Source organism: Pollicipes pollicipes, unplaced genomic scaffold, assembly GCF_011947565.3.
Source record: "Pollicipes pollicipes isolate AB1234 unplaced genomic scaffold, Ppol_2.1 Scaffold_4881;HRSCAF=5763_pilon_pilon_pilon, whole genome shotgun sequence".
Taxonomy (NCBI): domain Eukaryota; kingdom Metazoa; phylum Arthropoda; class Thecostraca; order Pollicipedomorpha; family Pollicipedidae; genus Pollicipes; species Pollicipes pollicipes.
Window position 1 is genome coordinate 10,006,492 of NW_023596576.1, and position 70,595 is coordinate 10,077,086.

Sequence of the window (70,595 nt, forward strand, 5' to 3'; positions counted from 1 at the left end):
GAGCAGAAGGCTGCTAGAGCTGGCCGAAAGGGAACGTCCAGTAGAGTCGCGGCTGCACGCAATTTAATTCTAGGGGCATTACGTGTCAAATTTAATTCTTTAGTGCCTTCAAATCTGTAAATTTGTTCAAAATAACTCAGTTCTTCATTTGATATTTGCTTTTTGTCCTAATTATTGTCAAAAATGCTCCCACGCCAGCCTGTAGCTTCCCTTAGTGATGTGAATACCTGACGGATAATTGTTTCTGCTACATTCTTGCAGCGTGTTGTTTTGAACGGTGTTCTGAAAAGTCGGTTCTGGTATACGTACGGGGAACAGCCGGGCGCAGCGGGGAGTTACGGCGTGAATGTTGTGGTGGAAAAGGATGTGAGGAAGATCTGACTACGCTTTAGGTACCGTTTAAACTGCATCTTTGATGTTTTTTGCTCATTCATCACTGAGGTGAACGTGAGCGAATTACGAGAGGCATGCGTGCGCTTGCATATGCGTATTGTAACCGCTGGGGGTTCGGGAGAGGGGGCTGGAGGAACGTGCGCCCAAATTTTCTCAAAGATATATTTTATCGCTCCTGTTGTGCCTGTATAAAGCGCTTTTTGCGATTTCCCACTTAAAATGGCATTTTTACCTTAGGTTGCCCCCCCCCCCCCCCCCCCACACACACACCCACCTCTGAAGTTTGGGTTTTCTTCAAGTACTTCACCTTTTTTAGAAGAAGAAATATCTCCACCGCGAGCGTTTTACGCGCAGTGCGGCACGGGCTCAACCAGCTCGCGTTAGCAGGATTGCCCGACTTTGAAATCATACAATCCAAACGACATCTTTAGCACCAAAAGTAATGGGCAGGCAATTAACATTATTCACTACGGCGTTTCGACCACTGCTACTCACAATGCTCGCATGATTGCCTATCATCTTCAAGAAATAACCATCTGATAATATAATAATTTCGGCTACAAACAGGTCATATGATTTTTAACACGCGGACAACCGACGATTTATAGCATGTACTAAAAGGGCAACATAAGCACCAAATTACGTACATTCGAGCAATCAAGAAAAGTATCCCAGTTCTTCACATTCGTGTCTCGAATTGATGTTTCCAAACAGACAGCACAGAGAAAAACCCAACAATGTCGGCGGAACTGAAGCATTTCCAGCAGTCTTAAAAAACGGACCAAGCCACGGGAACCAAACACCGAAGCCAAGCCAACGTTTTCGGTGCGGTACATTGACGTCTATTAGCGCAGTGCATCTCATACACGAGTCCGGATAATGTGATTCACACTGATTAGGACCAAACACATCGTGACGACATTGTCGCTTAAACTACAACACTTGGGTTCAATTAATATGACTACTCTGTTGCCGTGGCATGCTGCAATCATGTGCAGAGGGACTGTCGTAGTACCCTCTTAAAGTAGTGCACCTCCTGTACAATTCCAACGAGCAAGGCTTGAAATCGCTCTGACATCTAGAGACATACTCTGCCGAGAAAATATGCCAACAGCCACCCTAAGGAAACGGATCAAGCCTCGGGAAACGAAGACTGAAGCAAGGCCAGCGTTTTCGGTACGGTACATATACGTCTGTTAGCGTAGTGCACCTCACACACTAGTCCGGATAATGCAATTCACACCTTTAGAACTGAACACGTCGTGCTGACAATGTCGATGGAACTGCAAGACTTCGGTCCGATGAATAAGACTCATGCATTGCCGTGAGATGCTGCAATCATGTCGTGCAGAGGGACTGTCGTAGCACCCTCTTAAAGTAGTGCACCTCTTGTACAATTCCAACGAGCAAGGCTTGAAATCGCTCTGACATCAAGAGGCATACTCTGCCGAGATATTATGCCAACAGCCACCCTAAGGAAACGGATCACGCCCCGGGAAACGAAGACTGAAGCAAGGCCAGCGTTTCGGTACGGTACATATACGTCTATTAGCGTAGTGCACCTTACACACGAGTCCGGACCATGCGGTTCACACTTATTAGGACTAAACACATCTTGCTGACGATGTCGGTGGATATGCCAGACCACGGTCCGATGAATAAGACTCATGCATTGCCGTCAGATGTTGCCATCATTGGCGGGCGGACTGCAGTAGCACCCTCTTCAAGTAGTACACCTCTTGTATAATTCCAATTGGCGAGGCCTAGGAACCACTCTGACATCCAAAGACGTTCTCCGCCGAGATAATATGCCAACAGCCACGCTAAGCAAACGGACCAAACCCCGGAAAACGAAGACTGAAGCAAGGCCAGCGTTTTCGGTACGGTACATATACGTCTATTAGCGTAGTGCACCTCACACACGAGTCCGGATCATGCGATTCACACTTATTAGGACTAAACACATCTTGCTGACGATGGTATAATTTACGCTGCGCTTATAAATACATATGTACCGTACCGAAAACGTTGGCCTCGCTTCGGTCTTCGGTTTCCGGGGCTTGGTCCGTTCCCTTAGAATTGCTGTTGAGACGTTTTTTCGATACAGTGTGTCTTTGGATGACAAAGCGGTTTTTAGGTCTCGCCAACGAATTATGCAAGAGGCGCACTACTTTAAGAAGATGCTACTACAGTCTGTCCGCACATGATGGTGACATCCCACGACAGTGCATGAGTCTTATTCATTGAGTCAAACCATTGCAGCTCAACCGACATTGTCGGCACAATGTGTTTATTTCTACTTAGTGTGAATCGCGTTGTAAGGGCTCTTGTTTCAGGTGCACCGCACGACTAAACGTATATGTACCGTACCTAAACCGTTGCCTTTGTTTCGGTCCTCGGTTCCCGGGGCTTGGCTTCGTTCCTCAGGGTTCGTGTCGGGATGTTATCTCAGCGGGGTGTGTCTTTGCCTTTCAGAGTGGTTTTTAGGTCTCGCCAGTTGGAATTATACAAGAGGTGTACTACTTTAAGAGGGTGCTACTACAGCCTGTCCGCACATGATGGCAGCATCTCACGGCAATGCATCAGCCTTATTCATCGGACCGAAGTCTCGCAGTTCCACCGTTATTGTCAGCACGATGTGTTTAATTTTCATAAGTGTGAATCGCCTGATCCGGACTCGTGCATGAGGTGCACTGCGCTAATAGACGCATATGTGCCGTACCGAAAACGCTGGCCTAGCTTCAGTCTTCGGTTCCAAGGCTTGGTCCGTATCCTTAGGATTTTTATTGGCATATTATCTCGGTAGAGTATGTCTTTGGATGTCAGAGCGGTTTTTAGGTCCCGCCAATTGGAATTATACCAGAGGTGTACTACTTGAAGAGGGTGCTACTGCAGTCCGCCCGCCAATGATGGCAACATCTGACGGCAATGCATGGGTCTTATTCATCGGACCGTGGTCTGGCATATCCACCGACATCGTCAGCAAGATGTGTTTGGTCCTAATAAGTGTGAACCGCATGATCCGGACTCGTGTGTAAGGTGCACTACGCTAATAGACGTATATGTACCGTACCGAAACGCTGGCCTTGCTTCAGTCTTCTTTCCCGGGGCGTGATCCGTTTCCTTAGGGTGGCTGTTGGCATAATATCTCGGCAGAGTATGTCTCTGGATGTCAGAGCGATTTCAAGCCTTGCTCGTTGGAATTGTACAAGAGGTGCACTACTTTAAGAGGGTGCTACGACAGTCTCTCTGCACGACATGATTGTAGCATCTCACGGCAATGCATGAGTCTTATTCATCGGACCGAAGTCTTGCAGTTCCATCGACATTGTCAGCACGACGTGTCCAGTTCTAAAGGCGTGAATTGCATTATCCGGACTCGTGTGTGAGGTGCACTACGCTAACAGACGTATATGTACCGTACCGAAAACGCTGGCCTTGCTTCAGTCTTCGTTTTCCGAGGCTTGATCCGTTTCCTTAGGGTGGCTGTTGGCATATTATCTCGGCAGAGTATGTCTCTAGATGTCAGAGCGATTTCAAGCCTTGCTCGTTGGAATTGTACAAGAGGTGCACTACTTTAAGAGGGTACTACGGCAGTCCCTCTGCACGACATGATAGCAGCATGTCACGGCAAACGGAGTAGTCATATTAATTGAATCCAAGTGTTGTAGTTTAAGCGACAATGTCGTCACGATGTGTTTGGTCCTAATCAGTGTGAATCACATTATCCGGACTCGTGTATGAGATGCACTGCGCTAATAGACGTCAATGTACCGCACCGAAAACGTTGGCTTGGCTTCGGTGTTTGGTTCCCGTGGCTTGGTCCGTTTTTTAAGACTGCTGGAAATGCTTCAGTTCCGCCGACATTGTTGGGTTTTTCTCTGTGCTGTCTGTTTGGAAATATCAATTCGAGACACGAATGTGAAGAACTGGGATACTTTTCTTAATTGCTCGAATGTACGTAATTTGGTGCTTATGTTGCCCTTTTAGTACATGCTATAAATCGTCGGCTGCGTGTTAAAAATCATATGACCTGTTTGACGCCGAAATTATTATATTATCAGATGGTTATTTCTTGAAGATGATAGGCAATCATGCCAGCATTGTGAGTAGCAGTGGTCGAAACGCCGTAGTGAATAATGTTAATTGCCTGCTCTTTATTTTTGGTGCTAAAGATGTCGTTTGGATTGTATGATTTCAAAGTCGGGCAATCCTGCTAACGCGAGCTGGTTGAGCCCGTGCCGCACTGCGCGTAAAACGCTCGCGGTGGAGATACTTCTTCTTCTAAAAAAAGGTGAAGTACTTGAAGAATACCGAAGTTTGTTTCCAGTTTGACTCCTCCAGTCCTTATTTGTCCATACCAATTACAGGTATGTGGTTGCACCCATTTGTGCTTGGAGGTCACTGTTGCAAAGACATGGTGGCAACAACTTCAACTTAGCTACCATGTGAATCTAAGTCCCACACACAGCTATGACATATGTCCAGTGTATTGAGAGCTTATGTCATGTATTTGAAGTAAGAGTTGATAACTTCATGGTTCTTCAATAGGCTCAGTTCAGTAATTAACCATGTACCACAATGGTCTGACAATATCCTTGCCACAGCTTAACATATATGTTTATCTCTTTTGTAATATTGTAGGAGACTGGCCTGTCTATGCCTTGTGTGTTGCCACAGACCTAATCAATCCAGATATGATGTGAACCCAACCTATCTAAGAATGTGATTTGTGTATTGTCCTGTGCTCTCCATAAACTGTGAGAAAGTCCTGGAAGGCAGAATGTTTAAACATTTCATTTTTCAAAGCCATTTCAAAATGAGTGCTGAAGAGATCAGGGGACAACCATTATTTATCCTGTCTTTCACACCATGCCATGTAGTAGTTATGATGGCCAATTTTCAGAGCTGGTAGCAGGCATCAGCCTCTGCATCCCTCCCCCTCCCCCTGTCACTTTGAATTTGCTAGTACTGCTCTAAGATCCTATGAACTTTCTGTCAAGTTGCATGCCAACTGGCACTGGTAGTGTTGATCAATACATACTGGTGCTAGTTGCTCTTAAATGATGTAATGAGATATGCCAGATAAAAATCATCAGTGAATATGGGTGCAGTCACTAGCCACATCCCTTCCAGTAATTTTGGCACCTATGCGGAATCACATCATTGGAGATGAAAAATGCATTGTTTTACTGCACAGAATTTACTGCTGTTAGATTCTGGCTCCAACCCAGACTCAAAGTCCCCTCAAGTATGATTGAAAGTGATTGCATTTTGTGTGTTGAGAATGCTGCTGAGGCCTTAAACATGGAGCTGTCAAAACAGTTATAACTGTGGAGGTGTTTTCTCCATTTAAAGCAGTTGTTTTTCTTTAGATATTTGACAGGTATGCATATCAGCAATGCAAAACTTGGTAGTGAGAATTATGCAGACACATTCATTTTTGTTAGAGTGGGCAGACATTCATGTTCCTAAAAGCAGTTTTCAATGCTAACAGATCCCAAACAACTAAAAATGATCACTTGTCATTTGCATCTGACTATAATGCTATGGACCAAGAGCTGCCATGATCAAGGAGGTATTGCTACTATGTAGTTCCATCCCATAGCCCGCATGAGAATGTCACAATTCTGCAGCAAGGGAGTACCTTTGTAAAACAAGGTTTGGGAGCTAAGGAGGGAAAATGACTAAAGCTGAAACCTGAAGCATTGTATCATGTTACCACTCTGTCCACTCTTATCGGTACTTTTTGGTCCATAAAAATGGCATGTATAATGTGCCAGGAAAATACTTGTTGAGAAAATCATATAATTTTAATCCATTTAATCCATTGGTCATTTTTATCAATAGATAGGTATTTAGCTATACATTCATGTCACCTAAAACATATGGAGTTACGGCAAATCTGCAGTGTTGTTACGTGCAATGCAGCTGCTGCAGCCTGACCAGTTCTCATACCTGATACATAGTGTAAATTTATGGTTTATTCTATGTGTTGAGTGGTTCCGGTACATGTCGAAGTGCACTTTTGAGCGTTTCACATGGCGGGAACAGTTCCTTCGCGTAAGCTTCCAAAGATGTCGCTGTCCTTTCAATAGACCACCCTGCATTTCAGTATTGATATCCAGTATAATCCTGATAAATCTTCTTGTAGTGGGTTATGTGTATTTTGTTGTGGTTTAATCACAATGACATTTTATTATCCATGTAATGATATGCACATGCAGTCAAATGAAGCTATTAATTTTTACACTTGCAGTCTGGAAATTGTTTCTCAAATATTTTATGCTTTAAAATAATTTTCTCAAGTGGTGCATAACTCTTACCGACCACCGTACACGAAATGCTCAACATATAGCAACCTAAGTGCAGTTACAGGTGTTTGCATTTTGTTACGAACAATCGCTGGTAATAAACCTTAAACAGCGTCACCGGGTATGCCAGTTACCAAACCAAGCAGAGGGAGTGGCACGACTCCGTGTACATACCCGGGGCGTTACAGCCAACAGTGCTCCGGTACTGTTTGCTATAGCGCACCGGGTATGGGATGTGTACGTTTTACTGGTACCATTGTATGTTGTCTTTTGAGGTTGACCTGTCAGGTCGGGTCAAACGAAGTCAGATCACATTCTTGCCATGCCAACATAGCTTTGCATGGATCACCAGAGTAAACCTGGCAACAGCCAAGGTGTGGCATCCTTGGATTGTGCCTGACTCCGGCGGACCCGGGGTCGACTCCAGATTGAACCAAGGCTTCTAGCCATCGGTGCGTTGACTCAAACAGAAAGCTGGCAACCTGAGATATGTATCCTGGCAGCTTGTATGTGTACAACACAAATTACAGTCCTATGTGTATAGTCCTAGCATTATCAGATGTCTTCTCGCGCCTTTATAAGGCCCCTAGCACGAGCTTTATCCCATTGGGTCGGACTCCGAGTCGACCCAATGTTGTGCTATGTTGCTGTGGGTCAGGGTCGGAGGCAATCCTATGTGCTAGGAGCCGAGTCGGGAGTCTTTTCCGCTGGTGTGATATCAAGCGTAGCTATGTTGTTGATTGATGTTGACGTCCAAGTGCTCTAAATTTCAGCTCACTGACGTTGTCTGGCGCGCAGTGACATTGATCTTGAATTACGTCGCCCTTACCATCTCCCGATTATAATATTTGTGCGTAGTGAAAGGTCCACTGACGTTGGATCCGTCATACAACCGATTTGATAGCTTAATTCGAGAGAATATCACGAACATTGATGGGATGCAGTGCTATAGGTGTTGCCATTTAGAGCCGTCGGACAAAAGTATTTGATAAGCATAGGGCCAATGGCGGCGGTGGAGCGTCGCCTAGTTTCCACATTTCACGCCAAGCGGACTCCATGATCGAAGCTCGGTCTCATCACAACATCAGGGCGTTGACGATAAGACAGTATTGCGGTCCTGCTCGGGGATTCCTCGAGCAGCCACAGCCTCCCGTGCCCCGTGTTGGCCCTGCACGGACTGTTGGGGATGGCTCGCTGCGGATAGACCTTTGCCCAAAGTGCGTGCAATGCCAGCAGTCTCAACCCTAAATCGTCCGTGTTGAGTCAATGCTCGGTCGCTTGGGCACTTTGGGGACGGGGCAGACGGTGCACTGTGCGAGCACCGGTGTTCTACATTCCAGCTCTCCTTTGTAGGCTAGAAGAGGTGCGACTAATTGAAATGCACGCACACAACACCTGACGGGCTTGCCTGCCGAAGTGATATCCCGCAGAGCCATGACCGGGATGACCAGTGCCGGTGATTTTGCTCCGAAGGGTAGGTAGTTTGCTATGCTCGCGTGGCCGCATGAGAATACATGGGTGGAGAGTATAGTCGTCTTTTCCAGCAGAGTGGGAGCGATGATTGCCGTCGGAATGCGCCCAGAGATTGCGAGGCGTCGGTTGAGCTCAACACAGTGTCAAAATGACGCGGAATTCAGAAATAATGACCCTGAAAACAGTCTGATGACGGTCGTAAGGTACTTTTTATCGTCCCTTTTGAAAAGTCTGATTGATATCAGTGGGGAAAAGCTGACTGTTAACATCATACCTCATATCGATGACGTAGGCATTCCGGCTTCGCAAAATGGTAAAAAATCGTCTGCTTCATTTGCGCTGTTCACTCCTCAAATTTCTGAAGAAGTCTTGAGCTTACACAAGGGCCCAGGGTCACAGAATGGAACCGAACCTCACTGAAAAAGTTACTCTGCGCTGTAATCACATGGGATGAAAGTAAACTGACCAAAAAGTCAATGCGGACGCCAAATGGTCCAAATGGTTCCGCAATGGTACACGAAAACTTAGAAACGGCGGCCGTCTGAACAATCAAGCATGGAACAAAAATGCACGACTTGGGTGTTGTAGGTTGCATTGTACTGTCAGAACTCAAATGCCTCTTAAAACGTCACCTTAAATGGTTGATATGTGACTGGAGATGCATAGAAAAATACACTTCATTGTCAGCTGTGGAACAGATGTCAAGGGACTGGGAAGGGGAAGAAAGGGTAAGGGCCGAATAGAAGACGGTTCGCCAATGCGGAGGGATGATGAGCGCCAGCCGAGGTATTCTCATGCAGGTTTCGTCGCCCCCCATTCTGCAGAAACGTCCTAAGAATAGCGATAAAGAATTTAAGTGGACGGATTTGCAAAAAATCGGGGGGATCGTGGTTTGGCCTGGCGGTAGACTAGAGCTTAATCCGTTGAATTTGTCGGGCTTTATTGTTTAGAGGATATTGATAATATAACAACCGTCCTCAGTGACAACCAGCTCGTAGGACAAGTTAAAATAGCATGCCCGTTTGTGTGGGCGATTTTGCAGGATTGCCTGGTAGTAGGGGTATCAAAATGCAAGTGCTGAAAGCTCGCTATGTCTGAAGGCTCGCTCGCTATGCGTGAATAACTTCGAACCCTTACATGGTTATCAGTGTGAACGCTACCAATTCAAACACTATCGTCAGGTCCCCGGATACGCCAGTGGCTGTAGTCTTCAAATACCAGTGTATTGGGATTTGGCTGTTCCAAAACTCACTACATTTCATTCGAAGTCTAAAGCCGCCGTTTCGCAACTAGTGAATGTCGAAGCCGTACTGGGGAATCGGTTGCGGGCTTGTCATTTGTGGGATGCCTGATTGGGCAAGATTGGGCCTGATTGGAGAAAGGTCCCGTAGATGCGATCACCGATAGCAATAACTTCACCCTCTCCCGGATTCGCCATTTTCTGGCAACGTGAACCGATAGAGGGAGGGGGTTGATGCGGCCCCCCCCCCCCCTGTCGTTTCCAACCAGGGACAGAGCCTCGCGTAAAAAGCGATTGGTTAGGTTCAATGAGATCTCGCCATTTGTAATAGCTTTTTGCTGCGAGCTAAGTGATTGGCCCCACTATTCCAGGTCATTGGTAATTTTTCCCAGAAAAGCGCACGATTACAACTGCGTAACAACATGCGACTTGATCCAGCATATGGTGCAATTCTGAGTACATTGATGTATAATTTTGTGTGTTTATAATTTTGCGTGTTTTTAGCATATATTTATTATGTAGGACCGTTGATGCAACGGTGTCTGCCTCACGCGTGTGATCGGCGGATGCGCGCTAGCCGCCCGTCACCCGCGCTAGCCGCCCGTCATCAGCGCTAGCCGCCCGTCACGCGCGCCTGCCGCTCGTCATCCGCACTGGCCGCCCGTCACCCGTGTTAGCCGCCCGTCACCCGCGCTAGCCGCCCGTCACCCGCGCCGGCTGTGAATAGCCATGCAGTGTTCCTGAAAATCCTTCGCTGCTCGTAAACGGGAAACGCTAGAGACATGTTTTTCGTGTCAACATACGCACAATGAGCGGTACAGAGGGTACCAAAATTTGGGCTCAGTTGTACGAAATGGCGGAGAGATATCCTCAGAAAACCGTGGAGCATTGCCCCCCCCCCCCCCCCCCTTCTCATCATGGCGAGGGTTAACCACAGGCACACTTAGAGCGTTTTCCATCCGTTCACTAGATTCTTTGGCTGGAGAAGTGTTTTGTGGATTGAACGACCAAAGGACCCTTGATGTTCATTTCCTTCAAGAAAGGAAGATCCGAAAAGTATGCCAAGAAAACTCGTCGAGTAGATAAATTGTATTCTCGATTAGATTGCAAAACTAGAAAAACCTGCTCCCGTCCTTATTTCAAAAATGCGAACCCATACCCAGGTGGCAGGTATGGCCGCAATGGGGATTCCGTAATCCTGCAATATAATCATCGCTCTCCCTTCCCCTTGGTAATCAAGAATCAAGAGACATGCCATCACGCTGGTTATGCTCAGCCGTGTCAAAACCATGATCAGTGATTACGCCGAGTTGATGTTCCCCTGAATCGGTGTTTCGTCCTTTACAGGCACGGCGCCACGGTGTATGCAGTAAACCAATAACAGCAGCCGATCGCCAGGATGCGGACAGTGACGACGTGGGTGGATAAAGTCCACGATAAGGACAAAAATGAACAACCGTGAGTGTTGCTTTGTCCTTGTGGCCAGCCAGGTGTGATATGTCAAGCTCTGTTGTTCTTGCACGTTGTTGTGGGCATGGTCTACCAATGATGGCTGTCATTGAGGATTCAGTGTTTCCTGTGGGTTGTCCATGCGCAAGTTACGACTGCTTGGTAGACGTAGCCCTCATTTGGTTTGTTATACGTGCTCAATGTGGACTGATGAACTCTCGGAACATCTCATTGGCATTGTGTTCCAGGGATGTGGTTTCCTATTCACTTGGGGTAGCTTCTCTTCCCACCTCACCCCCAGCTGAGAAGAAAGTGGGTCGAATTTGGGGAGAAACACGTTTGTTGGCGTGGTTTGGGGCGGATCTCGTTACTTTCACTGCTCAGCCCGCCCCGCCCCGGGCTTATTTTGTGGCACTACAGCCCTGATGCGCTTTGTACTTGTTTCTCCACAGCTCAGTGGGGTTATGTTGTGGTTTTTCCAGCATACACGACATGTGTTTCCACCCCGATGGCACGATGCTGGTGGTGGCTGCTGGGAACCGGGTGCTGGTCTACGACGCCGTGGACGGATCCCTCATACAGCCGCTGAAAGGTGACTGGTGTGGGACACCTTGACCCCCCCCCCCCCCCCCCACACGGTCGCCGAGTGATGTGACGGGCGTTTATCGGTGTGTAACGCCGTCAGTGGGTCACTTCTAGATGGGCGGTGGTGTTGTGATGGTTGGGGCGTTCGGCTATGTTCTCGCTGAAGTGTATGCCGTGGAAATTTCCCTATAAAATCATTGGAAGCTAGAACTTTTATTGGATATTAACATGTATAACTCGAGAGTGACCTCTGGTAACGCAGCGGAAATGTAGTATCGTATTGGTTCTTCGTGTTTTCTTTTAAATAACGTCGCCAACAGAGTGCCAATAGAATCTAGAAGCGGCGTAAGAGATGGTGACACAGGGGAGACTAAACATGTCTGGAAAAGCTATGAGTTAGAACCCAGGTGTCAAATTTGTTTTGCATTCGGATTCGGTCGACCAGGAATGTTTGGGAATCATGCAATTGCATATAGCAGTTGGCTGTGCAATATGCGCCCACCGCTATCATATGTATGATGATATTGGGCGGATATACGACATCATATATGATAGTAGTGGACATATATCATATATGTGATGGTAGTGGGCATATATCGTACTGCAGTGGGCTGTGTAGTCTGTGTCCACTGGTATCTGTAATGCTCTGCTCAATCTGTGCGCGTCTTTTGAACACGCTGAGACACCTGCAGGAGACCCTGCGCTGTCAAAATCACTAGGCCTTTAGTGTGGACCCCAGGGGTGTATATTCTCTGGGACAGCCAGCTGACTGTTGTAAGGGAATTTTGTGGTGAGCTTGTGAATAGCGTTTCGGTGATGTTTGCCGGTATATCATGAAGAACTCCCTGCGAAGCCTTTCAAGGTAATCGTTATGGCCTAGCTGTCACAGAAAGCATACAAATGTGATATTACCATATGCGTTCATAACTTGTTAACGCGGCTTAAAATGGTTTTCAAGTCGGGTTTAAACCTACGATCAAAACCATTGGCATTCATAAGTTCTGAAATGTCTTCCTAAACGTCATCCAGGTTAAGCATGACGAAATAGGTGCAGTGTGTCGAAAATAATTCACTGTGCCTTTGACGCCAAGGCTGCGGAATATTTGCCATTCATTCTCCGTATGCGCGCTTCACATAATTTCGCATCTGAAAGAATGTAACTCACACGACCACTCCAAAAGCGCGTGTCTTGCCGTGTTGTTTTCCGTGGTATCATCAAAAGTCTCGTCTTTCGGAATATCTTGCATTTGTCATTGCCCCGACGACGTACCCTTGCATGTCCCTGTGCGGAGGCGGTGCATCACCTCACGTGTCCGCGGCCCGGCAGGACACACGGGCAACGTGTACTGCGTGGCGTACAGCCGCGACGGCAAGCGGTTCGCGTCGGGCAGCCAGGACAAGAGCGTCATCATTTGGGCCACCAAGGGCACCAAGGTCGAGCACGGCGTCTGCCAGATCGAGGGCATCCTGCGCTACACGTGAGAAGGAGACGCCGCGGCCGGCTGCGGTGCCGTCACTCGGGTCTGGTGCTCCGCGGAGCTGGCGTGGAGCCGCACCTGACGGCATGTGGCGTCATCTGGTGACGTGTGACGTTATCTGACGGTGTGTGACGTCCTCTGACGGCACGTGACGTCCTCTGACAGCATATGACGTTATCTGACGGTGTGTGACGTCATATGACGGTGTGCGCCGGCATGTGACGTCATATGATGGTACGTGATGTCATCTGACGGCGTGCGTGCTGTGTGCCGTGACAGAAACGCCGTGTGGCCTATGCCGTGGCGTGGCTGCTCTGAGCGTCCCGCCCCGTCGGCCCGGCAGGCACAAGGACGCCGTGCAGTGCATCGCTTATAACCCGCTGAGCCTGATGCTGGTGTCGTGCTCGCTGTCCGACTTCGGCCTGTGGTCGCCCGAGCAGAAGAACGTCACCAAGTACAGCGTGCCCAGCCGCGTCAACAGCTGCACCTGGACCACCGACGGCCTGCTCTTCGCGCTCGGCCTCATGAACGGCAGCGTCTCCATCAGGAACAAGGTGGGCTCTCGGCCTCAAGAGATGGCCGGCGTCTCCGGGGACAAGGTTAGGCTGCCGTGCCTCATGAGCATCATGGACCGGTTCAGCTAGTGACCGGCGTGTCAGCGCGCTGGTGGTGCCGGAGCATGCGAGCTGTGACCGGCGCTGCTCCCGTTTTACCACGGCGCGTTGTCTGCGCGCGTTCCGTTCGCTGCCGCTGTGTCGTTGACGGTTTGGTGCTCACGTGCGCTGCAGCAAGGGGAGGAGAAGGCGCGAATCGAGCGTCCGGGCGGCAGCAGCTCGCCCGTCTGGCGCGTGCACTTCTCGCCGGTAAAGGAGGACGTGTATGACGTGCTGGCGGTGGCTGACTGGGGCCAGACGCTCTCCTTCTACTCCGTCTACAGCAAGGACTTCAAGGTGGCTGAGGTACGCCGGCCGGTAGTGCGGGGGCGACAAATGCTGCGTGTTAGCTCAACTCTCCCGAATAGTGCGCATCGGCTGGCCTTGGATCGAGCCCGTGTGTTGGCATTGGCAGTGCATGACGACGAACTCTTGTACTGGCGTTGATTTTGGTTGTTTTTGTCGTGTGTTACCATCAGACAGACCGAGTGACGAGATCGTGTTGTACTGTTTGAAGCCGGTTTAGTGGTTTCCAACGGGATTTAGTCCTTAGTCATGCCACGACTGTATTACACACAGCCGACTTAACTCTGCAAGACGACATGAAATGTACATGATCAGTAGGTGCTATCTCACATCACGCTCCTACCTATTGTCCATTTCCCTGTTCCTTGTTCTCATGGTGACTGTGACTGTGAAGTTCAAGCCGCGATAATCCAAGCCTGCGTCACGGACTTCATGATGTGTAGTGCACCATGCAAGTAACCCATTCTTCATCACGTATGGTGTTCCACAATGCCTCAAAATATGTTGTGGTATGTGCTGTCCCGGTCAGGGTGCCCCGGCCCCTGTGTCAGTCTCCTGTCCATAAGCATGAGCACGTCTGATGTTGGGGGGTCGCATCGGGATTGGAGGTCAAACTGAACCGTGGGGGACAGCCCCAACCTGAAAACTGTGTTTTGAATGGAATAAGTTGAAAAACTTGCACTCTACGGGCAGAGTGAGAAGAGGAATCTCATTTGGTAAAATAGGATACGTCCCCCTTGGGCTGTCGCGCCGCCGTCCCTGCTCGTGACTGGTGCGCCCCTTTCCCGCCCGCTGTCATCCTCTGGAGCTTCCCCGTAATCTGTAGCCGCCGCTGGTGCTGCCGCGCCTCTGTCGGTGAGCGCGTCCCGTCCCGCCGTCAGATCGGCAAGGAGCGCCAGCTGCGCTTCGACGCGTGCACCATGCAGTTCTTCCCGCTGGGCCAGTACATCCTGATGGGCGGCTCCAACCGCGAGTGCACGCTCTTCACCAAGGAGGGCATCCGTCTGGAGACGATCAGCGCCCAGGAGTCGTGGGTCTGGTGCGCCGCGCCGCGGCCCGACAGCAACTACGTGGTGAGGAGGCCGGCGCCGCATGGCCCGGGCGCTGTCCTGCTGGCGAGGCTGGCGCGAACGCCAGAGGACGGCGGCGTATGGCTCTTACCGGGGGAGCATATCGCTGCTGCTGTAGCCGCTGCCACCGCCGCTGCTGCTGCCACTGCCGATGTGGCTGGTGTCGCTGGGAAGTGGGTGTTGACGGCGCTGGTGCTGTCGTTGGAGAGGATAAATGGTTCAGTTAATCTCGCGTGCCTGCGTTTTGGGCGGCATTTAAGCTCCCTTGTACGATTGTTGCTGGTGATGTGTCGCCCGTTGCTGGCGCCGTGCCGCGCTGACCGGCCCCCGCCGTCTGCGGCAGGCGTGCGGCTGTAACGACGGCACCATCGCGTACTACCAGCTCGTGTTCAGCACTGTTCACGGCCTGCACCGGGAGCGGTACGCCTTCAGGTGAGCCGAGCCCGGCCGGGCCGCCGCCGCTGGCATACGCCATGTCCGGCGACTCTCCACCGCTTGACGTGCGCGTCGGTCGCTTCGGCTGATTGTTTGAAGAGGGAGGCACCGCAGTCAACCTGTTTGAAGAGAGCGACGCCGTAGTCAGCCTCTGTATGGAGTGGGGTGTTACTAACGCCTACTCAGACGCAGTTGTTTCATCCAAGGATAGAAGAATGCTGGTGCGGGCGGGGAAATGGATGGTGCGACGGGTTATTCATTTCGTGACGCTCCGACCGACGGGTGCCCTTCATTATCTGGGACACAGAGGCACGCGTCGTGAAAGGTGAGCCCGCACGGGCCTCCGCCCCCAACACCGGACGTTTACCACTGGGCCGTGTCTGTGAAGCGTGACGAGCACCCGAGCTACGGGCCGCCCCGACGGCCGGAGCGGGCAGTACGCTTGCGTTGTAGGCGTGACCAGACCCTGAAGTCTCCGGTCCGCTCCCGCAGGGAGAACATGACTGACGTCATCATCGAGCACCTCATCACCGAGCAGAAGGTGCGCATCAAGTGCCGCGACATGGTGAAGAAGATCGCGCTCTACAAGACCCGGCTGGCGGTAAGTGTGCCCCCTCCCAGTGTGGGAGCCCAGCCCCGTTCCGCAGACCGCAGCGGTGGAGGAGGGGGGGGGGGGGGGGGGGGGGGGCGGAGCGGCTTTTAGGAAGGGATGGTCGCCGTGTGAGGTTTTGCTTGCAGCTGTTTCACCGGGCCGTCAGTCTGGCTAGAATTTTGAGGAGCATGAACTGGATGTAGAAGAATCTCGGGATCGCGAGTACAGTCCAGTGTTAAGGGTGAGTCAGTACGTGGCGAGAGTTCGGAGACGGTGAGCCTTGCCGCTCGCGTTTACTTAGCGTGTGCTGTCACTTAAGCTGAGGTCCGCCAGCTGCGTTCATAGGTGCACAATTTTTTAGTACTGGCTGCTGCTAGTTTGAAGATAGCCTGGCGGCCGATAGACGAGGGACATTCATTGAATCATGATTGGAAATGGATCGGAAAAGATTACCCTGTATACCAGCCACAGATGTATGCGGTGTTATGTACTCGTTGCTGCCGCCCCGCTGTCTACGCTCGGCAGCAGCTGTCGCGGTCTGACGTGGAGTCCGGCGTCGCCGCAGGTCCAGCTGCCCGAGAGGGTCATCATATACGAGCTGTACACGGGAGACTCGACCGACATGCACTACCGCGTCAAGGAGAAGCTCAACCAGAAGCTGGAGTGCAGCCTGCTGGTCATCTGCGCCAATCACCTGGTGCTCTGCCAGGTCAGCCCCGGGTGGCCTCCCGAGGTAGCCTCCCCAGCCCCCCCCCCCCCCCCCCAGGCGCCTCCATCCTTCCAGGTGGCCCCTACAGACGGCCTCCCTACGCGGCCTCTCCAGGCGCCGTCAGTCGAGCAACATCTTGACGCGCGCTCAACAACGCTGTGAAAAGGAAGTAGGCTATCGGGAGAAAGTCCGGTCGTTTGCTAGTCACGCACCCCTTTGTGTGTTAATCCTGTTCTGCTATACTGATTCGCAGTATACATTTCTGTGCGTTTTTTGCCCTCATCCGTGCTCCCTCCCGTTATGGTGTAAACTGTAACTGTGTCTGTAAGTACTTGCCGTTCACTGTTTCTCGCGCGGTGCGCCTGTCCTCCGTGTACCTGTTGTCCTGTGCGGGGCACCGTGTCGCCGTGTGCCGTTCGCTGTCGCCGTCGTCTCTTTTGGATGCACACGCATTTGGCGTTAACCACGCCGCTCTGTGCTACATGTGATGTGTCATGCCATCTCTCGAGCCTCCCTGTTTTACCGTGATCCACCGTGTTCTACCATGCTCTACCATGTATGTGTGTGATATGAAGATTCTCTCTGGCACGCCACGCCGTATCACGCATCAGCTGAAGAGCCGTCGGTCCCGTGTCTTGTAACCGTGATGGTCGGCCCCGTGTCCGGGCCCGAACGGTTGTGTCACGCGCCGACGCCCCCGTCCGTGACGCGGCGGCCCGGCCGGTGACGCGCCGCCGCGCCGCCCCCGCAGGACCGCCGCCTGCAGTGTCTCAACTTGTCGGGGGAGCGCGAGCGCGAGTGGGTGATGGACTCGATGATCCGGTACATCAAGGTGATCGGCGGTCCGCCCGACCGCGAGTGCCTGCTCATCGGACTCAAGAACGGCCACGTGAGTCAGCCGGCCCCGGCCCGGCCCAGGTGTGGGCGGAGCAGCGCAGCCGCCGCCCGATCGCTGACGCTGGTGTCCCAGGAGGCCACCGTCGGCGGGGCGCTGGGACGGCTGCCTGTTTGTCCAGTGCCGGCGTCATGCGACATGAGCCAGTCTTCGATGCGAGACGGCCCCGTGCGCTGGTCCTTCGCTGTGCAGGACACGGATGGTGTCGTAGAACTGTGCACCGTTCGCGAGGCGCCGAGGTCTGAATAACGCACACGCCGCGCTGGCGCTCTGGACTCTGTCACTGCAGTGCGTGACCGAGCCGACACGGTCGGCGGCGCCGTTCTCAGGTGTACAAGATCTTCATCGACAACGCGTTCCCGGTGAGCCTGCTCAAGGTGCCGTCGGCCATTCGCTGTCTGGACCTGTCCGCCTACAAGGAGAAGCTGGCCGTCGTCGACGACAACGGCACCGTGCTCGTCTACAGCGTCGAGAGCAAGGAGCTCATGTTCCAGGTGGGCTGCGGAACCGTCTGGCGTGAGCGCGTGCGGCGGCGAGGTGGGTAATCACGGCGAGGTGGCACCAAGGCGTCGCGTTTTGAGGTGGAAAACACGGCAGTTCTTTAGGTGGCCCTTTCCAGTGGCCAGTGGATCCTTGCTGATGGGTATATCGGTGGGCCAGTTGAAAACCGACGCGCTTTTTGTCTTTGGATCCGTGTGAACAGTGGCCACTACACCCTATTATGTGGTTTTGAACTGTGTATAAAGGGTGCTATGTCGGCAGGAGTTTGAGGCTTGTGAATACCCTGTGAGACGGTAGTGATCACAGAAGAAATCATGCGGCTGTGCGCTTTGCCCTGGTAACATCTGATGTTGCCGGTGTATTTCCTTAAATCAATCGATTGTTTGCTGTGATAACCTTGTGACCAGGGTGCGTGCCAAGCACGGCCCATCGTGTATGAACCGGTCCTGCTACACCACTAGGGCAATACAAATTCAACTGGTAATTTTGGCGGCCGATTTCAGCTCCACGTGCCGCGCGGTGCCGTAATACGGCATGGCAACGTGGCTGTCTTTGCCCTCTGCCAGTTGACTAACCACCAAAGAGGAGGCACAGGTGTGCGGTGTCGGGGACGCGGGCCCGAACGCGGCTGTCACACGGCTGTCAGTGTCGGCCGCTGCACCAGATCAGCTGGCGGGTCGGGCCGTCACCGTATGACGCGCCCCGGTGCTGGCTCCTCGCAACCGATGACCGTCGATTTTCAGGAGCCGAACGCCAGCAGCCTGTCGTTCAACACCATGTGCGAGGACATGCTGTGCTACTCCGGGAACGGCGTGCTCTTCATCAAGGCGGCCTCCTACGTGCCGTACCAGCAGAAGCTGCCGGTGCGTGACAGCGCAGCGACCACCGCGGCGCGGGGGGCTGGCGTGTTTTGGCTGCACTGAACGCTAACTTCGTGTCTTGGCTGCTCAGAATACGACGTGTCATCGTGAGGAACTCGTGGCAAATTATGGGGGTACCCTGGTATGTATTACTGATTTGTATCGACCGCCACAGCGCATCCATAGATATTCGGCGCCTCTGTATGGTGCCAATTGAAGCTTTGTGAACCTTACCTCATGGGGCTGGTGGGGCTCATCCTCCCTTCTGGACATGACCTGTGTTGCGTTGGGGTCGGCCCCCGCGGCGTGTGTGTGTGTCGGGGGGGGGGGCTGCCGTCCGTGACCCCGATGATGAGATGCTCCCTCCCCCCCCCCTCTACCGCGGTGTGTGGGGAGAGCCCCGTGCTCCTGCTGATGCTCGCCCTCGCGGAGTGCGGGCCTGACTGTGTCGACGCTGTGTCGCTCCGCAGGGCTTCGTGGTTGGCTTCAGCGGCAGCAAGGTGTTCGTGCTGTGGAACTACTCGATGCGCTCCATCGACGTGCTGCAGTCGGCGCCCATGTACCAGTACATCGACAAGAAGCTGTTCAGGTAGGCTTGCTGGGGTTCAGTGCTGTGTGTGCCTCGGACTTTGGAGCCTAATGGGGGCGTGGAGCAGGGATCGACTCCTCGAATGGCAACTCAGCGGTGGAGGACTTCACCCTAGCTCGCATGGCGGATGTGAGAATAGAGTGGGTTGGCGGCGGCAGTGGAGTTAGTCGTGGCGGTGGTATGCAGGACTATGAAGCAATAATTAAGGCAACAGTTGCTGCGGCAGCAAATGCTGTCATGGAATCATCGTGTGCGCTATCCATATATGATGCGCGCCGAATCACGTGGGTCAGTTTTTCTCAACGTACATCGGCAGGATCTTCAATTCAAATCGCAAGTGACAAGCTTATATCACCAGACCAAACATGCCGTGAAGCCGAGGACCATGTTCCTCTAGAGGTGCCGGACGGCGGGCCGGGCAGCGTGCAGGTGTTAAGTGGGTCGCGTCCGTGTCCCGACAGTCAGGCGTACGCGGTGGCCTGCCTGGGCGTCAGCGAGAGCGACTGGGAGACGCTGGGCACGGAGGCGCTCAACAATCTGGAGCTGGAGGTGGCCAAGAAGTCCTACATGCGCATCAAAGACGTGCCCTGGCTTTACCTCATCGATTCCATGGAGGTGAGAGGGCCGTTCGCGGTCGGCGGAGCTCTTCCGCCGCTCGTTTTGGTCTTCTGGATCTGTCACTGTGCCTTTTAACCCACTCCGGGGAGGAATGAGTTTAAGTATGTGGAATAAACACGGGTTTCACACCTAGACCGTCAGGGTGTCTTGTAGCCACTTGAGTGGCTCCGCTGCGCGAGAAGAAAATGCCTCATGATCCATTGCCTTTTTTTTAGGTGTCCGATTGGTTCCATATTTGTCTGAGCGATGGGAAAGAGCGTTCTGGTTTACTTCGCTCCTGGTCACGTTGTTAGCTTTCTTTCCTTTAACGCATCCGATCATACCCGCCACCTCTGCCGACAGGAGAGGAAGAAGAAGGGCGACTTCAACGAGCAGGTGTTCCTGGGCGACATCCTGTCGTACCGCGGCGAGTTCCGCGAGGCAGCCGAGTGCTACCAGAAGGGCGGCAAGCCGTCAGCCGCGCTCCAGATGTACACCGACCTGCGCATGTTCGACCTGGCGCAGGTCAGTCCCGGCCGACCCGGCCCTGTCACTGACAGGGGGGCCGGGCTGGTGACGCGCCGGTGGCACGCCGGTGATACGCTGGTGACACGCTGGTGACCAGGGGACACTCCGATGACACACTGGTGGCGCGCCGATGACACGCCAATGATACACTCATGACACGCCAGTGACACCCAGTGACACGCCGACGACGCGTCGGTGACACGCCAGTGACACGCCGACGGCACGATGGGTGCGTACGGAGCAGTGCGCGATTGGTGGCATATGGGTTTCGTAACATTGCAACGTCCGTGTGTGACATGACCGGTGCGGTCGTCACATCTGTGGTCTGGCTCTGCCCCACCGCTGTGGCGCACCGACCACGCGCTATCCGCCGCCCGCGCCTGGTCCGTGTATGAGCCGACTACAGCCCCCCCCCCCGGTCTGCGCCCGCGGCGGCCGAACCGTAGCTCTCTCGTTAACCACACGCTCTTGCCGAGGCAGGAGTTTGCTGGCGACGAGGACTCGTCCGACCGCAAGACGCTGCTGAAGAAGCGGGCCGAGTGGGCCAAGAACATCAACGAGCTGCGCTCGGCCGCCGAGATGTACGTCAACGCTGGCGAGACGCTGAAGGCCATCGAGATCATGGGCGAGAACGGCTGGATCGACATGTGAGTTCCGGCCGCCCGGTGTCGCGGGTGGAGCGCGTCACGAGGACGGGTCGGACGGGGGCGTCAGCCTCCCCTCCCCACCGCCTGACTGGCGAGGGGGCTGACCGGGGAGGTGATACGTCTGTAAGTGCGCTGTAAACTGTTGACTCCTGTGTGATCGTAAGCACAACTGGAAATTTCGAGTACTGTCCACCTAACCAGGGTTTGCTCCAGAACGTCCTTTAACCAGTACCTTTTGGTGTATGGAGGGGTAATCATCATCATAAGAAGTCTGAGCTCATGGTACCGAAACACCAGGAACTGAAGATCTGTCTTTGTTTATTTGAAGTGTTGATGTACATACAGACTCATTATTTGGTGCCTGCACACATATTGTGCATTGCCCATAACAACGCCTGTGAGAGTGCGCTGACGCCGGTGGCCGGTGCGCCGCTGAACGCGTGGGCGTCGTTTGACCCGTCCGTCCGTCCGTCGGCCGGCCGCAGGCTCATCGAGACGGGCCGCAAGCTGGACAAGGGCGAGAGCCAGGCGATCGAGCTGGTGGCCCAGCACCTGCGCCGCCTCAAGCAGTACGCGCTGGCCGCCGAGATGTACAAGTGAGTGGGGCCGGGGCGTCGCCGCTGCTGGCTCGCAGCACGCGCTGGCCGCCGAGATGCACAAGTGAGTGTGATCGGAGCGCCGCCGCTGCCGGACCGTAGTACGCGCTGGCCGCCGAGATGTACAAGTGAGTGTGATCAGAGCGCCGCCGCTGCCGGCCCGCAGTTCAGCCAATTACCGGCCGAGGCGCCGAGCCTCGTCCGCTAGTAATGGTCCCGGATACCTCTGGCAGTAAGGGATGTCCGGGCCGGTGCTGACCTACGTCAGGTATGCGCAGTGAATTACGCCTGGTAGACTGTTACCAGCCCAAGTCGTTGGACAGCTGCCCGAGCCCGAAGACGGGGCTGGAGCGGCGTGTCTGTCGCCGAGCCGCTGCTGGTGCGGTCATCGTCGGCCGCCTGCCGACCACCGGCGGCCGGTCTGCGTGTGACGCGCCCGCCGCTGCCCGCCACCCGCAGGAAGATGGACGACACTGAGTCGATGATCAGCTGCTACGTGGAGGCCGAGGCCTGGGACGAGGCGTTCGCGCTGGGCGAGCAACACCCTGAGTTCCGGCAGATCATCTACGTCCCGTACGCCAACTGGCTGGCCGAGCACGACAAGTTCCTGGAGGCGCAGAAAGGTCGGTGGTCGGCGGCGGAGCGTGTGCGGGACGGACGTGTTCGTTCATGGAACGTGCCGTGATGTACGAGGCGGGACGGCAGCGTCCGCCGTGTTGTGCCAGGAGCCCCCGAACTGTGCTGTGTGTGATGTGCCGTGAACCTGGGGTTGTGTCTGGCAGCGCGTATGATGCGTAGTGACGGCTAAGGTTATTGCCATGGTGCCATGCCACTGTGCAGCTGAGCTGGACGGGGGCTGACGCGCGCGCCGACTGCTGTTCCCCGGGGGCGATCTGGTGTGACTGGCCCCTCCCTGCGGCAGCGTTCCACAAGGCCGGCCGGCTGGACCTGGCATTCCTCATCCTGGACCAGCTGACGGTCAACGCCGTGGAGGAGAGCCGCTTCGACGACGCTGCCTTCTACCACTGGGTGCTGTCGCTGCAGTGTCTCGAGGTCGCCAAGGAGGAGTGAGTGGGCGCCGGCGGCGGCGCGCGATGACCAGCTGAACTCCGGAACGGTCGGAGGCAGGCCCCTCAGGCCGCTACCGTATTTTCGTGGGGTTGCTTCGCTGCTCCGCACCCTAGATATTTTAGGACGGTGGCGTGGGTAGTTCAGCGTCTGGTTGGTTTAGCGTATGTCCGGTTGGATCAGCGATCGATTTTGGACTTGTCTTATGTGATAGAAAAGCCACACATCTTCGTGTGCCGCATCCAAACGCTGTCGAATCAAAGAATCCCTGCGGTTGCGACCGGTCCCATGGCTGCTACTCCCAGGAGGGTATTCACAGCAGAGCTCTTGGGCAATGGCCCACCGGTCAGTAGCAGGGTCTTTTTGTCGAGCTGTCACCCGGCCGGCCGGGCCGCTGCCGCCAGCACTGAGACAAGTCGGCTCTCGCCTCGGCCGTGACGCCCCACCCCGCTCCGCCCCGCCAGTGCCGCGCAAAAGGACGCCATGATCAAGCTGTTCTACGAGCACCAGCGCAAGGCCAACATCTACTACGCCTACCACACGATCCACCGCTACATCGAGGAGCCGTTCACGTCGTACATGCCCGAGGCGCTGTTCAACATCGCCCGCTTCCTGACGCACGAGCTCACCACGCTCCAGGTGAGTGGGTCAGCCCTCCGTGTCCCGGGAGAGACGCCTCAGACACGTGCCGTATACGTTGCTCGCAGGCCCGGCACTGCACGGCGGGCTCGGCAGGCTGCCGCTGACCCGGTGCTGCCCGGCGGGCCCGGCGGCGACCCGTGCGCGTCGCCTCCTGTCGTGCGCTGGATGGGTGAGAGGAGGCGTGTTGGTGGTGGCGGTGGCCGCGGCCGCGGCCGCCGGTCGTGTCGCCCCTGAGCACTGACGGCCGTCCGCCCGCCCGCAGCCCCGCGGTGTCTCCAAGTTCTGCACCCTGTACGCGCTGGCCAAACAGGGCAAGAATCTGGAGGCGTTCAAGCTGGCACGCTATGCCTTGGACAAGATCCAGCAGCTGAAGGTGCCTCTGCGCTTCCAGGTGAGTCGCACGCTCTGTGGTGATCGCACCCTCCCCCTCCCCTCCTCCGCCGTTGTGCGGCCCTTGTGCCCATCCGTGTCTCAGGGATTTCCGTGCTTCAATAGGCTGCGCCTATCCACATGTGCCGGTAATTGTCTTAGCGCTGATCTAGGGCCCACATGAGGAGCGGAGGGCGCGCTCTGTACCCGGCCAGAATGTTCAGCTTACCGACGCACGCGGCACGCCTCACTCGGAGCGGTGGCGTCTCGATGGTGGCCGACCGGTGCTTGCCCCGGCCGCCGCAGGAGAACGTCGACCTGGCTTCGGTGCAGCTGCGCGGCAAGGCGTTCACGGACAAGGAGGAGCTGCTGCCGCTCTGCTACCGCTGCTCGTCCGTCAACCCGCTGATCAACACGCGCGGCAGCCGCTGCACCAACTGCAACCAGCCCTTCGTCTTCTCGTTCGTCTCGTTCGGTGCGTTTGGTCAGAGAGGCTGCTGTCGGACGCTTGGGTGTAGTTTTCGGCTCCGGTGGGGGGCGAGATGGCCACGCGTTGTACGCACAGAAGCTGGCTTTGTTGTGCCGTGTGGGAGCCAACGCCCACGCTGGCACGGACAGCCAGAGGTCACCTTGGAATGGAAGCCTGCCGACTGCAGACTGACTTTTACCGAGGAATTTGAAGTGGGACAGAAGCAACTAAGCCTAGAGTTAATCGGGCTAGTTTTGTACGGGGCATCAGAGATGGTTCTCAATGTCCCTTCACAGCAAGGGCCATGTCACCTTCACCTGGAGATGGTTCAGGGGTTTCTCGGCTTCTCCTTAGAACTGCTGTGATTGCGGCGGCGCTCCCGCGCGTGTGACCCGATGACGGATCTCCGTCCCTCGCTCCCCACAGAGATCCTGACGTTGGTGGAGTTCCAGCTGGAGGACGGCATCTCGGACGAGGACGCCATGCGCATGATCGAGCTGTCCGACCCGGACGGCTCCGACGACGAGGAGTCGAGCAGTTCGAGCAGCTCCAGCGAGGAGGACGAGGACGAGGAGGAGAAGCCGGCGCAGCTGTCCATCAGCGCCGCCGCCGCCGCCGCCCTCCACCCCAACGCCAGTGGCGCCAAGCAGAGCGCTAGCGGTGCCAAGCAGAGCGCCAGCGGCACCAAGAAGAGCGCCAGCGGCATCAAGAAGAGCGCCAGCACTGCCAAGAAGCCGAAGGTGCGACAGGTGGCGGAGACGGGCGGCCCTCAGCCTGGCGTGCGTTACCGTCGGTTGGGGTGGCTCGTTCCGGCGATCAGCTCTGGCCGTGTTGGTAACTTACGTTTCTTGACATTAGGTCTTAGACAGCAGGGGGTGGGATGATGTGTCTTACGTTGTCATCCATTAGGATTTGTAGACTGCTAAGTAGAAGTCTATTATGCGCGTAGGTCCGTAGTGTACAAAGCGAGCCCTCAAAATGGCATCGTGCCATCTGTGATAGGCGTGTGCATGAATCTCAAAGTGCATCCGAAATGTTCGCGATGAGGGACACAAATCATGCCCGTCCACAGAAATGCGTAGATTACGGAGCCGGAAAAGCCAGCGTGACATGAGCGTCACAATGTATCCGCTATGTAGCACGGCTGCATCCGTCGACAGCTCGCTGGGCTTGTGTGTTGCGCACCGAACACATCACATCGGGGCTTGACCGCTGGCAGGGCTGGAAGGAGAAGAAGAAGGGCACCACGCAGACGCTGACCCTCAATGACCCGAACGCCGGCGGTGAGGCGGATCCCTTCACCGAGCGGCTGCTCAACTTCGAGGTAACCGCCGCTGGTCCCGTGGCCGCGCTGTCCCGCTCAACGGAGGCTGCGCCCCCGTGCAAACCGGCCAGTAAAGGGCAGATAACGGAGCCTTGTGTGTGGTGGCCCCGGACCGATATGTCGGTCTTTTCGTCACACTTTGATCGTACTCGCCACGTTTATTTGTGCCTCCTGGTGTCGATTTTTGCCATCGTCAGCGTCGATTGTCGTTTATTTATTACACGCCGCAACGTGCTGGCCCTGCAACAAGCTCGATACGTCCGACGTGTAACGTGGCCGCGGCGCAGCTTTGAGCCCGGGACACAGAGTTTTGGACAGTTGCAGAGGTCGTTTTGTGCCGAGGCTGGAGGACAATCGCTGAGGAGTTGGGTGTTTCCGGGTGTGGTGACACGGCTCATGCCGTGACCCGCCTGCTATGTGGTAGTCCGGTCCATACTGTGACCCGCCTGTTGTGTGGTGGACCGGTCCATACCGTAACCCGCCCGCCGTCTGGTGACCTGGTCCATACGGTAACCCGTTGTCGTGTGGTGGCCCGGCTCATACCGTGACCTGCCTGTCTTCTGGTGAGGCGGTCCATACCGTGACCCGCCTGTCGTGTGGTGACCCGGTCCATACGGTGACTCGCCTGGCGTATGGTGGCCCGGTCCATGCGGTGACCTGCCCGCCGTGTGGTGACTCGGTCCATACGGTGACCTGCCCGCCATGTGGTGACTCGGTCCATACGGTGACCTGCCCGCCGTGTGATGACTCGGTCCATACGGTGACCTGCTCGCCGTGTGGTGACCCGGTCCATACCGTGACCCTCTTGCCGTCTGGTGACCCGGTCCATACCGTGACCCTCTTGCCGTCTGGTGACCCGGTCCATACCGTGACCCGCCTGTCGTGTGGTGACCCGGTCCATACGGTGACTCGCCTGGCGTATGGTGGCCCGGTCCATGCGGTGACCTGCCCGCCGTGTGGTGACTCGGTCCATACGGTGACCTGCCCGCCGTGTGGTGACTCGGTCCATACGGTGACCTGCTCGCCGTGTGGTGACCCGGTCCATACCGTGACCCTCTTGCCGTCTGGTGACCCGGTCCATACCCTGACCTGCCGGCCGTGCGGTGACCCGGTCCTCTCTGCATTGGCAGCAAGGTGGCACCGACTTCATCCCGGTAGTGGTGAACGCTCCTGCGCTGCGGGCCATGAGTCCCGTGGACGTGCTGGTCTGCAAGTGGCCGCCGCCGCTGCGCTACCAGTTCTTCAGGAACCTGATGCCCGACATGCCTGTGTCCCACTGCCTGTCGTGTAACAGGGTGAGAGGCCGGCCGCTGCGGACGGAACGGGCGGTCCACCAAGCACATTGGCTCTCGTGACCGCGAACACCGCTGGAAACGCCGAGCGTTGGCGATGTAACCAGCGGCTGCTCAGTAACGTTGTTTGGCCAGTAACTCCCGGTGATTGAAGTTTGGCGATTGAGCGAAGAAGAACTTTGAACTCATGATGGAAAAAACTGGGGCTTAAAATCTTCCCTGTTTATGTCAAGCGTACTGCAGCGTGTTCTGTTATGTGATTTGTCAGACGCCAGACACTGGTAGCGGTCCCTATGTTCTCCGCGTAGTCCGCTCCCTCCTGACAGCTCCTCTCCCCCCCCCCCCCCCCCCATCACTACCACCGGCGATGCGGTCTGGCGTCTCCTACCAGCCAACAATGGACTATTTTAGCTACCATCTCGCTTGATTGTTGACTGCTACCATCATGTCTCATCTGATCGGTCGTTCCCTGTTCGACCTAGCGAAGCGCTTCGCTGAGTGGAGTCTCTGCGATGTGTGCTTTGCTGCCCGTCCGGTCGAGTGTCGGCGTTTCTAATCCACGCCGGCGTCTGTAAGTGGGCCCGGCCGCCACTGAACATGCGCTTGGCTCGTGCTCTGGCTGCCGCGTCCAGCCGTGGCTGTCGGTGGCTGTTGCCTCCCGTGTCCGGCGGTGGTGTGGCGCCCGCCTGCTGACGCTCGCCCGCCGTCCCCAGCTATTCCACACGGACGACTACGAGCTGCAGTCGCTGCAGAAGGGCTACTGCCCGTTCTGCCGCAAGCCGACCGACCCGCACCAGGTCACGGGCTCGGCCGAATAGGCGCCTGCCGACCTGACCGGGTCCACTGGCCAGACGTCTGTCGCTCCCGCCGGATCTCCGGGGGGTTGGGATAGGTCCCAGCTGACCGGCCCGGGTCCCGGGCTCGGCTGGCCAGACGTCTGTCGCTCCCGCCGGATCTCCGGGGGGTTCGGATAAGCCCCGGCTGACCGGCTCGGGCCCCGGGCTCGGCTGGCCAGGCGGCCGCGGTGCCGGTCCGGGCGTCGGATCATCGGACGAGTCCCAGCGGGTCCGGCCGAGTCATCATCGATCAGATGGCCACAGGTCGGCCATTCTGGTGCCGCCCGCCGGCACCGGCCCCCAGTCCTGATCGGCATGGCGGCCGCTACGCTGCGCACCTGCTGCACTGTCGTGCACGATTGTGCGCGCTCCTGGTGCGGGTCCCCGTCCCGGGAACGCCTGTGATCTGGTTCGATAAATTCGGCAAGATGTTTGCGGCCTGTTTGTGTTGATTTCATTTCCTCGAAGTGAATCGTAGCGCGGATTTGAGATGCCCGCGAGCGCTGTCCAACATGCCGAAGTGAATCCGCCAGCCTTTCAAGCACATTAGCACGGGCCCGCTTCGCCCTTGTTATTACCGTCTGGCCTATATGGTAAACGTGACCCTGGTGTGGTGCGCCACGCTCATCAGTGCCGCTGACATGCCAGCAGGCACTTCACGCCGGTTTCTGAGCGCCCTGCCGTCCGAAAGGTCCACACGCGCCCCGCGCCCTGACGGTTGAGGAACGCCATCATTCTGGCTTGTGTCATGCGGTGCGCTCGTCCAAAGCGTGCCGTTGCGGTTGAGTCCAACTGAAAGTTGCCTGCGTTTTGTTACTGGATCTGTTTACGTGATATTTATCCATATTTGTTTTATTATGCGTGTCTATTTTTGCGTGTCTTGTTTTACTTCGCATCGTATAAGACGCAAATCTAGTCGTGCGGCTATCTGATGACAAATTGCCGTGTCACTCAATGGTTGTGCCGCTGTTGTTTTTGCACGAAGCATGTGATCTGATATCAGGATTCCGTCTAGTCATGACTGCTGTGATAATGACACCATATCCGTCCACAAGCTGCGCTAGTCCTGGAAAATGCGTTATCACATGGTCAATAAATATAAAAACATGTCTCGTGTTTGTCTGGAGGAGGTACGTCAGCTGTATTGCATTCCAGTTACTACAATGGGGATGTTTAGATGAACATTTACACTGTCAGTGGGCCGCTGACCGCTGCTCGTTTTGCATGTCCTCTCCACCGCAAACGCTGATTCGTCCTCAAACCTACCAACAAGATGAACTTCATCAGTCCATCACGCCTCCGTGTGTGTGCTAGCTCACGAAACCAATACCTGAGATTACTCTCGGTCTGTGGGCCGCTGACCACTGCTCGTTTTGCATGTCCTCTCCACCGCAGACGCTGATTCGTCCTCAAACCTACCAACAAGATGAACTTCATCAGTCCATCACGCCTCCGTGTGTGTGCTAGCTCACGAAACCAATACCTGAGATTACTCTCGGTCTCTTTTTACGTACCGAATCAGCCTTCGCCGGTATCGACATACTCGGGCTGGAGCGGGCGCACTGCCACTGGGAACCCGGCCCTCAGGCGCCGCCCGGCCGTGTGGCGCAGTCCGGCGGGGCGTTGCCACGGCAACGGACACAAACAAACCAGGCTCGCCGACTGCTGTGGTGTGAGGCACGCGTCGGGGTTGGGTGTCACGGGGCGGCCCGCGTTTTGTGTTGCGGGGCTAAGAGGAGAAGGAATTGATCGCGTCTCAATTGGTGGTATCGGCATCTAACATGGTAAGTTCGGTCGACGTGTCGTCTCATCAAACTTCCAAGAAAGTCGAAGGCAATTGGCAAATCTTGGCCGCTTCCTGCTGGGGAGGTATATCAAGCCTGTTCGTTCTTGAGAGTTAGCAAGTGTTTCGACCTATACGTATCATTGAATCACCGGTGTGCTGTCGAGAGTCTGGGTTGTTTCTTGTCTCCTTTTACTTTCGAGATTTCATGACTCCCGTCGTAGCATGATGACCTGTCGTCCGACATTTAGAAAGGGAGAGAGAGATGTATATATATATATATATATATATATATATATATATATATATATATATAGATATATATATACATGCATATGTATGCATATATATATATATATATACATATTTATATATATATATATATATATATATCCCTCTGTGGGTATCAGGAACTAGGCGCTCAGGTTGAATCAATGACTGAGTAGGAAGCAGGGATCTCGCTGGCTCACTACAACACTCATTGACTAAAACGAATGAGCCCAATAACGCTCCACGAACACTACGCGGCACACGAATAGTTCAAGTGTTTAGACAGTCACCTAGTTATCGCAACGTTCAAGCACGAGGGCCTGTGGCAATTGACGTTGCGCATTCACAATCCCGAAACGGAGTTCCTCACTGGATGAGCAGCTGGGCTCGGCGCCGGCCTACTGAGAACCATCTGCCGGTCCGTCGGCAGGCGGCGCCGGACGAGCTGGGCCTGAACGAGCATCACCAGGCGCAGCTGGTGCGCTACATGCGCTTCGCGCGCCACCAGCGCGACAAGCGGCTGCGCACCGTCGACGTCGCCTTCGAGGACTGCATGTTCGCGCGGTGAGCAAGGCGGCGGCTGCCAGCCGACCGCGGCAGGCCCCACTGCCACAGCGACGGCCGCACGCCGCCCGCCTCAGAGAACCTGGGCTTCAAAGTTGTCCAAAGGCTACCCGTTTTGTGTTGTTGCGTTGTTGTGTTGTGTGAGGGTAGCACTGCGCATTGACGTGCACAGCCCACAGCAGGAAGCCACGAAAACAGCATGGTCAGTAGAGAATCAAACGGAAAGGGAGGAGTTAACCCCACCCAGGAAGTATGTTTCGTTACATGTGTAGAAACCTGCAAACTGGCGTGGCCCACACAAGGATTATTGTTGCCAGGGTTTGCTCTTTTCGGAGCGTAATATTTATTCAATGTATTGTTTGTGGAGTTGTCTAGCGTGAAATTAACATGTATCAATATTTAACATGGAGTAGCGGTACTGTGTTACGACCTGGAACTCTCACAGAAGTCGCAGTGTTATTCCGTATAGGGATGGAGCAAATCTTGGGACGTTCAGACGACAGTCTAAGCCTACGACGTTAATACATAGCTTGGACCAAAAAAAATCAACTTCCTCATATCTGGAAACCCTGGATCTCAAAGTACAGGTCCAGCAATGGTCGCACATTTTTGGCTCCAATGGTGCTCATTGAAAACACAACAGGCTACTGCGTTCTGAAATAATAACCTTGTGAACAGTTTTTTGATTGCTCAAATCTTCTTAAGAAATACTCACCAGCCCCCACCAGGCTTGTTCGTGTTTAGTTAGCTTGAAGCTGCTGACCCCGTGTGTTGTGTCCGACGGGCTCTCCGAGACAACATACACCAGGGACAAATTGGAGGAGCTGCTGACCTGGTGTGTTCTGTCCGACAGGCTCTCCGGGACAACGTATAACGGTGACTAGGCGGAAGAGCTGCTGACCCGGTGTGTCGTGTCTGGCAGGCTCTCCGAGACGACATACACCAGGGACGACGTGGAGGAGCTGCTGACCCGGTGTGTTGTGTCCGGCAGGCTCTCCGAGACAACGCATAACGGTGACGAGGCGGAAGAACTGCTGACCCGGTGTGTTGTGTCCGGCAGGCTCTCTGAGACAACGTATAACGGTGACTAGGCGGAAGAGCTGCTGACCCGGTGTGTTGTGTCCGGCAGGCTCTCCGAGACGACATACACCAGGGACGAGGTGGAGGAGCTGCTGACCCCGTGTGTTGTGTCCGACGGGCTCTCCGAGACAACATACACCAGGGACAAATTGGAGGAGCTGCTGACCTGGTGTGTTCTGTCCGACAGGCTCTCCGGGACAACGTATAACGGTGACTAGGCGGAAGAGCTGCTGACCCGGTGTGTCGTGTCTGGCAGGCTCTCCGAGACGACATACACCAGGGACGAGGTGGAGGAGCTGCTGACCCGGTGTGTTGTGTCCGGCAGGCTCTCCGAGACAACGTATAACGGTGACGAGGCGGAAGAGCTGCTGGCCCGGTGTGTTGTGTCCGGCAGGCTCTCCGAAACAACGTATAACGGCGATGAGGCGGAAGAGCTGCTGACCCGGTGTGTTGTGTCCGGCAGGCTCTCCGAGACGACATACACCAGGGACGAGGTGGAGGAGCTGCTCACCCGGCTCAGTACGGAGGTGCATGATGAAGTCAGCGCCGAGCTGGTCAACGCCGATCACACGGCGCTCCTGCTGCTGCGCCAGGTGTTCGTGCAGGCGCAGAAGTGGCACCTGCGGCTCGACTCACACGTGGAACAGCTGGAGGACAAGTGAGAGGGAACGCCGTCCAGCCAGCTGGCGGTGGTGTGCCGCCAGACGCGGTCGCCCTGCGTGCGGGTTATCAGTGTGCTGTCGGGTGCTCCCGGCGCCGAGTGCTGATCTTCATGGTGCTTTTTTGGGTCCAAAATGTCACTCCTATATAACTGATGTTCGACTGTCATGACTTACTCACATTGAGATCCTAGTCTGAGATGATTTGGGATGACCAGGGCTGCCGCCGCAAAGACGAAAGGCTAACATGGCGACTGCCATTTTTATATACAGTCCAAATGGCAGACGCCATGTAAATATAAATGTTCGTGACCCATACAATGATGAATTTTGGCGATTTTGAATTGTGTAGCATGAGTGGGGTCATTTGCTGCCTGACTAGAGGTGCATAATGGATGTATCTTGGCTTCGGAAAAGGTGTGTTTCATGTTTGGGATAGAAGAGGAGTAAGCATGACATGCAGATTACTGGGTCTCAAAATCAATTTCACAACTTTTCCATCTCCTCCAATTTTATCTTAAGTTGAAAAAGGAATACAGTTATCCCAGCCGTCCAAAAGGACGCGACATCGAAAACTTCTAACGTAATTGGTATATGTTATGCTATGGGAGCTTGTTAACGAGATCTGACCGTCCTCTTTTTGCGCTTCTTAGGCGGATTGCGACATTGCTCAATTTCAGTCTTCGCAATTACCGTAGCCAGACCCCTTAACTACTCGCATCCTTAACGCTGTGAACCCATGTCCCGCGACAGAGGATTTTGGAGGGAATGCTTGTCGTACCGAGCCGTAGTGTAGACTCGGAACAGAACCAGAAGAAGAGGCCCAGAACAGGCGCACGGTTCCACGGTTTGGAACGGGACGCTGAAGGAAATGAATCCAATTCGCACACTGTCAACACGTGCCGTTTTCACATGGACAGGTCCGAGGGTTTCCCCGTTGGTGGCTGGTTTGCCAGACGCCGTGACCTGTCCTGTTGCCGGCAGGGAGCTGATCGACCTGGTGAAGACGTTCGAGGAGGACGAGCTGGCCGGCAAGCCCCGCGGTAAGGTCTGTCTGGCGCCGCTCAACGACGACAAGGCGTTGAATGAGCTGCTCAAGCTCGGCGACGAGAAGGGCAAGCTCATCGAGCGCATCCAGAGCATCGAAGCTCAGGTGAGCCGGGGCTTGTGTGCGCGGTACACAGTACGCCAGCGGCTGTCTGGCTCGACACAAACGGCTTAGTCGCGTTATTCAGGCAGTCCTGGGCACAGTCTGTTGGTCGACGTCATTTTGTTTTGATGCATGGACCAATGCCCATTTATAAATTGTGAGCAGAGCAGGAGCTTATCGATTGGTCTCCCAAACTATGAAAACACCATGTCGTTGGCCCGAGGGCAGGCAAGTGGCTGAGTTCAATAGCTTGACGGCTTTTGCGTCTTTGACGGCATTTCGAGACACTTGTTCACTCTTTTCATATATCCTCAGTATGAATCTGAACTCCGAATCCTGAGACCTTGGCTTCAAGTACTACACCAAGTTCTCATGTAACGGCTTCGTAAACGAGTTCGAGGCTGAGTCTGATTCACGGGAACTTGGGCCAGAGCGCGGGCGTGAATCATTTGGTTTCAACGTTGGTTTTACTTCATTAGGCTACGTCTTGCCATGGATGCCACGATGGTCAAAGTTTATAAGTGGAATGACTGAATAACGGCTGTATAAATGCAATAACTATAATTAATATGGGTCTTGACTCTGAGTCAAGATAAATCAGATTGCTTCGTGAAACGCGTCGATTTATGTAGGTTCAAGTTCCGAGTTTAAAAAAGCAAGTTTATGATGAAAGTGGGAGTTGAAGGCATTTACTCTGGGCAAATTTCGTAGGATAGACATGGTGCCGAATAATGAGCTGAGTTGTTCCTGGTTAATGGTTTAGTGGTAGTCTGAGTCTGATTCTGAGTCAAGATAAGTCAGGTTCATTCGTGAAATGCATGGATTTACGTAGGTCCAAGTCTCGAATCGTCATAATCCCTAAGTCAGTTCGTATTCTGAGCGGGCTATGACCTATGTATACGTGTGGCATGGCCAGGTACTTGCCGGTCTCGTCTCAAAGTGAATAACAGATGACGTGGGCTCAAGATGCTCCATCCTGTGGGTTCAGTTCCCACTGAATGCTTCGTGTTTCGATCGATAAGGCTAGGAAGCTACGTGTGGTCGTACTATGACCTCGTATGGGACGTTAAAGATTCAGCGGAATGTTGGCTCCGGTAAAGATATCCAGCATTTCCGACCATTTCAGTACACGTGTCAGTGCCAGCGTAGCAATGCAAGCTCGGCAAAGACTCCGTTCCGTGGCACTCTAGCCAATGATTTGTTCGCCTGAGCTTCATGAGAACGACTGCTTTCTCCTCCATAATGCACAGTTTGAACTGTTCCGCCACTGGTGACCCTGGTGATAGCCCGATGACGAGGACATGTTGGGCACACGACTCATCGACGCACGTCCGGTCGACCGTGTATTGATGGCAGTAGAAAGCCTGTCGGAAAGCGAGGGAATTGTGGAAAAGAACTACACCCCCGGTACAGTTATTCCTTTAGCGCGATACTTTGCTGCAGATTAATGTACGTAGTAATGAACTGTGTTTGAATAATTCCAACCCGATGTCGAGTGGCTTACGCAAGTCTGGTGTCTGGGCTCACTATCATGTGACGTCTTCATATGATGCATGATATCCTCCCAGGTGTATACTGATGCCTCGCATGCACCTCATCACCTTTTCAGATCCCTGGGTGTCGTTGGCTTTTCGAGCGATGACACAGCTCATTAAACACGGGCTGCTGCAAGGAGATCGCGTTTTGCTGTTAACTCATGAACCGCAACCAGAGACATACTTGATACTTAAAATTACGTTGATGTCCTGAGCCTGTAGTGACATGATAGACAGTATATATATATATATATATATATATATATATATATATATATATATATATATAAGTTTGATATGTAAGTTATATATAAGATATATATATTGAGTTTATATACCTATATATATATATATATATATATATGTATATATATATATATATCTATGTATATCTATATCTATATCTATATCTATATATATATATATATATATATATATATATAGGTATATAACTTCATGCGAATGTGTAACAACAGTAAGGCGGTGAGAGCAAAGGCCTACAAGTACCAAGCATGGCGCAACGGTCCTTTGCTGCAGACATGGCTCGAGCCTTAATGATGAAACCCACCTTCAGTCCACTTTTTGTCAAAGCTAAAAACTGAGCGCTTACAAAAATACACTTAATTTTCTGGTTCTCGGTAAATGCCCCAACAAAACTGAATTTCGTATGTGTTACTAAATGATCGCACCTCAGAGTTTTAAGAGACACAGTTCTGGAAAATCGTTTAGAGCTCATTGAATATACCATGGCCTGATTTGGATATTCTATCTGGATATGACAGAGGAAACATGCTTTTTTTGGTTGAGCAGGCTTCACTTTAAAAAAACGTCATGTTGTCAGCGAAATGTTGGAATCGGTTTTGAACCCTAGGTGATGTTTTTACAAGTTTGGAATTGGATCATGAGCCACGGAAGGCCCGTCGATCATATACGGTGGAATTATCTGTTAAGGACCCGGAACGACACCATGACAATAATATTAGGCTGTTCGAGATTTTCAAATCGTACTTGGGCGACCGAAGTTTTTTATGTTTTATGGCGGATCTTATGTACATTTTGGAAGATCTGAAACTCCAACGCAATATCCAAGCCATTGAATCCATTTCCTCGGATCCAAAGAAATGTATGATTAGCTGTTGGCAACAAGATTGGCAAATGTGCGCTGAAGAAATCTGGAATTGTAGACTTAACACTTAAAACAAAGACAGGCAGACAAAGGTGATTTTAACCGGTCGCATCAAATAAGTTGCCAGCTAAAAGTACTAGATTTTCACATTTTTATGTTCCGGTCCAACTATTACATTGTCTGAAGAACGATCCTTTCATTCGCATGTCAGTTGGAACCACAAACCATGTCATTCCTGTTTCGCTTGTATTCCGTCTATCGTTGAATTTTGAAAAATGATATTTTTGCTATTTGTAACGAATCTGCTTCGCTTCTTTGACTAACCTTGCTCTTTCCCCTTGTAGCTCGTTCCTCCTAATTCACTCGAGGTTTGATCAGAAAGGTATTTGTGCATGACAGAGGCCAGCCGGCGACGGCTATCGGTTTTGTCTTGAGGCGATGCAGAGGCGTAAGCAGACCGCTGACATGCATTGGTATTGCATGCCATCGGTCGACGTCGGGAGACTGATGGCAGGCGCTGCTGTTGCAGGCGTCAGAGCTGGCGTCCGAGAAGGGAGACTAACTGGCCTCTGAGAAGGGAGACTGACGGCGGTCGCTGCTGTTGCAGGCGTCAGAGCTGGCCTCTGAGAAGGGAGACTGACGGCGGTCGCTGCTGTTGTAGGCGTCAGAGCTGGCCTCTGAGAAGGGAGACTGACGGCGGTTGCTGCTGTTGTAGGCGTCAGAGACGGCCTCTGAGAAGGGAGACTGACGGCGGCTGGTGCTGTTGCAGGCGCCGGAGTTGGCCTCTGAGAAGGGAGACTGACGGCGGCCAGTGCTGTCGCAGGCGCCAGAGCTGGCCTCCGAGACCGTAGACTGACTGGCCTCTGAGAAGGGAGACTGACAGCAGCCGCTGCTGTTGCAGGCGTCAGAGCTGGCCTCCGAGACCGTAGACTGACTGGCCTCTGAGAAGGGAGACTGACGGCAGCCGCTGCTGTTGCAGGCGTCAGAGCTGGCCTCCGAGAAGGGAGAGCTGAACTCGGAGCTCGGCAAGCTGCGGTCGGAGCTGGAGTTCCTGCGCTCCTCCAAGGACAACGTCTCCAAGGAGCAGCTGGAACAGGTGCGCCGCAGCTCCGAATGGGCCGCATATAACACCAGTACTCTTAACATTCTTACTACGAGCGAACACCTAACCACGAGCGAGGCCTTCCCGATCACCATCATCACCTCAACAATCACGGATTGAGGCTTGCTTCAGCTGTGAAAAATTTTCAGCGCGAACAGCCTGGCCCAGTGGGCCGCCACGCTTTTAAGATGCCCTCTTTGCAAGTACCCGCCTTAGGTTAACACGCTTCACAGCTTTTAGAAACGTCATTTTCTAAACCTTTATGGTATCAACTATAGGCATTGGCACGTATAATGCTTCATGGTGCGGTTTGTGTCCCTCGACGTTGAAAAATCGCCACGATTTGACCACCATCTCCGATTTCCTTAGAAAAAGTCTCAGATCGTAAAAAGTGAAAGACGATGATCGAAACCTGGTCAAAATGTCGCCGAGCTGACGTCAAGGCGACAGGAAACAAACTAATGCGTAGGAACGAGCCCTTTCACGTTAGCGCTTATTCGACTGGTTCTTAATTTGGTTCCGCTGCACTTCTCAAGCATTTAATCCTGAAATACATACCCAGAGGATGGCCAGGGAGAAACCCATCGTTTGTCGTGAGGCCTGTCAAAATAGCCGATGAACTTTATTCCAGAAGCGTTTTGTTTCGTCATTGTGTACCAGCTGCTTGATTCACGTTTTTTATTTGGTCCCATAAAATCATAAAGAGCTGCAAAGGTGAAAGGACGAGTGGGTACATGATTGAGACCAATATGCCTCCATAGTGAAAATATGCAGGTATGTTGGTGGCCCTGACGGCAGACCAACGGTTTTGCTCCCGTGTATACTATTCTTCAAACAGGTTATATTTTGCGCTAAGTAAAGTGTCTGATGTCTAATAACGCTTGTGAGGAATAGACCTACGGGAGATCAGACAATCGCGCAGGCAACACTGAGGATCAACGAGCGCACAGCGCACACCAACATCTTCTACCCTGTGCACACCAACGACAGCTACCCTGTGCACGTGAGGGGTCTGCCCGTTTTGGGACCCTCTATTAAAGATTGGTGTTTGATCTCAACAGCCGGAGCGGGGGAGGACGGGAAGCCAACTACGCAGCGTCGGCGACTGTAGCGGTTACAAATCGCTGGCGTATTTCAAACTCCGGCCCGTGGCTGTACCAGGAGTCGACCAGACGGTGGCCAGCGCCGCCTTGTCCGGAACCGATCCCATTGCGAAACTCCGCGGCCGACTCCGGTAGCGGTCGAGCTATGAGGATTACACAGACGTAAAGCCCTATTAATTTTGAGCGTTATTCATCCAAATTGTGAGTTTTTTCGGTGCTGTAGTCACCATTGCCAAGACCGTCCAACCTTATCGCCCAAAACTCTTCGACTTCATCAAATGGAATTACCAAGGATGACGTGACTCACAACAGGACGTTTTGTGGCATAATCTTAGTTGTGAATTAGCTTGCAAACACTGCATCACTAGCCTTCCTCCTGCTAAATTGTCACGAAAGCGAGTTCCCTTCACACATTGTATACCCATTGGTATCGGTCACGGAAGGTGTCTGTCTCTAACAACGTAGTTTTTGACACCGTCTACAAACCGCCTGAAGCGTCTGAAGCCGCATGAAAACCGACCATTCTCCCACCCGTCGCCGCCGCACTCGTCCCGCGCAACATGAGGCGTTCTATTGGCCGGTATGCTGCCGGATTAAAGTATGAACGCTCACACGGCTGGCACTCTCGGGTGCTGGATAACTCGTGTGCTGGGTTCCTTTTGAGTGACTCCATGTCACTAAAGACAAACGTTGCATTACTCCGTTATTGGAGTAATACAGTGTATTGCTCCAATAATAGCATTGTATTCCTCCGTAAGCACTGTATACAGCCTGAGTTAGTTGTTACGTTATACGTCCTCCCACATATGACCTCGTAAGTATCGTTGCACATTGATCTCTGCTTAACGTTGGTCTGTGTAGAAGGCTGAACGCTGTCAAGTCGGCAACCTAATCACTCACGCGCATTCGGAGCCTGGAGTTGTTTACTGGCTGCTGGATTTAGAGGCCATGATCCGTGGGTCCCCTCAGCATCGGTGGTCCCTCCAGCTGCATGCCAAACTAGCCCCATAGGTAGCCGACGACACAGCACGTCCAGCGCTCATGGGCCCAGCGGCACACGCGGAAGTCAATGATGCCCGTGTAACGATGGCGTCTGCTGGGGGTCATGCGGCGCGCGGCGCACTGCAAGGGCTGTGACCGTCCTCGTCGCCATATGCTGTGTTATGTGTCATGACCCGCGTGCCTGACCCGCGCGCCCGCCGCCCTGACGTCACGCCATGTACCCTGACCCGCGGGCCTGTCCCGCGCGCCTGCCGCCCTGACGTCACGACATGTACCCTGACCCGCGGGCCTGTCCCGCGCGCCTGCCGCCCTGACGTTACGTCATGTACCCTGACCCGCGGGCCTGTCCCGCGCGCCTGCCGCCCTGACGTCACGCCATGTACCCTGACCCGCGGGCCTGTCCCGCGCGCCTGCCGCCCTGACGTCACGACATGTACCCTGACCCGCGGGCCTGACCCGTGCGCCTGTTGCTCTGACGTCACGCTATGTACCCTGACCCGCGTGCTTGACCCGTTCCCTGCCGCCCTGACGTCAGATCCAGGGCCAGGCTAGCACCGTGCAACGCGAGCTGGAGGCCAGCCTGCAGCAGTCCGAGTTCAGCAAGACGCTGCTGGCCGACGAGCTGGACACCACTAAGCACAAGCTGCAGGAGATACGCTCCCAGCTGGAGCTGGCTGAAATGGTGCGCTGAGGATGGGCAGCAGCCGGCCAGCGGTGCCTAGACGCCGTGTAGTGATGCGGACCACAGGCGGGTGGTGGTCATGGGCCCGCCGATCCACATCATGGGGAAACCAGCCGCAGCTGCGCCTTCGGCTGTCGAAAGATATGTGGCTAGTAGCTCATAACCAAGTGAGCATAGGAATAGGATTATAGTAATAAATACACAATGGATACCACCTACTTAGATGGTACGAATAGTTTTAGTACAAACGGAAGACCTATACCTCTAGTTGAGGAGATATGCATTTTTAAGATTTGTTCCTTACGAGCCTGGTTTTCTGCAGCCTCCGAGCATATGGCACCGGTATAATATGCCGATCGCAACTGCGCGTTTCCGTGTTGCAGGAACTGGATCACAAGTTTCAGCAGACTGCTGCGTATAGAAACATGAAGAAGCTGCTGATGGAAAAGAATTCCAAAATTAAAGAGCTCAGGTCGAAGTTGTCTGGTTACGAGAAGGAGGATGTTAAGGAGGAGGAGGAGTGAGCAGTGATGAGTTGATGTGTATTATGCTATGCTTCGTGTAATGTTGTTTATGGATGTCTTGACCCAGAGAGCTTTGTCAATATTTGCTATGTTGCCGGCACGTTTAATGCAGTACGGGGACTTTTGTGCCCGGATTATTTGTTGCGGAAGCACCCTAATGAAGGAAAAACAGACATGAATGCGATACGTGGTGCCTCCAAGCTTTCTCAGTCTACTGAGAGCTGGCACTTCCGCTCTCCTTGCCTCTAACATTACTTTGCAATAGCAAGATACCATGCGTCAGGCCTGTTATTAGATTTCACCGTGTTGAATTGAATCGATAACCCAGCCAATACACAAGTGTGAACCAGAGCGGTGGACATATCCTGACATGCATGTGCGCGTCCGCTGTCTCGTGTCGGAGGGACTTCGGCGTAACAGCTGTTGCGGCCAGTGACCATTGTCCAGTAGCCGGGGAGCTTTCCCTGGGGGGCCATTGCGCGTGCGTTGGCCGGTGGCCGTCCGCTGTGCCGGTCCGCTCGAGCACAACACAAAGGGACGTGCCTGACTTTACGACACGATAGGCCGACCTGCAGTATGGCAGGTTATAAAACCCCGCAGGAGAATAGCCAAGTAATGAGCTCAATAGGGGGCGTGATTAAAATGAATTGGGCACGTGATTTGTGTACTGGCGAGCTCACTCGGATGTGAAGGACAGTTGGTCGCTGGCTTTGCTTCGTGAAGTATCTGCTGGACGCGTACACTACGCTGCCCGGTTTGTAGGCTGACAGGTTTGTAAGCCGCTGTCAGAGAGCGCGGATCATTCACTAGCGGCCAGGTCAGTCAGCACACACTGCCGAACTTCGCTCGCTCGGATTGGTGAGACGCTGGGTGCTAGCACATGCGCTGACAGAGAAGAGGGGATAAACTGCGATGACCAGTACTGCAGTGTGCAGCCAGCTGGCGAAAGATTGCTTCAGCCAGTAACCGACAGCTCTATCAGTCTCGCTATGTGGAAAGAAACTATTCTAGTTTAGAAGACGTATGATTTAAAGAAAAGAGTGATCTTTTTGGAAATCGGAAACAACTTTATTTACCCTGCGTTTCCGGAATGTGATCGAGTGAGTTATGATCCTTCATCGCATGAAGTTTACGAAAAATCAAGGGATGCGAGTGAAGACAAAATTTACAATATGTTTAAATGTACCAGTGGAGGTGGAAACAGTGACAGTAAAAAGGCCCCATTTCCGAGTCTCAACGATTGGAACCACTTAATTGTATGCACTCCGCTCACCAAGAGGATGTGGGGATGAAGATCAGCGCGAACACTTCTGGTTTGGGGTGGACGCAGCTATCACCAAAAAGAAGTGCAGTGCAAAACATGTCACAACATGGCTTCCCCATCTGTCGGCGGATCCATGCCAGGCCAATCATGTTTGAGTTCCCATTCGAAATGGTCTGAGTCGATTATTTTGAGCTCTCTGGCAACCTCTTTATTAAACATGTTTAAAACGATGCTCCGATTGCGTCGATGTCAGCCAGAGGTCAGATGGGTTGTTAACCACCCTGGCATCGGAACGTCATCAGTCCTTTGCGCAATGGAGAGTCCTGAATGTCACTGAAGCGGGCGACAGACCGCCTTGTAGTGAGGATCAATTTGTGGCGTTCCTCACTCATTTGGGGCTAATCACAGGCTGTCTTCGCCGTATTTTTGCTAGAACCAATAGGAGCGCTGAGGTAGCCTTTGAAGGGAGTGTGCCACTTTCTGGGTAAATTAAGAAAACATGGTCTGGTGAAAGACCAGGAACAATTGCGTCTAGTCATGTCAATTATGAATAATTAATAGCATCCGGAAGTGCTATTGGAGAACCAGCAAGAAATCGTTTCTGATGCATTTATGTTTTTAGGTAAATGAAAATTTGCTTTTGGGCACGATTTGCACAGTCATTGGCTCAGCATAGCACTAGGCTTATGGCTTCCTTTTTACTCCAGATGATATTTCTGGAATGGGTGATTTGGGCGTATACAAGCCATTTAAGTCAAACATACGCCGTAAGTCTGCGGCTGTGCGCGGGGATTTCACTCTGATCTGGTCGAAAATTGGCATGGCAGTTGGCATGACAACGACAATGAGCTACTTACCAAACCACCAATTAGGCCTTGGTACACATCAAGTGTTGCGGTCTGGATATACTCAGCCGGTATGAGTGACGTCAGTTGAAATAAGTTTGCCATCAGTAACCGATAGCGTAAGGCATTTAGCGATAAGGAAATATTTTCCCGAATGCTCCCTTGAAGTACGAGCAAGTCGGTTGAATTACTATCTTAAATTTACGATGCCCCAGCTCAGTAATGCTTCCAACATAACTGGACAACATCCCTCAAAAGTAGGTCAATTCGCTCAAAAACTAAGCGCATGAGCATCAAACTCTCAACTCCTCGTCTGTATGTTCAGCCTCGGAAATGTTTTACGCCTGTGCAGCAGTTCTTACAGCCGTAAATCCGCGTGGTCTCCTCCTGTGGCTAAAATTGATGCTTTAAAGGTGGTGTTTTTTACCTTGTTCCAGTGTGACGTAAAAAACCTATCATTGTTCACCTATTGGTGTAAACGCTCTCCGCAAACGCTCGCATCCAGGGTGTTCATCAAACCGGTCACGAACGCTTCTTTCGTTTTGCTACATTCCCAGGGCGGTAGTTACAAGAGACCTTATATACCGCGTTCTTCCATGCGCATAATGTGTGGCGAGTCATAGTCCCATTTGGAGAAGCTGGGATCTCGAGGGCTGCTCGAAGTGACATGGCCTTTAGATTAGCACCACCAGCCTACGCTTTCCTAACGCCGCACAAACCACTCGATGGTACGGTGCTATTCACTTGTTTTCACGCATTAACACCTGCGAACAGGAATTTCACATAAAGACAATTGCTTGTTTCGCCGTTCTGTGGCTCTGTTGAAAACCTGATGTATCGTTGAACAGGGACGTGCACAGCATTTTAACATTGCGGGGGCGTAGCTCAAAAAGTAAAAACCGGAATAAGCGCACCACAGGCGCACGCAAATTTTTGTGACGTTAAACACAATGGCGTGTTCTCGGTCTTTTCATTTCACGTGTCTACCTCGATTTTTAACTCAGCATTTAGTACCATACATATTCATGCATGTCATACATTTGGTAAGCGGAGGACGGACTACCATTTACGTGCCCCTGTTCGTAAACCGAGGATGTGCTGCATGACGACGGATCTTGCTCGGTGCCGCCGATATCCGCTCTCACAGAATAGGAGGGATATTTAGCACGACACCGCTCACGGGACACACCGATCTCGCCATCAGTGTCATAAAGACTGCTTTCTTAGAAGTCATGCTCGAACTCCACCGCAGTATGAGGGCAGCCATGGGTTTACAGTATCGTTTGGCGGTATATGTTGCATCTGGTTGCATAACAACAACGGTGTCAGGAATTGAGATTGACGCATTTTGTGTGGAGCATTCCAGAGTGAAATAAATTTTTGCGTGGTGCTAATGCGCCTTTGCAATGTAATCTTAGCGTAGACACAGCCTCAAAATGCCTGAATTGCTTAAGAAACAATTGCTTCCAAAAATAGTTGTTTAAGCAGCACTTCCTCTTTACCTGAAGGTCAATTATTTTAGACGAATACGAGCCGGTGTTATGCCTGATGGCGAAACACCATGGAGCAAGGCCATGCTTGCTTATATCAACTTCGAATTCAGGTCAAAGCGCGGGTCGTGCTTGTCATTAAGACGATTCATTATGCATACAACTCCATTTTCCCCTCGAAAAACCTTTCATGGACGATGAGGCGAGAACTATTACCGCTGGTCAGATCAGATCATTTCTATGATGTTTTCCTGTGACTGCACCCAATTCTAAGCTTTCCATAAAACTGCGGTTTGATATGGGCTTGAACTAAGAACTCCTTATTTCGTTAAGCAATCTTTTGTTGGACAACTTTTCCGAAACAAAGACAAAACAAACCTGACATTGGGGACACAAATTGACGTGGCCGAAATCCGGAGATAAATCAGGTTTTGCCCTTTGTTAAGTCAGCCTCATCGGCCGAGCCTCCCCCCCCCCCCTCCCGCGACCCCACCCCAACTTATTTTAAATACTGGCACCCATGCTTCGGGGAGCAGGGCGTCTAATTGTAGGACTCACGAGCGCATGTTCTCCGTGCAGTAGATGTTTGGGGAGCAGGCCTTCCGGTCTGACCCCACGCTGACCCCGGTGCACTGTCGTGCGGCCGCTGACTGACCCCGGTGCACTGTCGTGTGTGGGCCGTTGACTGCTACTAGTGTCGCCCCAGCCAGCAGCGCCGTTGTACTGAACTCATTCAAGCCAGTACCCCGAGGATAAAACGGCCGTCGTTCCACTTCTGGACTGTATGTGGAGAGGAGTTCGTTGGGATGCAGCTATCAGCGACTGCGCCTTTTGTGACCCTGAAGCGGTCCCACTGAACAAGGAAGAGTGTCGGTTTTCACCGCTGGTGTCGAGGCAGACAGCGGAATGTGTGGACTTTGTAACATTGCTGGGAATGTAGGGTCAAAGGAAGCGACCCGACAAACGTCGCTATCCCAGTTCCGGCATTTGCCCATCTCTGCGCTGCTTTGTGTGTGCCCGCGGTCACCTATCGCTCCACCCGTCTGCTGCCGGGACTCCAGGCGACTCCAGGGTAGTGCAGGAGTGCCTGAGCCCTGGAGTGCGCGAGCTGGGTAGCAGGCCGTAGTGCTGCACCCCCGGGCACATGATCCTACAGATTGGTCAGCTGGTCAAGCGATGATGTCCGATGATACGGTGGCCTATCACGTGTCAGTGGTCCTTTGCGGGTTAACTGGGACTAATGTGTGACTTCCGCAGGTTGTATGAGTATTTGTACAGTAGTATTTATATATTATATACGGTAGCAACACAATAGTATTTGCTATGGGCTGTTTTTCAATTGAACTTACGGCGATGTGGTGTTTCTGAGAGGTTGTATTCATGGATTTGCTCCTCAAATTAGTTGTCATCAGATAAGCCGGCAATGTTTTTGTGCATATCCAACGATTGAATGGAAGTACAAATGCCAGCAGCAAAGGTTCCATCAGTTTGCCAATATGGAAACACATACAAAACTCCCCAAATCGTTACTTTGCAGCATGAATCAGTTTACCACCCAGGCATTGCCGGGTATACCAGCAATTCCCTGAGTACATTGAGATGGCTGTTACATGAGCAGCTCGATATGCTGCGCCTGTAGTGTTCACGGAGTGGATGCAGCGAGTCTGAGGGTGACGACCCGCCACATCCGCGAGGCGTCACCCTCGGACCCGCGGATGCAGCGAGCCTGAGGGTGACGTCCCGCCGCATCCGCGAAGCGTCACCCTCACACCCGCGGATGCAGCGGGTCTGAGGGTGACGTCCCGCCGCATCCGCGAGGCGTCACCCTCACACCCGCGGATGCAGCGGGTCTGAGGGTGACGTCCCGCCGCATCCGCGAGGCGTCACCCTCACACCCGCGGATGCAGCGAGTCTGAGGGTGACGTCCCGCCGCATCCGCGAGGCGTCACCCTCACACCCGCGGATGCAGCGAGTCTGAGGGTGACGTCCCGCCGCATCCGCGAGGCGTCACCCTCACACCCGCGGATGCAGCGGGTCTGAGGGTGACGTCCCGCCGCATCCGCGAGGCGTCACCCTCACACCCGCGGATGCAGCGAGTCTGAGGGTGACGACCCGCCGCATCCGCGAAGCGTCACCCTCACACCCGCGGATGCAGCGGGTCTGAGGGTGACGACCCGCCGCATCCGCGAGGCGTCACCCTCACACCCGCGGATGCAGCGAGTCTGAGGGTGACGACCCGCCTCATCCGCGAGGCGTCACCCTCACACCCGCGGATGCAGCGAGTCTGAGGGTGACGACCCGCCTCATCCGCGAGGCGTCACCCTCACACCCGCGGATGCAGCGAGTCTGAGGGTGACGACCCGCCTCATCCGCGAGGCGTCACCCTCGGACCCGCGGATGCAGCGAGTCTGAGGGTGACGTCCCGCCGCATCCGTGAGGCGTCACCCTCAGACCCGCATCCGCGGATGACGCTTCTCTGTGTGAGGTAAGCCAGTTCATGTCACGAGCCCACTTTTCTCTCTCGTAGTGATACCCGACGAATGGGGGGAATGTGGCCTAATTTATTGACAGGTTTGCATGGGAAGAGATAAAGAAAATAAATTATGCTCTTTTCTCCCACCTTTCATCTATTCACCTATTGACTATTATTTGTCTGATTTCAGCAGGTCGCAGAATGTCATTCTCAAGACAGTGGTGCGAATTTTGATTTACGGGTCTTTATGCAGACACTTTTTCTTTACTTTCGAAATGGCTCTCTCCGGTGATCGGGGGTGACCGTGCAAATGAATGTCTTGCATCCGCCACTGCGTAGACTCATTCCATAGCGCTTTCCATGCCGGAGATTCGCTCGCATGATACATACCACACGCAGACTCTGTACGAACCATATATAAAAATATGATACACACACTCGTTGTCTACAGACGCGCATCTTACACGACTAGTGTGGAATGTTCGATGTCATTCAGTGCGGGAAATGCGGTACAAAAACATGATGAAAATAGCCAACATCTAATCGACCCAGTCCACGATGCGCGGACAGGACCGGTTCATCTGAGATCAGTGCATGTTTGTCCTTCGCTGTTCAGACGATGTTCACATCCAACCGCGTGACGACCACAAACAACGGACGAGTCATTGTGAGTGGTGGGCGCCGGTAAACTAATCTATTGGGATCAGCCAGTCAAGGAGTGATGTCAGCGAGTCTAGTTCGGTATCCTAGACACTGCGGCCACCATATGTGGGAGAATATGATGCGCAGCTGAGCTGGATTCATTGGCGTTCATTATCCGCGGGTCGACGGCTCCCTGATGTACGAAAAAGCGAACTGCAGCCTCCGTGGTGGGCAGGTCTGACTGCCAACGTGAGTACACACTGTCGCAAGCAAGCATCCTCTCCCAAGAATGCGCCGGTGTAAAAACGTCCACCGGAAATGAAGCTGCGAAATAACGTCTGCCACTGCAAAACGGAAAACTTCGTTTGCATAGTCAATGAACGAGCGGAATACACCATGCGATACTTTCAGACCAACGTTATACAATTGGCAGGCGTGGTGAGGAGGCCGCGACGGCACAGCAGTCTGACGTCACAGCTCCGGGCCGTTGGAACGCACCCGGGCGCGGCGCGCGCTGCCTGCACCCTCATATCACAAGTATGACTAGCTGGGCAGCCCGGTGACGGGGCTCAGTAGGCCAGCTCTGTGCCCCAGGGCCTGTACGGCTTGGCCGATCCGGCGCTGGCCTGACCGACGTGCTGCTGCGGCGGCACTCCCATGGCGTATGACGTCATCGGCTGCGCCGCGCCGGGGAAGCCCCCACTGGCCGGATATTGCGTCATGACTCCGCCCACAGCAGCGGGCGGGTTGTAGCGTGCCATGTGGTTGGCGGGGGCGGGCTCGTGGGTGGCGAGCGTGGACGCGCCGTGGCCGGCGAGCGCTGCGTGGTAGCCCTGGTCGACGGCGGCCGACAGGCTGGCGCCGCTCGGGTACGACTGCAGACCCCAGCCGGAGCTGTGCTGCTTGTTGGCCAGCTCGCGCTGCGCAGAGTAACACTGCCGAAACAAGACGCAGCAGGTAAGGACGCTGATTGACTGGCCCGTTTCTTGAGGCCACTCTTCTACAAAGGCGGACGGAAGCCGAGGAAAAACCGAAATGTTTTTATCTCAGCCTGCAACTTGGAAAATGTGACAACTGAGGCTTGTGCAAATACACTTTTAACAAGTCTTATGTTGGTAGTAAATCGGTGAAATTATTCATTCTAAAGCCACACGATCGCAAGGTATATACCGCGTCCATGGCTGGTTAACCAGGCAATGTTAGTACACCTATTCCAAAACCAGCGACGTATTCACAGCAGCAACGGGTGCACGTAAAATCACTCCACCCCTTGTTAAATTTGGGCGTGCATTTACCCATTAAATGGACGTCGGCAAGCGAAAAATGCAAACATGTGTAAGAATAAGTAGATTATAAATGTGAGATATTGCATACTTCTTGCAAACAGTTTCTCCCTGTGCCGAGTTCAACGAACCCCATGTCAGCCCCCCCCCCCCCTCCATGACAACGCCCACGCAGTGTCAGGCGACGGTCGGTCGATGGGCTCTCCACCGCGTCCGGGCCGGTCAGCGCTATGCGGCGTCCGGCCCCCCGCCCTTCTCACCTGCAGGTGGGACATGAGCCGCAGCCGCAGCGGGTCCTGGATGTCCATGCCCTCGACGGTGACGAGGTACCAGCCGCCACCTCGGCCGTGCACTCCCGGAACCCGATGCTGTGGTAGTCCATGGCGAACTTGTTTGGGTCGTACGCCAGCGCGTCCAGACCTGCCGGGGAACAGGGCATGGGTGGTGAATGAAGTTCACGACCCTCTGACCGGACGTTTGAGGACACATGCGGCGGCGGCCGACCGACACACGACCTTCTGACCGGACCCTGAGGTCACGTGCGGCGGCGGCAGATCGACACGCGACTCGCTGACCGGACCCTGAGGTCACGTGCGGCGGCGGCAGATCGACACACGACCCTCTGACCGGACCCTGAGGTCACGTGCGGCGGCGGCAGATCGACACACGACCCTCTGACCGGACCCTGAGGTCACGTGCGGCGGCGGCAGATCGACACACGACTCGCTGACCGGACCCTGAGGTCACGTGCGGCGACGGCAGATCGACACACGACCCTCTGACCGGACCCTGAGGTCACGTGCGGCGGCGGCAGATCGACACACGACCCTCTGACCGGACCCTGAGGTCACGTGCTGCGGCGGCAGATTGACACACGACTCGCTGACCGGACCCTGAGGTCACGTGCGGCGGCGGCAGATCGACACACGACTCGCTGACCGGACCCTGAGGTCACGTGCGGCGACGGCAGATCGACACATGACCCTCTGACCGGACCCTGAGGTCACGTGCGGCGGCGGCAGATCGACACACGACCCTTTGACCGGACCCTGAGGTCACGTGCGGCGGTGGCCTGCCGACACACGACTCGCTGACCGGACCCTGAGGTCACGTGCGGCGGCGGCAGACCCACACACGACCCTCACACGACCCGTCTGACCGGACCCTGAGGTCACGTGCGGCGGCGGCCGGCCGGCACACGCGACCGTGGGAGCGCAGCGCCACCTCTCACCCCGGCCGCCGTTCCCAGGCGGCGCCGTGTGAGCTGCCCGACTGGAAGCGGCCCGGTCGGCGCCGGCAGCCGCAGCGCGACGGCGGCATTGGTCGCGCCGAATCTGACCAGCCAACCGGCCCGACGCCACGGCCGAACTGACGCTGCCGACACCGTCGGGATGTGGAGCAGCGGGAGACTGGTTTGTTGGTAAGGCGGGCTCTCATGTGACACTGTCCGACCCGGTCAACTGATACGCACGAGATCCCAGGATCACTGTGGCCTGAGGGTCTTAACAGCGTTAGGCCAATAACGACCGGCGCCACGACAAAGATGCGTCCAGTAAAGCACGTATGTAAACTTTCGCGAAGCTTTAAACGAAACTAGGATGCTTTGTGTTGTCGAAATGAATGCCAGAGGCCATGACAGGCACGACTTTCTCACAGATATGCCACCGCACTGCGAAGCACACCGGCTGCACTCGCACTAAACCTGTTCGCAGCGCGCGAGAGGAAGCGAACCGCCGAACAGAAGGTCGCGAGGCGGGACGTGACGTCGTGAGGCCGCGTCTCCCGGGTGACACGCGATGTTCGGCGCACGCGGAAGACTGGGACGGCTCATGCAGGCCAACACCAGAGACTGCACCGGCGAGCAGGAACGTAGCACCGCCGCTGGGCGCAGTAGGCGACTACGCACTCCCAGGCCAACCCACCGCAGCGTCTCGATCACAGGATCGTCACATAAAGCCATTCCAAAGGATCGCAATCTTCTATATTACGACAGACGCAGGGAGCCTACGCGAGCCGACGCCACGATCGCGGAGGGGGAGAGGGGAGGGGGAGGGCGGCCCTGTGCGGGGATCCCAGTCTCCGTACAACGACAAAGCCAGACGTTCACCTGTCCGGGTAGGGGACGAGATGTCGCAGTTAGCACGTGGGAACTAAGCGGCTTTCATAGAGGACAGGGCACAAGGGCACATCAGAGGCGACGACAAAGAAAGGCCTGACGCCTGCGGCCAATGACGGGAAATGGAAATGACTGGGGCAAATTGCGGGGAGTGGAAGCAGAAGAAACGGCGAGTGAGAAAAACCGCGCAGCTAGAAATAAAGTCGCCAGGCGTCGCTTGTGGTCACAGTGAGGAAAAGACAGCATTTGATGGATGTGACGACAATATGTACAAGCAAAGGGAGCGGAGGAAGACCTGGTGGTCACCGACAACACACAAAAAAAAAACACAAAAAAACGCGACGTTTGCACGAATTTCATCGAAAAAGCGTCCACAAGTAAGAGAAAAGCTGTCTTCAAACGTATTTTAAGTCCTTGGGTATAGCAGCCGTCACTTAAGGACCCCAGCTGTTTCGCATCCTATGAAACCATATCCAGCTATTAATGTTTACAACCTCAAGTCGATCTAGCGATTCACTGGAAATGGTCCTCGACCAGCTCACCCTTACTGCCTTCATGACGTCGGCCATCGGATACCATCCCGCCAAGGGCCTGGTCAGAGAACGTGGAGGACGGGTCCGAGATCGGACCCAGGGACGGCTGGCGCAGGCGGAAGGGGAGGACGGATCCCAGCCTGGTCCAGAGGCGGCCGACGCAGGCGGCGCCAGAGTCAACGGCAACGGGAGCGATCGTCCGCAACCAGGTGGATCGTGAGATGGCTATTGATGTCTGGCTAATAAGCACGGGGAGAAGAACGAGCGAGCGAGAGAGAGGAGGGAGAGAGAGACGCACGGAAGCGGAGAGGAGGACAGAAAAGAGTGTGATGGAGAAAAAGTCAAAGTTTATCCAGGATCCGGAACGGGAGCACTAGACCCCAAATAAAATAATTAAACAGGACCAGCTGTAGAGCCACGAGATACGATTAGGTACGCAGCCTGCTCAGAGAACCCGGCCACGCCGTCGCCTTTGGCGGGGTGCTGCGGGCTGAGCGCTCTGCCTACCTTTGGCGTGCAGCACGCGCAAGTGGTCGACGGTCAGCTGCAGGATCTCGGCCTTCTCCAGCTTGGCCGAGCCCTGCTTCTCGAAGGCGGACGGCACGAGTCGGCGCAGCTCGGCCAGCGAGCTGTTGATCCGGTCGCGGCGCCGTTTCTCGATCACGCCGCGCCGTCTTTTCCGGTGTGGTGACGACTCCCTGCCGAGTCGAGGTCAGGTCAGGCGTGAGCGTGCCAGGCGTCACGTCACGCCCGGCCCGCCAGCGGACGGTGCCGGGGCACGCTGGGCGGGGCACTGATGATAACGCGGTCCGAGAACAACACACAGAGAACTGACTGGAGGTTCACTGTATTGGAGTACGCATTCTGTCTTTACGTGAACCAGACGGACGTGGTTAACGCCGTGAATACCACATGTCCCTGGGAGCCAGTCACCAGCACATTCCTTTAAGAAAGCCTCTGCATCGGCCTCATTTTCAGAATCCATTGCAATCATCACACCAACATTGAATAGAATCCATGCACTACTCCGTCCTTGTCATGACTTCCAAATCGTGTCTGGTCCAATTCATCACAGCTAAAACATTTTCCAGAGTGGTTAACATCCCCTCCTCGCAACATCCTGCGTAAGCCCCTGACTGAGCCGCATCACGACAGATACAGTCACATGAGAGGCGTGGCGATGGTGGCGCCCTTAGCAGTCATAGCTTCGACTCAAACACCTTGGCATCTTGCAGGACGTCAGTCCTTACTCACTCTTTGCCATCCTCGGCGAACGCGTCATCACACTCGCTGTCGCTGAGCGCTCTCTTCATGCCACTCATGGCTGCTGCTGCTGGGTCACGTGACCTGAGTCTGTGTGCGCGCCGACTGCCCAGTGGCCGGTCACGTGTCAGGAAGCCGTGCGCGTGGTGGGCGGCCGCCGCTCGGCACGTGCCGCGTCCACCGCCGACGGAATCGACCCCCGGTGTGGCACACGACCGAGCGGCGGCCAGCGCGCCGCCGCCGCCGCCACTGCGCATGCGCGTCCCGCCCGTGGCCCCTGACCGTCGCTCACACGGTGCTTCCCACGGCGGCGTGGGAGCCGCTTGACAGAGGACTGCGCCGTCACCCCGGGCGCGAGCGCGGGCGCCGGCGCGGGCCGACCACGGCCCCACACGTGCCGCCGCCGTCGGCCCGAAACAGGACACGGCTTCGGAGTGCTGTACTCCGGCGGCGCAAAGGCACATGGGCTGCTGTTTTACTCACTGCACCGCGAGGTCGTGGCCGATGCCGTGTCATGAACGGTAAAAGCGAAAGGCTATCTCGAAAGTCAGTTGATCAGATTTCTCCTTTTAACGGAATGATGTTGTTTTATTTTGCCTAGAACGTTCAGAAAATTGTGATTTTAAGGCGTGGTGATTTAGATGCAAACAAATCCACAACACCTGAAAATGTTATAGCTGCTGGGCTTCGACTTACTATCAGGTCTTCCCGAGTAAACCGCCTTCATGCATCGCCAGAGGGGTAATGTAAAGTAATTTTAACGTTAGGTTTTTGTTCATGTTTATGCATAAATGTGACCGGGCTACGCGATTACCTGCATTACACGCCACGGGTACGATGTTGGACGGAAACATTGACGAGGTCAGTGGTCAGATGCCTAATCATGGCATGCGTACGACCTTGGAACGTAATGCAATCGCAATCATGTGATGCGGGCCACCTTTGGACACAGGCACACACTGCACACACACACACACAAAGCGGCGCGGCTTAGAGGTGAGCTCACAATGCTTTGCTGCATGAGTGTGAGGCATTCTTACTCGAATCGTGCGTGCTATAGACTGTTCACGCCTCAAGGGCGGATCCGAGCAGGGTCGGCGCCATCAATTTTTGATTGCAGGAACAAGGTCGTTAATTCCTCACGACACTTGTGTTAAAAGTGAGTAGGCAATCACGCGTTTGATAATTGGCGTGCTCCTAAATGAGCAGTGTCACGCGCATTCCTTACGCACCTTGCGGCGCAACAATGTAAGGCATGTGGGCGTGTGAACGAGGGATCAGCGGCATAGACTGAAACCCACACCTTTCTGAAAGTTTTTTTTTTGGTCCTGTGAACGTTGACTGGAAACAAATAAACAATGAAAATGGTTGTCAGCCCCTCTCCTCCATCTTCGGAGGACGTCACTTGCTCCAGGCCAGCGGAAATGCCTCATCACAGTATCGTAACTTATTCTCAACGCAATTCATACTATCACCTAGGCCAGTTGGCCATAGCAGTCTATAAACGTGGCGTGTACAGTGGCAAAAGCTATTTTTACTATTCCATACGATTTCGTGTATTACTTTGTATACCCGGAGCTGCGCTTTGGCGTCTTAACTCGATGCCTTTGGCTTTTTTCTTGCTTGCGCAAGAACATCAGCATGGAGTAAATTTGGCCACGCACTACAGTGGTTATATAAGTATCACGCGGCACGCTGCATAGAGATCAGGGTCAACGCACTCCTCACAGATCTACACCACTGCTGCTTATGGTACGGTCCTTAGCATAGCCAAACGTTCAAAGATTTTCTAGCGCACCATGAAAATTTAACGACGCAACGTCCGCGAAATTTTCAGTACCATAACATCAGCAGGAAACATTGTCATTGTCGTTGTCATCGTCACGGCATTAAATGTCAGATTTCCCCGAAGTCCCGCGAATTTGAACCAAATCCGCGAGAAATCACCTAGTAACTAGTGAAGCTCTCTTGACTCAGGGGTCATGTCCCCCTTGGCCCGACACTTGGCTGCATCCCAAGACTTTCTTGAATATTTCTTTGCGTTTTGTCCACAGTTTTAGCTGCAGCCATACCGGCAGGTTAGGTCACCGACACAGGCTTGGTCAAGTGATGTCATTTTTAAAAAAAGATATTATTTTGCGTTTATTTATTTAACTTATAGGTTATCTTTAACTCAAGCTGTTATTTTCAACTGCTTAAATGCATCATTTTCATAACATCGTATAGGTTGTATGAATGTATAGGCATGAAACATGCATGTATAAAACAAAGAACAGACCTTAGACACATATTACGAGTTTTTTTGGTTGGCAATGCTGCAGAACACACACGGGCCAAGACATTTAGGGGCAATGGTCTAGAGCTGGTTCCCGTCACGTCGGCCAGCCGCCGCAGAATACTCGCTATGAGCCATTCTACTGCTAGTGATACAAGTGCAGAGTGCTCAAATATTAAACAGAGCCAGTCGAGATGTAGCACATAACAGACATGACACTTCTGCAATCTTCAGCAAATCTGTTCGTACCTACACAAGTCATGGGGTTATAATTTCTAGACTTTGCCCACAGACTGGCATCGGGGAGTGCAGTGACGTGCTTGAAAATTCAAAAATTCCTCCGTGCACAAAACGAATGCATAAGTGCACTTAAAATTTCTGGTCCTTCCACCCTTTTATTTTTGGCTAAGCCTCGAAAACAGTGAGGGGGGGGGGCGCAGATTTCGCCCTTCGCCCTTTTCGCCCAAACTTGGGCGACCATGTCTATTTGCGCTCCAAAGCTGCTGGGAAAACCCGACGATAGATGTGATCATAACACGTAATGGTTATGGACCCAGAGCGTCCGAAGATAGCAGTCGTGCCTGGGGAATTTTGGATATCGCATTGCAATGTGCATATAGCAACCAGTTGATTCGTTTTCACCTCTTCCTTAAAATGTGTGATATCCATTGCAAATAGCTAGTAAAAACTGACCAATATGCAATATCCATTAGTGCGCCATCTATAGGTCAGGCACTTAATGATCCAGTCACCTCCTAAACCGGCCTTAAACTCGACAGACGCCGGTCCGAAAGACATTCAGTTCCCTCGACCAGTACGGGGAAGCATCACCGAGCGGTCTCCTGCAGGACCTAGTGGCATCGTGGCATCGTAGTAGCATTTTGCATGGCCTAGTAGCATTGTAGCATAGTATGTGAGCATTGTAATACAACCGATGTGAGGGATCTTCAATATGCTTCTCTCTAGAAGGTTGCTGGGATGGTGGGGACTGTCCTCTCCTATCCGATGAGGGGAATGCGTCTCACGTCCCCGTCCTCCAGTGGTACCGTCCCCGAATCCAAGCCTTGATCAAAGTGTCTCCCATCCCTCACGTGGGGATGGGATTCCACTAAACCCGATCCGAAAGTTGTCGTGGATTTGGATTTCATGCGCAAGGTCTTATATGCTAAAGAAGGGGAAGCAATTACACTTCCTGCAAATCGCGTCCTTGCCGCGCATTTGGGGTGTACTCAAGCTCTCCAAAACCAAAATCCTCTGAGATCCCTGATCGCTACAGCGGAGTACAGCAATTCATCAATCACTGGGAAGCCAATGTAATGCGAATACCAAGAGAGAGTCCACGTCCCCGTCGCTGTCAATGCTAAATGTTCAGAAGGTGTAATTATTCGTAAAAATGCATTCGATACACAGACCTTCCATTGCGCATCGATGAGAAGGCGTGAGCGTGGCTGGGTGAATGTGCGTACATGCACAGATTCTCAGAGACGGTGGCACACAGCACAGTGTTGTTCAGCACACGCAGCAACTACCACCAGGAGCGTCCGGGGTAGGCAGACCTGTTCTTGGGTAGCCGCTGCGGTGAATGACACCATTGCCGTGTGATGGGTGGCGCGATGCTACCGTGCCGCCACGCCCGCAGCCGCCGGTGTGTCTGCAGTCACTTCAGTCAAGCATTGATCTGCTCCGTGGTGAGCATGCAGTTTTGGTTGCTTCAGAACAGCCCCCCCCCCTTGCCAGGCCGACTCTCGTTCGCCAGCTGCCAGCCAGCTTACCCATGTGGCTCGGGTCAAACGAGGCGCACCTTCCGGCGCTTATGGCCAGGAACGCTGGATTGCAATTTCAGAAGATCTTCCATCGTACGGATGGACAAAGACATCTGTTGAATATCAGTTCTATTCGATGGTAGGTAAGCCGGTCCGTCTCCGACGGCCGGCGCTTAAGGTCGGCCGCACCTGACAAATGGCGTTAATCAACGCCGACATTAAATCCCCATCCCATTGTGGAATGTGAACTTCGATTATTCCGAGAGGAAGCGGTGGGAAACGGCAGCGAATCAATAGTATCGATTGCATCTGGCCTGAACAAAAGACTACTCAGCACCATCTGCCGCGCGCGACGGACCGTAGCAGGCGAATGTCGCCCTTACTGGCGGGCTCCCACGGAGTTGGTGCGCACGTGACAGGATGATTCATGTTAAAAACAGTATCCCAACGGTGGTGTGTTTAAAATGGGCCTCGAGTGGGACGGGACACAGTTGCAGACCCGTGCCATCGTCAGCATACGCCATAGTTGGATAAGCCTCCAAGATCTCATCAATAACGACCACAGAAAAGAGGACGACAGGATTGGTTATGAACTGACGCAAACAATATCGCACCAGCATGGACAGCATCAGATGTGGTCGTGATCGGAACCTATTGGTATTACATGGATCATGTTTCCATATATTTCCCAGCAGCGCTGAACCCTTGCCAGGCAACACGTGAACATTTGAAACCCGCTGCATACCGAAGTCGTTTACTTCTGATCTGCCTTCTAAACCCTCGGCGGTTGACTGGCGCGACGAGCTGATCCCAAGCACACACTGCCAACCCGCTGTCTTGCGCAGGTCGAGTTTGAAGCGACCCCACTGTCACCGCACGCCAAAGTGGCCTGAACGGAATCCGCGAGACTGCCGGACCTCCTCTTCACCCAGCAACGTTCTGGTCCCGCCGCCGTCGCGGCCAGCCCACAGCCGTCCCGTCCCGACTGGACGGGGCGCCGCGCGTCCGCCGCCGAGACCCACGCGCCGGTCCGCTCGGCAGGGACGCCGCGCGCCGACGGAGGGGAGCGACGCTGAGGGAGAGGGGGGGGGGGGGAGTCTCCGGGGTGAGCCGGCGGCAGGTGTGGCAGTATCGGCAGCCGAGCACGCGGCGGCGTCGTCAGCTGGCTCTGGAATGACTGGCGCGCGGGGAATGCGCGTCCCCGTCGCCACCGACGCCGGTGGGCGTCGGGACCGACGAATCGGTGTACATACGGGGCAGGGAACGCTGGCGGCGCGTCACTCCCAACATGCACGACAGCGGACCCTGGCGGCGCGTGCCCCCTGACTATCTCGCTTATGTCATTGTGCTGACGAGATGGAGCGGCGACGAACGAGGAGTAAGGTAATGCGCCCGGGAAAGCGCCCAAGAAACATTCGGACCACCGGGTTACATCAGCCTATTTTGAGTGAACTGAGCAAATTCAACAATGTTTGCCTTAAAATGATTTTATTTTTCTCACAATGTCCAACATATTTGTTTTTGTCAGTTACAAACGCAGCATGTTTTTTGCTGCTGAGGCCTATGTCCAGCACGCACACTCTTCACCAAATTTTCAGGCACGTATTCCGATCGTTTAAGAGCCTCCAAAAACTTCTACATGAGCAAATAAGATGACTTGTACGCTCTGGGAGGAGCGAGATGATGACGCCGTTGTTTCTTTCATACAGATCATATCAAAAGACAAGCAAATGGAGCCATACGCCTTTGGGAAACCGCACAAATGGGCTTTATCAATCCGCTGAATCGCCCATCTCATATGAATGGAAGCTTGGCAGACAGTGCTTTCGTCATGGGCGTAGGTACAGGGGGGCTAGGAGGTCATGCCCCCACCCCACTTTTTAAGGTGGGGGGGGGGGCAGTAGTGTTAACCGCTTGTTAGACATTATAACAAGACCACACACACACACCGCCCACACACACACTTTTCAGATTGAGGTGGCGTTTAGCTTACTTTTTCACCACATTGAATATGCATGCCAATTTACCTACTTCACCAGCCATTTCTCTCAAGGTGTGTCATCTTTTTCGTTTGCTCATTGACCATCACTTAGTGTCACGGCCACAAGCCGACGCCACGCGGCCCATGGAGACTGCAACGCCGGGAGTTCAGGCTGTTGCTATGGCTTACGAGCGTATGACATAGTTTTTTATCGGTAATAAATTCTGTATTCTGGGCAGGTAATAGTTACAGAAACCCGAAAAATAGAGATTCTACATTTACTCTTTCAGTTCCACCACCAGATTCGAGCACCCCTCTCAGTGCTTTAAGGGCCAATCCGTTCTCATCAGTCTAAAAACTGCACACGTGGAATATGCGCCCAGACTGCCTTTTAAATATAATATTCTATTTCCTGAAGCACTCAAAGATACCCTTTCAGAAGTGCCATCATTTACGTCCACACGTTGGCCACAACTCAGTATTAGTTGCTAGGCCTACGCTGCGCGGTCTGCGGAGACTGCAACGCCTGGCGTCGGGGTTTTTGTTTCTAAGATTTGTGAATGCGTATGCTCAAAACAACGTCACATCACTTATATTACTAAATGATTCAAATTTTGCATGGTAATCATTTCAAATGCGTCCTTATTTTCGTCCACCGTTGGGCGACGGCGAAAAATTGGCCACTGGGCTAACACTGCGCGGATCACGGAGACTGCAACGCCCGGTGTCGGGGTTTTTAGTGCCAAGAATTGCGAGCAGACAAATTAAAAAACAACGTTACCTAAATTATATCACTACTCGGTTCTGACTGAATGCTTAACATTTGCAGACAAACATGGCTTGGCCGTGTTAATGCACATTGTTGACCATTCGATCTACAATCCAATTTTCATCTTCAAATTTCGATCAAACATGTCTATCTACAATATACTTTCGTGATGTCATTAATGTATGTATAACCCAGGTAAAACATTCTGAAAATGGTTCTCAATTCTATCGATTTATTAATAGCTCACTAAACCATTGCAAATTAAGGGCACCAGTCATGTATTCCATGCCGTCGTTCAGCGCCTGATTTCAGCGGCATTTATTTCTGCATGTGGACTTCAAAATGCAAGCAAATTTAATCTCACGGTGGCTTCAGGTTTCTGTTCTAGTGACAAGGAAAAAGAACAGTAAAACAAAGAAACCGCATCCCTTATTAACGTGTAGGCTATATTCGGGAATTTCTCGGCGGTCACCAAAAGAGGGGCTTTTGTTAGCGTTGTGTTCCCCTCAGCAACGCTCTGGCTACGCCCCTGCCTACACTCAAAAGCAGATCAAGTTGTCTCGTTGAATGATGAACGATTAAATGTCCGTTGGGCCAATTCATGCCTAAGGCAGACAGCTTAACGGAAGCGTTTTTCTGAGGTGGTGTGGTGTGAGGGAAGGTAATTCGGAAAAGATGCTCTTGTAGGTGTCCACCATATCTTTTACACACCAATTAGTGGTAATGCTGATACAGAAGTATGCAAGAAAGCAGACAGACGATCAGTGCACAGTCAGTCATGCGGGAGACAGCCGGGCCAGGGCAGTGGCCGCCAACAGGGAACGGGAGCGGGGCCCAGATAATGTTCATATATTTCGTAACTTTCCGCAAGATCCAGCAGCTTTTTCAGCAGCAGCAAAAGTTACACGTCATCATTGATAAAAGGGGAATAAAAGAGAAATGTGAAACTTAGTACAAATAGCCAGACACATCACACATCGGCCAAGGGCTCGTTTCGATGAATCACACCATTACATTTAAATTGTGGCATCACACGCAATCGAACCCACACACGCACCCACTCATGTGCCAACATTCGCCTCATTCAGAAGAAACTCCATAAGTTGGCGCTTGAAGCGGCCTTGACTCCGAACATTGCGCAAGTCGGGCGGCAGGCAGTTAAACAAATCCAATGCTCTGTAGCTAAATCGGCGAGTGCCAGAGTTGCCCATCGCTCGGGGGCGCCTCAGCTGGTTAGCCTGTCGCGTTTCATGAGTGTGCTCAGTATGTGTGAACATCGCGGCTGTATCTGGTGGCTGACCCGTGAGTAAGACTTTCTTGAGCAGGCACAACGTATGATATCTGACGAGCTGATCAGTACTAAGCCATCGCAGATCCCTGGCATCTGATCAGGTACGCGGTGGTAATGCTGCAGTGATTTGGCCTCAGCCTTAACCCCATCGAAAAACGATGAAGCTTCCCAATATGGCAGCACAACTAGCATTTTATGAAATATTGCGGCGCGCATGAGGGTATTATTCATGGTTTATGGTAGTACTCACGAGCATGGGCTCAGGACGAGATCAGCTGCAAACACTTGCCAAAAAGGACAATATTTTCGCCGCTCTGCATCTGCTGCGCTGAAACAACACGTAATAGGTGCTTTGACTCGCCCAAATATTACATTTGAAAATAAAACTTCGGTATGTTCAATCGCTTCTAGCAAGATTCTCTTTGCTTACGGCCATGGGCATGATTTTCCCTGATATGTTTGCTTGGTCTATCATCCTCACATACCGTGTTAAGCATACCCCCGCTGTGCTACTGGACATTTTTAAGTGTGATTTCATCTGTTTCATATGCATCCACAAGCCTGTAGATACATAAGGTTGATCACCGATGTACTAACGTGCAGGGGTGGATCCAGGATTTCGTCAAGGAAAGGGCCACGCTTTATTGCGGTACCCCTGGAATTTGGTGACCTGCTCCCCCTCACAGAGAAATTCCCGGATTTCGGCCACTTTATTTTTGAATCCTTATTGCTTAATTGGTAAAACATCTTAACCCGGAATGGTCCGCCGGGTCTAGTCTACTTTATTTCTACAGGCCAATTTGAGCTCATTTTTCATGCTGAACCTGAAAATTTGTGCCTGTTTGTGGTGCCCCTAAACTTTGGCGCATCTTGGGAACAAAGATCATGTGAACCCAAATGAGGTTTTGGGCGCCTCTTTGGCTCGAGGGGGCCCGTAGTCCCATCCTCCCCGGACCCATGCTGCTGGCGTGCAACCAGAAATGCAGCTTTCCAAAACAATATTGGGGATGCCGACCACTTTTGTGTCCATTCTTCTTACGTAACGACATCGACCTAGAATTAACTTTCAGGTGTGTTGAGGATGTGGTTGCATTTCCAATTGCCGGTAAAGTTACACCCATGATTGCAACATTGGAGCCCTACATATGCGACAAGACGTCCCACAATGGACTGTTTATCTCTAACCAACAAGTGAGGCCAGGATGAGATCAATAATACGGATGGATCCTGTTGCGCTTTGCCTATGCAGAATTGATACGCATACATGTTCAAGATCGGACATGGCTTGGTTGTACGTAGACTGCTCCTGCTGCATTCTTGCGGTTTTGAGGTAAGACATGTGGCCAGATCTAACTTAACTTTCCTCCCGTAACATCGCGCCGCGGTGAAGTCCGTACCACAATCGTTCCCCGGTGTTTACCCCGCCGGATTCCTGTCAGGGTAATGCCCCGCGGATGGCATTGTTCTTTTCACCCCTCCCCTCGCTCTACACCGCGCTCCCGCCATATGTGCCGATTGCACTAGTCGGCCGCGGACAGCGCGTGCCTCCCTTCCGTCGGCGTCGACGCCGGGCGCGCGTGCCGCCCCCGCGTGCCGACGGAGGGGCGGCCGCTGGGAACCGGCCCGGCCACAGCTTCCCACGTCGATCGGAGCAATTACCGGGGCGGGCGGCGGGCGCGTGCTGGCGGTGGTTAGCGGTCCGTGGAGGGCCACAGGGGGGCCTGGTGACGAGCGATCCGGCGCCGCGGGGAAGGCTCCGCGCCGAGCTCGCTCTCCGGCGGGCTTTCAATAAAACGCAACATCAAAGACATCTGAACTCTTTGTCAACCGCCGTACACGTGATAGTGAAGTCCCTCCGCCCCCCCATAAAAAATCACCGGATGTGCCCAATCTGTTGATGAGGACATCTTTGTCTGTGATGCTTTTCATTGTTACCTTTTATAACTGGAACAAAAGCCAAAAGCTACCGCGAGATCCATTTTGCCTGAAGCTTAATCGAGACCGAAAAATCATACGTTAAACGACTGCATGAAGTAAATCATCGGCACTTTTCATTGAGCAACGGTCCAGTGAAATCTTTCTAAAACGATAGAACTCAGAAACTTTGGCAGGATTATTATCTGAATTGTAAAGATGTCAAGGACCAGGCGAATGTGGGTTGAAGATCAAAATGGGCCAATAATCTGTATTAACATTACCAAGCCATGTTTGTCTGGAAATGTTAAACATTCAGTTAGAACTGATTAGTGATACAACTTATGCAACGTAGTTTTGAACATGCGCGCAAGCACATCTTAGCAACAAAAACCTCGACCCGAGGCGTTGCAGTCTCAATAGGCCAGGTAGCGTCGGCCCGGCTAACAAGTGGTAACCAACAGGTGGACGAAAGAGATGACGCACCTGAAAGAAGTACCTGTGAACTCTTCTGGTCTTAAAATCGTACATTTAGAATAAATTCCAGGCGTGCATTTCACCTGTGCGATTTTTAGATTGATGATACTAATGAATTGGCGTTGACAGCACCGCGAAGTGGTGCTGGGATTTGGTACTGGAACTGGAGCAACAAATGCGCAATCTCTATTTTTCGCGTTACTGTAACTGTCAGCCTGTCCGGAGGACAACCTCAAAGATTTAACAAAATCCCAGAGTCATCTTTGAACTGTACGCGTCTTATCCATACGCGCCCGGAAGCCCCGACGGAATTCCGACCTGGAAGCCGCGGCGCATCATTTTGAAAGACATTCAGGAACATTATTTCACGGTGGTCGTTCTTGCGCGCGCGACGCCCGCCGCCTGGTGTTACTTGCAGTGGCCAATGCCGTTCGGTTTTACAGAAACTGCAACGCAGGCTATCGTTGTTCTTCCTCCGAGATTACTGGTGCGCAGGCTCAAACCTTTTGATGTAATTTGTTTCACTGGTCGATTCCGGAAGAGAGTGGACGTTCTCAAGCAAACAGGAATGGTCTTGTGCGGTTTTTTTTAACTCATTTCGACACACTATTCACCACTAAGGAGACCACCCATTTGTTTCCGAGGAAGGGTCCCCTTGAGTAGAATACTACGGGGAGCACTACTGTCCCCAGTAAATGGCTGAAGGACCGTTCTGTCCCACCGCGGTGTGTCTTTCGGCTGGCATTCTGGCGACACGGGGCGGGATCCCCTGGCCGTCCCGGAGGCCATTAGAGGGATACATCATATCACCTTGGTTCGCTGCCTGACGCGAGAGCCCTTCTGACCCGCGCAGTTGACCCCGGATTGACGCAGAAACCCTTAATGACGCAACAACATCGCCAGTGCTAGAATTGGGTTGGAGGGCCTACCGTTAGATACTGAGGGTCCTGACTAGCATAGGACCCTTCCATTGCCTCAGTGCGAGCATTCACAATAAGTTCCCACGTTTCCTTTTCAGAGGGCCCCGGCTAATACAAGAGGGCCTGTCTCTCGGGGTCTCGTCCCCGTCCCTGTGGAGCAACTCCGCTCCTGACCGACTGGAGGCCCCTTGTTACCACAGAATACCCTGCTGGGCACTGTGGGTCCCTGGACGATATAGGAGCTCCAACCAATGGAAGCCGCAGGCCCGGCCTCGTTCCCGCTTGGAGAATGGGCCCCAAGAGTTCAGACCAACACGGAGCCAACTGATCGGTATTCGTGATCTCTGACCGATTAAGACACTCGCATTGTCTCAAGGGGTCCTCAAACGGTGCAAGAGGACCTCTGACTGATATTTCAGGTCACAGTCCTATGGGCCGCGATTTTTTATGTGACCCATAGCCAGCCCTTCAGGCCCTTAAGCCCCCAACCGGGCCTTTGATCGTCGGTTCCTGTGGGCCGCCCAGGCCCCTCTTTGGACCTCATCGAACATTCCCCTTGGTCGGCTCGAGGCTCCTTGTGAGCACGGGACCCTCCGTTTGGCGCTGTGAGTCCATGGCAAATACAGGGGCCCCAGTGTAAATCACTGGTCCCGGCTTTATAACTGATTGGAAAGTGGGCCCTCAGGCCCACACCGACACGGAGCCGATCGTGCGGCACTAGTGGTGCCTGGCCGTTATATAGACCCATACCGACTAAGGGGGTCACCGATTGGCGCAAACGGCGCTCTGACTTTTATTTGAGTGACTCGGGACCCTTCGCCAACACAGGGCCCCTGTCAGGCGCTGTGGGGCGCTGATAGACGCTGCGGTCCCAGCCAACGTAAATCGCTGACTCCGGCTTTGTTCCTACCTGGGAAATAGGATCTCAGGCCCATGCCGCCATGGGGCCGACTGTACACTACTGGCGGTGTCTGACCAACATATAGGCCCTCATCGACTCGGGGGTACCCTGATCAGCGCGCAGGGCCCTCTGGCTTGCATCGGGGTGCCCTTGAAAGCGACATTCCGTCGGCCTTTCGGGCCCTCAAATCGGGTCCTTAATCGTAAGTTCCGAGGAGCCCGAAGAGCCCCTCAGAAGCTAAAGGGGGGGGGGGGGCACGTGCCCTTTGCCCCCTCTGCGTGTGCTACTGGCGCGGGGACTGATACCAGAAATCCATCCAACCAGGTGGTCCCGAGGAAATCTTGAAAAAGTCCCATGGGACCGCCCGAATGACGTGGAGCAGCTTACGGATCCTCCTCTCTGCTAAAATGGGGTGTCAAGAGTAGGAGCGACGTACAGGCTTTGATATCGAAGGGCGATGACGAAGGGCGCCCGTGGGATGCGAGGTCTGAGGCTCTTTATTCCGATCTAACAAAATAGGCCAAACATTACGATAGGATGGATATCTGGCAGCGACCTCGCACCAAGCAGTGCTTGTGTGGAATCTGACCCCACCACGTGATTGTGGAATTCGATTTTAATGTCGGAATTTTGTGGCGAAAATCTCACATAACGCAATGGTCGCAACGTTCCGCCCGCTCTCTGAACTCACACAGCCTTTGGGCTTTGCTCACGTGGCCTTTAGGCTTTACTCACAGCCGTTGCCACGGGCCGAGGGGTCATCCCAGTCTGGGACAAGTAAAGAGCGCCGAAGCAGTCCGAGCCTATCCACCCCGCCACCGGCTGGTTCGGAGGCGGACATTCGAACTGACTGAGCTACGGGGCGGAGCCAGTGAAGCCAGTGAGCCAAGTCAGCAAACCGACTGAGTTACGGGACGGAGCCAGTGAAGCCAGTGAGCCAAGTCAGCAAACCGACTGAGCTACGGGACGGAGCCAGTGAAGCCAGTGAGCCAAGTCAGCAAACCGACTGAGCTACGGGACGGAGCCAGTGAAGCCAGTGAGCCAAGTCAGCAAACCGACTGAGCTACGGGGCGGAGCCAGTGCAGACGGTGAGCCAAGTCAGCAAACAGGCGGCCAGGCAGAAGTGGGCACAACGCTTGTGGTCACGAGACTAAACATAATGACCGGCATTGCGGGAAGGTGGCTCTGATGTGCTGATACGTTACGTTCACGTGCTGCCGGACTTATTTTCGATGGGTACACGCCATCAGGACTACGAGAACCATTGCGCTTATGGGAGATAAGTCTCTGCTGGAAAAACATCACGTGCAGCGACCACTGATGCATTGCGATAAGTCGGGGTCTTGTTCGCAGAATAAAACGAGGACTAAAAAACATTATGTATCACGTTATAGAAAACCAGCGTGACGGTACAATATCATGCGGCTCCGGTTCGCGACATCAGCGAGACATTATCTTTCACTGGCTTCACTTCAAGGGACGGGAGCACCACCTCCCGTTCGAGCTTCGGTCCCCGGGCTGTCTCGCTGATCATGTCCTGGTGACTCTCGCTCCACGCGAATAAGTACTCGAGCTTCTTCATCATGCGGCGGAGGCCGGGCCGGGTCGGGCCGGGCTGCCGTGCCGCCGCCGCCGCCACAGACGCTCCAAACGCCTCGCTGAAGCTGTCGCCGGCTCCCGCGGCGGCCGGCTGGGGCCGGACCCGATCCTGGCCGGCCTTCAGCTGCGCCAGCGCCGCGTCCAGCAGCCGCCAGAGGTCGGAGAGCGCGGCCAGCACGTACCAGCTGGCGTCGTCGGCGCCCGGCCCGGCCAGCAGCTGCTGCACAGCGGCGCGCGCCTCGCGCCGCAGCGCCTCATCGGCCTGCCAGGCGCTGCCGCCGGCGTGGAAGTCGACCGCCTGGACGGCGGCGCGGCCGCTGTCCATGACCTCGCCGCGCGAAAGGCACCCGCTCAGAAGGCAGAGGCCGTCGCTAGCCTCCAGCGTCGACGCCGACCAATCGCCGTCGTACAGCAGGCGCAGGTACGCGTACGCGTACAGCGCGTTGATGACTGAGTTGATGACGAGCGGCGAGGGCGGCTGCTTGGTGAGCGCCGAGAGCGGCGGCACGCGCCCCAGCAGCGGCGGCGCGGCGGCCACGAACGCCGGCACCTCCGCCTCGCGTCCCACCTCGGTCACCTTGGCGCGGCCGCCCCTCAGCGTCCACCAGGGCCGCCAGCGGTCGCAGGGGATGGCGCCGCCGTCCGCCTGGCGCCGGAACTCGTCGCGCTCGGCCGGCGTCAGCCGACTCCACACGGCCTCCGCGTCGTCCAGGTCGACGCCGCGCATCCGCTCCGAGAGCTCGTCCTCCGAGTCGCTGTCGTCCGAGTCGGCCGGCTCGTCGTCGGCCTGCAGACGCGCCTCGCGCGCGAGCGTCTCCTCCATGCGCCGACGCACGGCCGGGTCCGGTTGCTCCCGACGCAGCGAGTCCATCACGCACTCGCGGTAGAAGCCCTCCGAGCATCGCTCGTGGCGGCTGGACCGGTAGCAGGGCAGCGAGCAGTACGGCACGCCGCAGCGTGGGCACACGTACTTGGCGCCATTGGCGCAGAAGGTGCACGTGCCGGCGCTCATGCTGCCGTCTGGTGGCGGAGAGCGGCGGGGGACAGCCGACGGCAGCTTGTATTGACAGCTGGTGGCTGAAATGATAAAAAACAATGCCTAGAGGACACAGGCAAAGCTTCTCCAGTGCTGACCACATGACAGCTGTGTTGACACCCAACAGACACAAAACCACACAGGCAGGAAAACTTTTCAGATTTGTGCATTTGGCAGCAATATGCTCAATGAAGTGATTACAGAAAATATATTAATTGGGTCATACATAATGTCAAAATATACAATTTTTAATACACACAGCAGGCTTCTAATGAACATAACAAATATATCCAGGAATGTGCTAGCAATGGGGGCCGAAGGTGGCTAAGCTGACCTAACTTCCTGAAAATTTGGCATGGGACCTACAGGCATTGACCGCAATGAAAAAACGGCTATCAGGTTCTTGACTTGAGAGAACTTCAATTGCCCCAGATTATACCTGCAATATAAAACAGCACCAGCATGCTCCTTTCCTTAAACCAATGCTTTAGAACATCTTTACAATTTGTATTGCTCATTGCTCATCATCATACAGGTGAGACCTTTCTTGCAGAGTAAAAGTTGATGAAAAGGTCTTTTGCAAGGTGGTGGTACAAGTGAGGTAATAAAAGCAGGACCCACCACAGGTTTTTAAAAAGGGGCAAGATTTCCCAGGGGCCTATGGGACAAACCAGTGCCTCCACACAGGAGGACTCCTGCACAATGTCAGAGTCAAGAGGAAGGGGCACCAAGGGCACATGTCCCTTATCAAACTTACATGCATCAAACCTGAGTAAATCAATGTTAATGGTTTAAAAACTTAGAATGGGGGCCTTCCTAACTATTCAGTACCTTTGGGGCCTGTTACCTTTGGGAACCCAATGGAGCAATCAATGTAATGGCATGTCCTACTTCCATGGGCTTGATGGGAGGTGTACTGATGTCTGGCATCCACACACCATATAAACATTGCTAGATTATTACCTGGCTCCAGATCAAGTATCTTATCTACCTAAGCTGAAGATATAACATATAAAGGTGCATGCAGGTTTCAGGCATGCCAATGTCTGCCAATTTCAATTGACCTGAACAGCTTTTAAATGATTTTTCTTTTGATGATTAAGGAAAATCTGTTCAAAAATATTTATATTTGAGGTGGACACTGGTTGCGGCAAACTGTGTTATGCACACACATATATGCCAGTTTAAGAAAAGTTGATGCTGAATGATACCATGATTTACAGTCTTATTCTCACACATAACATGCTACCTACCTTCTACAGTAACATCCACGTCCGTACATGCTCTGATTGCCAAAAATGGCATGCATCCTTAAAAATGTCCAAAAATGGGCTGATCCATGGTTTACGTCCGATAACCGCACGAAATCTGCGCTTACCGACCAGAAATCTGCGCTTACCGACCAACAGTTTTGCCACCAGGAATGCGTAAGGCGTACATGGCGGTCCCTTACCTCACTCCAATATCAGTGGAGGGAAAATCACGTTCAAGTGGTATTCATCGCCTCAGTCCGGATATCAATTCTTCAAGATAGGCCCAAGTAGCCCTAAAAAATAGTCTGAATGCTACCCGCGCAACCATCATAATCCCGATTAACCCAGGTTAGCTCACGCTAACGAAAAACGCAACGCGGGGGTTTTGTCGCAGATGCGCAATATATTGCAGCAAAGTGCCTCCTTAGCTCAGCAGAACTACCAAATTCCACAAAATATTTTTCATTTGTCCTAGTTTTTTGTTTCAACTCGAAATACCGTGTGTGACTGTATACGTAAGGCGGGCGTTCAGTTGTTTCATCACTTACAACGTCGACACTGGCGGAAGCGAGGAGACTTTCCCGCGCTGAAAAACAAACTGACCTGTAAAGGTCCCGTATGATTCCAGGTCCAGAGGAATTAAACAAGTCCAGGTTCCCAATATTATCATAGACGGAATCATCAAGTCCAGGTTCCCACTATTATCATGGCTGCCCAATGTCCTCTCATGGCGCACAACTACAACTACTCACAGCTGGGCAGAACCATACCAAGATTCGCAGCAAAGCGACTGAATCCGTACACATTCGTTTACTGTACTGTAATTACATACGCAAGTGGAGATGCCGAACAAAGCTGGCGCAACATAGCTGCCGATACAATGACGTCCAATTGGCTGTCGATAAAGGAATGTTCATTGTCATGATATCGGTGAAAGCTGGTGGGCCTGTCGCAAAGGACATACTGCATTCCCCACGCGGGGTGCCATGAAAGTTTTACATTAGACACGTCTGGGCCGACATACTCGCATTGCTTGGTGCCATGGCCTGTCCCCAGTCTGATGTGCTTAAGATAATCATCACTGGACCGGCGCGCAGCAGTGCGCTTTCATGTTAATTCGTCCCGCTGCGACCGCGCTCGTCCCACTGCGCCTTTCATGAACCGAGAGGTGAAGAGCGGGGTCAGCCCAGGTTAATCATTGGCGCAGGGACGGGGGTTCCGTGGTTGTCATGGAACCCTCAGGTTCCGACATTGGCTAACCCCATCACAAAGCATGACAAGAATCGACGCCAAAATTGGCCCCGGCGCCCTTCTCTCTCCGAGGCGCTATTCCACGTAGCGTACCCCGCGTGTCCACGCAATCGGGATCTCTGTTGACCCGACCTGACCCTCCGCAGTTTTCACTGGCGAGCTCGGAAACGGTCTACTGCGAAATGGAGCCCACACGGAGTACTGGTCTGACCTTGAGCACCGGTCTGACCTTGAGCACTGGTCCGACCTAGAGCACTGGTCTGCTCGCCGCAGGGGTTAGCGCAACATTCGCCGCGCGCGGTTTCCCACGGCCCGAGGCTCTGGGCGGTACAGGCGACCAGTTCACTAAAGCGCTCTTAACACGAGCGCGGTCTCAAATGCAAGTGAAATTGATGGCGGCTTCCAGGACCAAGCAAGTCAGTGACGTACCCTGCCCAAAAACCCCCGGCATGCTCATTTCGCTGTATTAAGTAACAACTTCAACAACTAAAGCTCGCTGAAGCATCTTGGTGAAAGCGGCATCCGACGGCAGAACACTCAGTTTGACCGCACGAGGACGACCCATGCAGCGCATGGCGGTCAGACCGCCTCTCCGGACGCCTGCGCGGGCGGACACGCGGCGCTGGCGAGAGCGGGGAGCGCCAAGTCACTCTCTAAGACGACAGCGGGAGGTTAATCCGACGCGCAGAACACTCGACTGAGGTGCCACAAGCGTCGCACATGACAGCTGTGGTAGTGCGGCGCGCGTTACGCAATACCACGCGCT

General features: G+C 53.6%; 3 protein-coding genes, 1 long non-coding RNA gene and 1 pseudogene across 5 annotated transcripts; 3 read left to right on the forward strand and 2 right to left on the reverse strand.

Moving 5' to 3' along the window:
* The first annotated feature begins 268 nt into the window (after positions 1–268).
* LOC119101381 (intraflagellar transport protein 122 homolog) lies at positions 269–28,995 on the forward strand. The gene is made up of 27 exons (XM_037224716.1): positions 269–392; positions 10,768–10,878; positions 11,352–11,461; positions 12,782–12,932; positions 13,276–13,486; positions 13,721–13,891; positions 14,773–14,964; positions 15,305–15,393; positions 15,889–15,997; positions 16,554–16,697; positions 17,449–17,586; positions 17,922–18,086; positions 18,837–18,956; positions 19,424–19,542; positions 20,004–20,157; positions 20,503–20,664; positions 21,148–21,314; positions 21,800–21,910; positions 22,370–22,533; positions 22,833–22,977; positions 23,443–23,617; positions 23,883–24,011; positions 24,296–24,464; positions 24,885–25,198; positions 25,678–25,782; positions 26,913–27,077; positions 27,788–28,995. Exons 2-27 carry the CDS (start codon positions 10,820–10,822, stop codon positions 27,890–27,892), a joined length of 3,843 nt encoding a protein of 1,280 aa, XP_037080611.1. The 5' UTR covers positions 269–392; positions 10,768–10,819; the 3' UTR covers positions 27,893–28,995.
* Positions 28,996–29,581: 586 nt separating this feature from the next.
* LOC119099986 (uncharacterized) lies at positions 29,582–31,915 on the forward strand. Of its 2 annotated transcripts, none has more exons than XR_005094449.1 (3): positions 29,582–29,694; positions 30,394–30,527; positions 31,864–31,915. It is a non-coding gene; the product is annotated as an uncharacterized LOC119099986 (long non-coding RNA). The 2 variants fall into 2 exon arrangements; XR_005094448.1 differs by lacking the exon at positions 31,864–31,915 and adding an exon at positions 31,450–31,478.
* Positions 31,916–32,027: 112 nt separating this feature from the next.
* On the forward strand, positions 32,028–40,490 carry LOC119099796 (leucine zipper transcription factor-like protein 1). Its single transcript, XM_037222876.1, has 6 exons — positions 32,028–32,032; positions 32,095–32,265; positions 33,251–33,419; positions 37,057–37,173; positions 39,820–39,966; positions 40,350–40,490. The coding sequence occupies exons 1-6, from the start codon at positions 32,028–32,030 to the stop codon at positions 40,488–40,490; spliced, it is 750 nt and encodes a 249-aa protein (XP_037078771.1).
* A 7,283-nt stretch (positions 40,491–47,773) lies between these two features.
* LOC119099798 (hairy/enhancer-of-split related with YRPW motif protein-like) lies at positions 47,774–52,569 on the reverse strand (annotated as a pseudogene).
* Positions 52,570–66,449: 13,880 nt separating this feature from the next.
* LOC119099799 (zinc finger HIT domain-containing protein 2) lies at positions 66,450–68,898 on the reverse strand (the record flags this gene model as incomplete). The annotated part of the gene is made up of 4 exons (XM_037222877.1): positions 68,779–68,898; positions 66,936–67,366; positions 66,573–66,767; positions 66,450–66,509 (listed from the first exon to the last, which is right to left on the reverse strand). Coding segments are annotated over exons 2-4 (621 nt in total), but the record flags the coding sequence as incomplete, so codon positions are not given.
* Positions 68,899–70,595: the final 1,697 nt, after the last annotated feature.

Bases quoted from the DNA above. Each gene is read 5' to 3' on its own strand.
- LOC119101381 (XM_037224716.1), top strand. From the start codon at position 10,820: ATGCGGACAGTGACGACGTGGGTGGATAAAGTCCACGATAAGGACAAA. The intron at 24,465-24,884 runs GTGCGTTTGGTC...CGCTCCCCACAG, and splicing joins CTTCTCGTTCGTCTCGTTCG to AGATCCTGACGTTGGTGGAG. The intron at 25,783-26,912 runs GTAACCGCCGCT...CTGCATTGGCAG, and splicing joins AGCGGCTGCTCAACTTCGAG to CAAGGTGGCACCGACTTCAT.
- LOC119099796 (XM_037222876.1), top strand. The intron at 37,174-39,819 runs GTGCGCCGCAGC...CCCTGACGTCAG, and splicing joins CCAAGGAGCAGCTGGAACAG to ATCCAGGGCCAGGCTAGCAC. The intron at 39,967-40,349 runs GTGCGCTGAGGA...TCCGTGTTGCAG, and splicing joins AGCTGGAGCTGGCTGAAATG to GAACTGGATCACAAGTTTCA.